Genomic DNA, 72,089 nt, shown 5'->3' with positions numbered 1-72,089 from the left:
AGCTCATGGGGTCACAAAGAGTCAGACACGACTGAGCGACTGAAATGAACTGAACTGAACTGAACTGATACATTCTACATGTCAGGGAGTTAGAGATACTGTCACAAACCCCACTTGGCACCAAAACACTTGGGAGAGAAGAAAATGGAGGATGTTCTAGCAAGTGTTTTCCTCTCTAAAGCAAGTACTGCATTTTATTTATTTATTTTTTTTGGTTTCACCCCATGGCATGTGGGATCTTAGTTCTCTGACCAGGGATCAAACCTGAGACCCTTGCATTGGAAGTGCAGAATCTTAACCACTAGACTGCCAGGGAAGTCCTGGTATTGCATTCATAAAGAAAGTGAAGTCGTTCAGTCATGTCCCCATAGACTGTAGCCTACCAGGCCCCTCTGTTCATGGGATTTTCCAGGCAAGTGTACTGGAGTGGGTTGCCATTTCCTTCTCCAGGGGATCTTCCCAACCCAGGAATCGAACCCGGGTCTCCTGCATTGAGGGCAGGCGCTTTACCCTCTAAGCCACCAGGGAAGTCATTTACAAATGAAAGTTCACTGGCCTGTGTGTCAACCATATTATTTTACATAAAACTTAATCACTGAGATTTCACCATGCAGCCCCTAATATCCTATCTTTATATTTTTGTTCACTAAACCTCAATATTTGATGAAGCCAGGGAAAGCAAGCACAAAGAGATCCTTACCAAAAATAGATAAATAAATTGCCCCCCCCCCAACTTAAGGAAACTAAAATTAACCTTTGTATTCCTTTTTGCTAGAAAGGTGTGTTTTCAAAAAGTCAATAATAAGTGTAATGATGTTGCTCTCTCTCCCCCTCCTTTTCTCTGGAGCTACGCTAAGCAGCCACACCCTGGGGGTCCCAAGAGTGGACTGGGTAGAATAGCAAGGAGCTGGGGCTGGGCCCCTAAAGGTCCTGGCCATTTCCTCCCCCTTATCACCCTGTTAAGCTGCTAGGGCTCTGACAGCCTAACAAGGTGCTAATGGGCCATGCGTTCTAGCCTGGTTCACAGCAGGTTGCTTCAAATGGGTTGAGGAGGTTGATTTGCATTCAAAATCTTCTCTCTCACTTGCTTTTTTGTTTGGCCCCTTGATTTCTACTCCCCAGACACTCTTCCAGGCTGACTTAGAATGGAACAAAATCGCATCCGCTCAGTATTTGAATTGCCTGAGTTTGGATTTTAAATGTGCCCCATTATTTCATCAAACTGTAGTGAGGGAGAAGGAGCAAAGGGGAAGAAAAGAGAGCAAAGAGATTTTAAAATGAAAAGGGAGAGTTGATGACAGATGGATGCAAATGTTCCTTTTAAGTGGCGAGGAGCAGCTGATGTCGGGGCATGAAATTAAATTAGTACATCTGTGGCTGGATGCCTGTCATTCAGCTTCATATTTTCTACTCCAGAGGCATCGGTTACCTCATGATTAGCCGGCTTACTTTCACCGGACTATGAATAGTTCCTGCACACAAGATGGAGGTCATTGTCATAAAAGGGGGCTGCAGGAGGAAAAACATTCTCGCAGAGTGATGATCTCCAGCCCTGGAAGGAAGAGGTGGTTTGCTTGCAACTCCAACTCCAGTTCCTGAAGTCAAAAGGAGATGGAGGTGAGGTGGAATGAAATAGAAGTCAGCACATTTTCCAAGGAGACAGTATTTACGAGCAGCCAGAGGTGTGCTCAGCAAGTGGACGGTCTGCTTTTGAAAAGCCTGCCTGCTGCATCCTGGAAATACTCAGGATTTGTAAATGTTTACAACCATTTCTACAGAGTGACAGCCCAGGCTGTTTCTCCAAGACCAGGCCCCAGGGGTGCTCTCTATAAATAATGGTGCTCAAGCCTCTGTGTCCCTGTTGAAAGCCGAGCAGTCTTGGAGCATCAAGGCCACTGCCAGGAAGGTTTATGGCTCAGCTCTGCTCCTCGCTGTCTAGATTTCTGTCCTTCCTCTTGCATCTCAATTTCCATTCTCTTTCACCCAAGAGCTAAAGGTCTCTTCCAGTTATCTCCCAACCATTAAGGCCTAAGTCGCTGGCTTTATTGACACAGGGCTGCTATGTAAAAGCCAAATGAACAGGGGAGCCCTATGACTCAAAACCAGTTCCCTGAAACTTAAAAAAAAAAAAAGATTTTTTTTTTTAAACATAAGTGAATTCCTTGATATTTACAGACCCTGAATCACCCTTGCTCGCTTGTTATGGCAATACTCCAACAGTGGTTCCCAAAATGTCTCACGAATTTATGGATGGGAATCACAGAGTTGTTTGTTTGTTTGCTTTCAAGGACATTATCCAGAGTCAGTTTGAATCTATTTTTAAAAGTAAGATAGGTGGTGAGCTTAAAAGGGCCATCATGATAATGATCCAGGTACAAGAGCGATTGAAGTCTCTTTTCACCCACCAAACTATCTCATGGACTTAAAAATAAGGTTTGAAACCCTCACTATTTTACTGTTCTTCTCTCTGCAATGACAAGTTCCAGAACACGTTACCCCAAAATACAACACTTTGGCATGTTGAATATTTTAAGCTAAAGGCACTTAAGAAACCATAGGTGCTGGAAGGACTTCTGAATTTCTCCAGACACAGTTCATAAGACCCTCAGGTGAGAGGTGCTTGCCCTACTCCCAGAGGAGAGGAGCATCCTAGTTCCAAGTCAGAGGAACTCCAAGAGGAGTCAGAATGAATGGGCCTTGATAAGTTTCCCCCAGTTTATTACTTTCAGCTTGTTCTCCTTTGTCCTGTCACATTTCCCCACTGCTGTCCACTCTTCATCAAACTCTATAAAAATTTTCAGCTTTAACTATTTCATTAGGTCTTCATTTCCTTATGAAAGTTCCCATAGCATATAAAATTTATAAACATTTTTTAAAGAGACTTTTGTTTTGTTGGCCACACCACATGGCATGTGGGATCTTTCCTCAACTAAGGCTCGAATTGGAATCACAGAATCTAAACCCCTGGATGGCCAGGGAAGTCCCTAAAATTGATATGAAATACATATGAGAGTATATGCTACTCTGCTGTTAGTCTGTCTTCTGTTACAGATCCCCTGATGAAAGCCTAGAAGGATATAAAGAATTTTATTTTCCTCCCCTTCAGCAAACAAGATAGAAATAAAAAAAAAAAGAAGATGACTGCCTCAGCATTTTATGAAGAAGACTTGCTCCAAATGGTGTCCACCTATCAAGGTGTATAAACTCGGGAGGAGATCTAGGTGTTGCTATTCACATCATCTGCTTAGGTGAGCATGCACCATGTGGTCTTTCTTCAGGCAATTTTCAAGTTGTCTTTTCACATTTCTTTACACTGGAAATGCACACACAACAGAGATGAGGAATGCATCAGGTCAGGGGAAGAAAAAGAAGCAGAGAGAGCACCCTGTAAATGCATTGGTGCAGGGTATTCTTCCCGGGTACTCCTTCCCCGTACGTTTGCTGCATCTCATGCCTACAGCCCAGGCAAATTCCCCGTAGCATTTTGCCCACAAGATCACCACCATACTGCTTGGTTCCCCGAGGTGATGAGCCAGCTGGTCCATATTTAGCTCTTGTTGTTATTCCTTTCCCAGCCAACTCCGTGATTCCCTGAAGCACTTCTAATGTGGTTCTTGGAACTGTCTTCAGTATGCTAGGACTGATCTGCCTCGAGCAAAATGCTCTGCCCATCTGTGCCAGGAAGATGTTTGTATTGTTTCCCATCAATCTTTCTCTCTCCAAAAGAATTGGATAAGAAAGCATGTCTCATCCCATTGTTGCCACTGTCCTGTAACAAGAATCCTAAGGGAATCACTAAGGGAAAATCAAGCCTGAGCTAGAGAACCAAGTAGCTTTGCTTCAGTAGCCAAGCCTACATGGATACAGGACTGTGATGTGTGTGAGGTATACGGTGAGTGCTTTCTCACTTTCCCCTATAGAGTGCCTTTTCTTGCTCTAGCAACTAGTTCCTGGCACTCTTCCCACCGATCCTCACAAGCAACCCCTACCTCTGATTTTTTTTTTTTTACTATTTCTGCCTTCTAGAACTTTTTTTTTCTTGCTTCTTCCCCACCAGAATTGAACTTTCAACTATTATTCAATGTCTATTTTTCTTAACTATGTTAAAGTAATTCACATTAACAGTTTATGTCACTATCCCAACTGATGTGACAATGGAATTCAATTCCAAAAGAATGACTATGACACAGTTTTGAAGTCCCTGTGGGCCACTACTATCTCAAAGAAGGTGATAAGCCTGGCATGGGGTGTGAGCCCCTAATCTCTTGGTAAAAAAGTGTCCCAAGTCCAACCCTTTCTTATGCAGCCATGTAGGGGCCAAAAGACTGCCCGCATGAGGCTGTTTTTCCTAACAGGCAGCATATATCCAAGAAAATTGAAAACATATGCTCATGGAAAAACTTGTACACAAATTTTCACAGTAGCGTTGCTCATAATAGCCAAAAACTAGAAACAACCCAAAGCTCATCATGTGATGAATGAATAAACAAAATAAAGTATATCTACAACCAAATATTATTCAGCTATAAAAGGGAAAGAAGTACTAATACAGGCTACAACAAGGATGAATGCTTATGTAGTAAAGAATTCAATTTTACCCAAAGAGAGATCTGGCCTTTCCCCTTGGCTCCTGGGAATCTGGGCCCTTGAAATGTCCTGACTATTAAACATGTTTTTGTTTGACTTGGAGCCTTGGGCCAGCCAGAGTCTAACAGTGGAATTTAGGATGGGGCTTTGGGACACATATTATTGGCTGACCTCTGAAGACTGGAGACTAAAGTCAGCCACTGGGGTAGTCAAACGGGTTTACATAATCAAGCCCCAACATAGACTTTGTACACCTCGGCTCTGTATACCAAGGTTCCACGGTTGGTACTTTGGTGGACTCTGCCTAAGTACCTCTTCCTTTAGCTGATTTTAATGCTCTTCTTTAGCTGTAATAAACTGCAACCATGAGTATAACAACTTCTAGTGAGTTTTGTGAGTCCTTCTAGCTAATTTTTAAATCTTTGGGTTCCCAAACTTACAAGCGATGTCAGAAGCGAGATTGATCTTGCAGACTGCTCCCTTTAACCTCTCAACTTTGAATATATTATGCTAAGTGAATATAGCCAGACACAAAATGCCATCTATCATATTATTCCATTTTTACAAAATGTCCAGAAGAGGCAAATCCACAGAAAGAGGCAGATTAGTGGCTCCCAGGGGCCGAAGAAATGAAGAATGGGGAATGACTGCTAATGGGTATGAGCTTCTTTTTGGAGTGATGAAAACATTACAAAATTAGATCATGGTGATGGTTGTACAACTTTGTTAATGTACAAAATTGTATATCTTAAATAGGTGAATTTTATGGTGTATGAATTTTGCCTTTTGGAAAAAAAGGTAGCTTGGCCTTGGCACCTAGTCGGTTACTCTTGACCAGGCCCAGAGATGAAAGAAAAAAGGGGGACTGACCGGAGCTGGTAATCTAGCTATCACAAATGCAATCATGAGCTTGAAGCCTTCCTGGGGAGTAATTCTTCAGCATCTCTCTTTGTGACTTCTCATGAGAGGTTCCAGTGGGAGAGACTAAGGGAGCTACTGAAACAAACAGAAGTCAACAGCCCTAGGCTCTGCTTTCCCGTCCCACCAGTACCCTTTGGATAGGCAGTCAAATTCAGTCCCAATTTCCCCATTAAAACCTCCTGCTTAAAAAAAAAAAAAAGCAACACCTTTTCGCTTTCATTTCTCATTAAAATGCCACTCTTGAGTCATTTAGAAAGGGTCAAGCTGGATGTCGGCTCTAAAACCTTTGACAGGTACTGTAATTGCCTAGAGGTCCAATAACAGTGATGTCTTTCACAAGTTTAATTTTGAAGTTTCTGCCAAGCCATTAACATGTAACCAGAGCATAGAAATCAGGGAAAATTAGAGATGAGTTGAAACACCAGTCCCATCTGTCTCTGGCCTGTCACCTATTCCCTAGGCCAGGACAAGTCCTCTTGAGTCTCCTGGTGCAGGAGGGAGGAGCCCTGGGGTCTGATCTTTAGTTCTGGCTCTAATTAGTCACACGGGCTCAGAAGTTATTAAAATTTTTTGGTATTCTTAAAAATTGGACACTGTTACGTCTCCAGTTCTACCCTCTGCCGGAGTGTCATCTTGACAAGACTCTTGCGTAAAATTCTTTGTGAATGAGAGAGGGTGAAGAGAGATGTCTTCACAGGGAGATCCCAGGAATACCCTGAAAGGGCATTTAGCTTAGTGTTTAGTGAGGATGGTTTCCTGCGCAGAGATGGAACTGGGTTAAAATAAAACCCTGGATCACATGGAGTTGGTCACTTTTAGATAATACAAAAGAATGCATCATAATTTGTTTTTTAATTTCTAATGGATTGTGTCTCAAGCATCATGGTGAAAATTTTACTTTTCCTTGGTCATTTAATCACATTTAATCCTTTCCTTAAATCCTTACAACAAATGTTCCAGAGATCATTATGCTCCCCATTCTACAGATGAGAATCCTGAGCCCACAAAATTTATATAACTTGGTTAAACTTCACTTGACTGACTTGTGGCAGAGATGGACCTTGGACCACAGTTTTCTGGGAATAACATCCATGTTCTGTCTCCTAGACCTGTGGCTCTCAGGTCATCATTTTTTTGTTTTTTTAAACTCAACTATACAATGGAAATAATGCTCCTGCAAAGGATGATTGCAAAAATTAAATTGGTTAGTGATGTGAAATTGTCAGCAAAGGGGTAGACATAGAGTGAGTATGCAATAAATTCCACCTGTATCCCACCTTCTTTAGGTAAGGAGGAAAAGAAGGGAAAAGTGCCAAAATCCAAAATATACAAGCAGTCTGTTCCCGGGAAGAATGTTAGTCAGTGGCGGCTCTCCTGCGTGACTGTCCATCTAGGACTTGAATGTTGCCTCTCCAGATCCAGCTACTTCCTGTCAATTTGTTTTTCAAATTGACTTAGAAAGTTCATGCAACTTCAAAATTAGAAATACAGATGCTAATGAAAATTCTCATTTAATCAGCATTTAATGATATGCAGGTCAGGAAGCAATAGTTAGAACTGGACATGGAATAACAGACTGGTTCCAAATAAGAAAAGGAGGACATCAAGGCTATATATTGTCACCCTGCTTATTTAACTTATATGCAGAGTACATCATGAGAAACGCCGGGCTGGATGAAGCACAAACTGGAATCAAGATTGCCAGGAGAAATATCAACCTCAGATATGCAGATGATACCACCCTTATGGCAGAAAGTGAAGAAGAACTAAAGAGCCTCTTGATTAAAGTGAAAGAGGAGAGTGAAAAAGTTGGCTTAAAGCTCAACATTCAGAAAACTAAGACTGTGGCATCCGGTCCCTTCACTTCATGGCAAATAGATGGGGAAACAGTGGCTGACTTTATGTTTTGGGGCTCCAAAATCACTGCAGATGGTGATTGCAGCCATGAACTTAAAAGACGCTTACTCCTTGGAAGAAAAGTTATGACCAACCTAGACAGCATAATAAAAAGCAGGGACATTACTTTGTCAACAAAGGTCCATCTAGTCAATGCTATGGTTTTTCCAGAAGTCATGTATGGATGTGAGAGTTGGACTACAAAGAAAGCTGAACACTGAAGAACTGGTGCTTTTGAACTGTGGTGTTGGAGAAGACTCTTGAGAGTCCCTTGGACTGAAAGGAGATCCAACCAGTCCATTGTAAAGGAAACCAGTCCTGGGTGTTCATTGGAAGGACTGATGCTGAAGCTGAAACTCCAATCTTTGGCCACCTGATATGAAGAGCTGACTCATTTGAAAAGACCCTGATGCTGGGAAAGATTGAAAGCAGGAGGAGAAGGGGATGACAGAGGATGAGATGGTTGGATGGCATCACCGACTCAATGGACATGAGTTTGGGTAAGCTCCAGGAGTTGGTGATGGACAGGGAGATCTGGTGTGCTGCAGTTCATGGGGTCACAAAGAGTCAGACACGACTGAGCAACTGAACTGAACTGAACTGAATGATCACCAACAATGTGCTAGTCAGCGGGAGATAAAGAGAGATAAGAAGGACACAGTCCTTGCCTTTGAAGAACTCAGGGTTCATTAGAGAGCATTAGATAAGATCGTAAATGATCATAAATAAGGTGCAGTAGGAGAAGCCCCACAAGAAAGAGAAGAAAAGTACCCTAAGCGTTCCAGAGAGGGAGATGCTACTTCCATTTTGATAAAGATCTCATGAAGGAGGAGAATTCTCCCAACTCTGAAAGGTGAGTAGGGCTTCAACAAGTGAGTAGAGTAGGCCAAAATGTCAGAAGAACATTCCAGGTGGAGGGGTTAGAAGCAACCAAGGCAGGAACGTGGAGAAGTGAGGTCTCAACTGGACAACATCAAGGAGTCAGCTTCCCAGCAGGAAATCGAAGATACATTTATAAGTTGTGGGGAAAAATTTGAGAGGTGGATGGTAGCCGCATCCTGGAAACTGAATTCTGGAGGCTGAGGAAGGGCAGAGTTTAACTCAGTTTAAATATAAAGAGCCAGTGAAGTATATTGGATGGGGGTGCAATCTAATTGGAGTCTTTATCAGAGCCCACTGGTCACATGGTAAGTAATAATAGGCACCTCTCCAGAGGTGATGAAGAGTCAATGAGCCCCAACACAATGAAGCATCTAACAAATTTAATAAATACAAAATCAATTTCTTCTCCCTTCAATAGCGCCCTGAAAACCCACTGCTTCTGAATCTTGAGGGTCTGCCCTACTTTTCTGGGGTCTAGAAAATCCCGAGGTGGAGGACAGAGGAGGCGTTGGTATGACCTCTGGCTATTCACTTCTGCCTGAGGAACTTAGAATTCCACAGCTTAAACCCAGCCACCCTCGCCCTCCAAGCGAAAAGCCTGCCTGTGGGAAGGCTGGCCTCGCTCATCTTTTTTAATATCTCTCTTTTGACTGACCAGCCAACATGACTTGCATTCAGGAAGCGTGCCTCCCTCACTCTCCCCACTGCTCCTCGACGATGATTTGGGGGTTGCTAGCCTTTCATTTCTCTCCCCCTCTCCCCTTCTCCTGCTGCTCCGAGGAGTCTTTTCTCCCTGATAAGAACCTTCTAGCAGCTTCATCAGAGCCATTGTTAAGAGAATGCGCAATTCGTCCACAATGGAGCCCTGATGACTTCTCCTTTCTGCAGACAAATCGGTCCTTGGAGAAAGGTCTCATTATTACTCTAGTGCCATTATTCTGAGTGTGCCGGCTCTGGGTCCCTCATTCCGTCCCAACAGGGAGGGAGAGCAGAGGGAAAGAAAATTCTGTGTCTTGCCTTTCAGCTTTTTAAAGGGTGGCTGTGAAAATACTTTCTTTCTCCACTAATGGGATTTGCACTTCTTACCCTCCCTGCCAAGTCTTTTATAGACTTCGAGGTTAACCATGCTTTTCTGGGGTTCCTCGTCTCTTGTCCGACTCAGGGTGTTTCATCTCCCCAGAGATCAAAATGCACTGACCTCTGCCCTCTCAAGCATTTCACAGGCTCTTAAAATCGAAAAACCATTCTTTCTGCCCTCCGCCCCTCCTATGTAATTTTCCTTGTCTTTTGTTCTCACACCTGCAGGCGAGCCTCCATCAGAGCATTCAAAAATCATGAATTCAGTGTCCCTCGTGGTTAAGGCACTGTGATAGGCACAGGGGGAGATGAATCGCCTCTGAGCCTTCGCTGTTTCACATTCCTACACACCAGAGAGCAAGAACAGGCACTGTCATCCTATAAAGCCAAATTCTTCACAAGGTCGGTGAGGCTTTTAACTCACCTGATTGGCTTATGATGTCCCCCAAGTCACACACTCTCATCAGAATAAGCATTCTTTAATCACAGCTAGTCATCAAGGAATATTTAAATCTAGATTTCCTAACCTAGTTATTCCCACCCCCCCCCCTTTTTTTTTAAGACTAAATACCAATTAATTAGTTTCTCATTAAATCTTTGGCTGCCTTTTTAAAAAGAAGTAAACTATTTTTAAGCCAGACTGAGAAGTGAACATACTCACCAATAAAGGGGGAAAATGCCAGAAAAAGGAAAGGTAGAGGTCCTCATTAATAGGCAAGAGAGAAAAAAGACAGAGAGAGGAGAAGAGAGATTTGAGGTTTGGTGTCATAACTGAACCATTTTTTGCAAGGAAAGCAAAAAATGTGTGTTTTGCTATTGAAACCAAGCAGGACTTTGTCGGGGTCCTGGTCACAGAAACCTTTCAAACAGTGGCTAATAAGGGAAGAAAGTGATGAAGAGATAAGGGAGGGGCAGTCAAGAAACAGTAGTGCCTTCTTAGGGGAGAGTCCTGGTTCCACCTCAAGAGTGGAACACATAACAATATCTCTGAGTTTTTCTGCAGAACTAAAGTTCCCAACAAATGGAAGATGCTAACTACTTGATGAAGCATTCTTCAGAGACAGTCAGGAGACCATCTGAGACCCTGCACACACCCTGATCCTTAAGCAGCCCTGCCCTGAACCACTGCTATAAAACCTCTCATCAAATCCTCTTGCATTGGGACACACAGTTTTTCGGGGTACAAATCTGCCATATCCCCTTTGTCTGATAGAGCAATTAAACTATTCTTTTCTACTTAACCCAGAACTCTATCTATCTCTGTGGTTTGATTCAGCACCGGAGCACAGAGGCTGAGCTTTCAACATCACTACTATTGGCTTCTGCATCAGAAGATTTTAAACAGACAGTCAAAGGCATTGAGTTTGGTAAAAGAACATGGAAAACCAACCTGGTTTTGACAACAGAGCCACAACCCCTCCCTGCCTCCTTTCATCACTGTGACCCTCAAGAAGTGGATGGAGCCAACTCCCAGCTGCCCAAGACAAGGGAGGAAAGTCCTCTCCAGCTTCTTGAGACTCCAAGGCCTCCTGTGTGGGAAGTAGTGCCTTGCCTGCCTGACCTCTCACATGAAATAAAATTCACATTTTATGGCAAGTCAAGAAAAATTTAAACAGAAAGCATTTTGTCTGCCCTCCGGTCTCTCTCCCCACAGTGTGTGACGTGTATCTATATTATGCATTGACCAGACCTCCCCAGTGGGTGGGCTTCCCCGGTGCTGCTAGTGGTAAAGAATCCACTTGCCAGTGCAGGAGATGCAAGAGATGCAGGTTCGATCCTTGGGTCAGGAAGACCCCATGGATTAGGAAATGGCAATCCACTCCAGTATCCTCGCCAGGAAAATTTCATGGGCAGAGGAGCCTGGCGGAATACAGTTCCTCGGGCCACAAAGAGTGGGGCATGACTGAGCGACTAAACGCAGCACACTCACATCACCATAGGCGGAAATACCTGCTCAGCCACAAAGGGCAACATTCTCTTAGCACCAACAAGACAACGTCTTAAAGATAACATTCATTCTTGATTGGGGGTCACATGGTACTTAGATCTTGATTGTGTAAACTGTCAATAATACTTCAGTTAATGTTTGGCTCCCATCTCAAAAAATGTATATAACTGTGCTTTGATTTCAAATGGGCAGAACCTTTCTCAGAGCTTTCTGAGATGTTCTTCTCAAGCTATAATCCTCAAATTTGGCTTTGAATAAAATTTCCTATTTCTTTCTTAGGTCAACTGGTATATTTTTCATTGACACTCCTTTCTGACTATTGAATTTAGATAGTGGCAGCTTTTTCAAACTGATTAAGTGATAAGTGTTCCTTGCTCAGTCATGTCTGACTCTTTGCGATCCCATGGACCATAGCCCGCTAGGCTCTTCCGTCCATGGGATTCTCCAGGCAAGAATACTGGAGTGGGTTACCATTCTCTTCTAGAGGGGATCTTCCCAACCCAGGGATCAAACCCAGGTCTCCTACATTGCAGGCAGATCCTTCACCATTGGAGCCACTCAAACTGAGAGTCTCTTTTATTTGCTTCCTTGTTCTTGGCTAGAATTCAGAACTGGGGTTCTTAAGTGACACTCTACTTTAGTCCTATTAAAGATTAATGTCAAAAACAAAATAAAAGCAAAAACAGATTAATTTCAGAATAGCACTGACATATACACACAGCCATGTGTAAAATAGATAGCTAGTGGGAAGTTACTGTTCAGGGATCTCACTTTGCCGCTCTGTGATGACCCAGAGGGGTGGGATGGGGAGCAAGAGGGAGGCCCAAGAGAGAAAGATGATGTGTATACGTATAGCTGATTCATTTTGTTGTAAGGCAGGAGCCAATACAACATTGTAAAGCAATTATACTCCAATAAAAAATGAAAAAAAAAATCAAGACCAAAGCAAAACAAAAGATTAATGTCCAGTGCTAAGGGAATAACTACAAGCAGAGTTTTCCTTTAACCAAATTGGTCATTTCACAGAAAGTTCACATAAATTCACATTGAAGCTCCCATAGGTTCACTAGACATAAGTAAAATACAAACAAGCCTTTGTACCATCCCCTCTACCCCTAGCCCAAGTGGAGAGAGAAGTCAACATCTCTGGCCCAGGGCTATAGTTCTCATCGGCCTGAACAGGGTGAAGACAGTGCTGGTGGGTGGACGTTGGCCGGGTAGCCTATGAGCTCTGAAAAAGCACTGAGTTCTCTTTTGGTCAGGGAGGGTCATCCGTTTTATTGCAGGTTCTAGAATGAGCAGGTATGACAGGATGCCAGAGAGGGCAGTGGCTACTAGTTAGATACTCATGTGCTGGAGATCCATGGTAAGAGTTACACCAGCTCTTTCAAATTACATCCATCAAAGTCAGCCACACCTTTCCAAATCAAATACAGCGGCTGCACCAATATTCAAACAACATCAAACCAATAAAGCTGAATCTCCTTGCAACTCAGTTTCATTTCAAATGCTGATAAGAATAGTGCCAGGAGAATGGCCAAGATGGCAGAGTAGGAAGACTCTGAACTCGTCTCCTCCCGTGGCGTACCAAACTTACAACATTTACAGAGCAACTACAGAGGAGAAAATTCATGAAAACTAGCAGAAAAGACTCCTATAACAAAGTAGGAGAAGGAGACTCCTACAGTCATAAAGAACTAATCACAGTGAGACGGGCAGGAGGGGCAGAGACGTGATATAGTCAGGAATCATACCTGCAAAGGAGGGGCAACCTACAAACGAGAGGAAAATTACAACTGCAGAGGACTTTCTCAAAGAACAAGTGGTCCGAGTCCCACGTTGGAATCTGCAGCCTGGGGATCCTACAACTGGAAGACAAACCCCCAGAATACTTGGTTTTGAAAGCCAGCGGAGCCTATTTTCAGGAGAGCCGGAGGACTCTGAGAAATAGACACTCCACTCCTAAACGGGCACTCACAACATCTTACAGGCTCTGCTACCCAAGGCACTAGTCGTCACTTGAAAGGATCCGGGGTCTGACTCACCTGCTGTTCTTGGAGAGCCTCCCAGAGAGGCAGGAGACACCTGGAGCTCATTCTGGGGATACAGACACGTGGTAGCAGCCATTTGATGGGCTCCACCTACCATGTGGACACTAGTGCTGGCAAGCATCATTCTGAAATTCTCCTTTTAGCTTGTTAGCACTGGGACCTGGAGCCACCTACCAGCCTATTGGCCCCAGTACCTGGATGCCTCAGGCCAGGCAGCCAGCAAGGTAGAGACATAGCCCCTACCAGCAAGCCCACTGCCTTAAGACACCCAAGCCCAGAGCCGCCGCTGTCCACACGGATGACTGCACCTGACTCTGTATGACGGTGCACTGGCTCTAACCCAGGACACCCAGAGCACTGCAGACAGAGACCCTGAGACCCAGCTCTGCCCACCAGCAGACAGACAACAACCCTTAGGCTCCCTGGGCCATGGTTCTATCCATCAGCGGGCCTATGCAAGCTATAAGGCACCCTTGTACCCCTCGGCCAGCTGCCCTGGGATCCAGTCCCACTCACCAGAAGGGCAATACCAGATTTGAAGGAATTAATAGTAGAATAGATGATATAGAGGAATAGATCAGTGAGTTGGAAGACAGAATAGTGGAAAACACTCAGTAGAACAGAAAAAAAGAATGAAAAGAGATGAGGACAATTTAAGAGATGTCTCGGACAGCATCAAGTGTTCTAATGTTCTCCTTATAGGGATCCCAGAAGGAACAAGAGATAGAAAAAGAGGCAGAAAACATACTTGAAGAGATGACAGCTGAAAATTTCCCTAACCTGGGAAGGAAAATAGACATCCAGTTCCAGGAAACACAGAGAGTACCAAACAGGATGAATCCAAAGAGCACAACACCAAAGTGAAAGTTAAAGTCGCTCAGTCTGCCTGACTCTTTGTGACCCCAGGGACTATAACAGTCCATGGAATTCTCCAGGCCAGAATACTGCAGTGAGTAGCCTTTCCCTTCTCCATGGGATCTTCCCAACTCAGGAATCGAACCCAGGTCTCCCTCATTGCAGGCAGCTTCTTTATCAGCTGAGCCACAAAAGAAGCCCACAACACCAAGATACATTGTAATTAAAATGGCAAAAATAATGGATACATAGAGAGTATTAAAAGGAGCATGGAAAAAGCTACAGGAAAATAACCACATTACATACAAGAGAACTCCCATAAGGCTATCAGGTGACTTATCAGCAGAAACTCTGCAGGCCAGAAAGCAGTGTAGAATTTATTTAAAGGGATGGAAGGGAAAAAATGCAACCAAGAATACTCCACCCAGCAAGCTTTTCATTCAGATTTGAAGGAGAGATTAAAAGTTTTAGAGTGGGTAGCCTATCCCTTCTCCAGGGGCTCTTCCCAACCCAGGAATTGAACCAGGGTCTACCTCCATTGCAGGTGGATTGTTTACCAGCTGAGCTTCCAGGGAATCTCTTTTATAGACAAGCGAAAGCTAAATGAGTTCAACACCACCAAACAAGTTTTACAAGAAAAGTTTAAGGGACTCCTCTAACCCTAAAAGAAAGAGCCACAACTATAAACATGAAAATTACAAAAGGAAAATTCTCACTGGTAAGGAAAAATGTATAGTACAAATCAAAAATTAGCCATATATAAAGCTGGTAGGAAGGTTAATAGACAAAAGTAGTTAAATTATCTATATATCCAATAAGTAGTTAAGGGATGCACAAAACAAAATTGTAAAATATGAGGTCAAAAGCATTCAATGTGGTAGGGGAGGGGTTAAAATTCAGGGTTGTTAAAATGAATTTTAACTTAAGAGATCAGCAACTAAAAATTACCAGATAGATAATTAGATGATAGATAGCTATGCACAGTATGGGCAATAACTTGTCAATAACTTGTAATACCTTAATATGGTGACATATTACACCTAGACTTATTGTGGTGACTATTTTGAAATGTCTGGAAATATCAAATCACTGTGCTGAATAATAGGAACTAACATAGTTTTGTAAGTCAGTGATACTTCAAAAACAAACAAACAAACTCAAAGAAAAAAAAAAGATCAGATTTGTGGTTACCAAAAGTGGGAGCTGGGGGACAGGGAATTGGAAGAAAACAGTCAAAAGGTAAACTTCCAGTTATAAGATAAATAATTACTGTGGGTGTAATGTACAACATGATAAATATAATTAATACTACTGTATATGATACATCAAAGTTATTAAAAGAGTAAATCCTAAGAGTTCTCAACACAAGAAAAAAGTTTTTCTTTTCTATTTTTGAAGTTTCTTATCTACAGAAGATGACAGGTGGTCACAAAACTTATAGTGATAACCGTTTCATCATCTATAAGTCAAATCATTATGCTACACAGCTTAAACTTATAGAGTCAGTTATACCTCAGTACAACTAGAAGAAACAATTTAAAAAGAAAAATGAAGTTTTTTTAAAAAAAACTTTTAAAATTTATAGTACGACTATTCAAAAAATACCCTGAAACAATGTAAAAGACAATATACAAAGTACTATTTAAGTTACTTCTACTTATTACTGTTTTGCTAAAATTTGGACTTTTATGAAAAATAAAGTCCATGAAAGATTAGGTCAAAAAAAAAAGAGTAATGCTTGCTTCTTATACTTCCTAAAGTTGCTGTGGTTGTTCAGTTGCTAAGTTGTGTCCAACTATTTGCAACCCCATGGACCTCAGCACACCAGGCTTCCCTGTCCTTCATCATCTCCCGGAGCTTGCTCATTCTCATGTCCATTGAGTCAATGATGCCATCCAACCATCTCATCGTCTGTCATCCCCTTCTCCTCTTCCCTTCAATTTTTCCCAGCATCAGGGTCTTTTCCAATGAATCGACTTTTCGCATCACATGGCCAACGTATTGGAGCTTCAGCTTAAGCATCTGCCCTTCCAGTGAATATTCAGGGTTGATTTCCCTTAGGATTGACCGGTTTGATCTCTTTTCAGTCCAAGGAACTCTCAAGAGTCTTCTCCAGCACCACAGTTCAGAAACATCAGTTCTTTCATACTCAGCCTTCTTTATGGTCTCACTCTCACATCCATACATGACTACTGGAAAAACCATAGCTTTGACCATACGGACCTTTCTCAGCAAACTCATGTCTCTATTATTTATTAATAATATGCTGTCTAGGTTTGTCATAGTCTTTCTTCCAAGGAGCAAGCATCTTTTAATCCTGTGACTGCAGCCACCATCCTCAGTGATTTTCTAGCCCAAGAAAATAAAATCCGTCATCTTTTTTAATTTTTCCCCTTCTATTTCTATTGAGGGGCAGGGAAATAGGTTAATGCCATGAAGATCTAACCATCTATTGTTTTCTTTACTGGACTTCTTAAATAAGAGAACACCCTCAGTGTTACTGCAAAATGGAGCCCTAGATGCCCCATACTTCAGTGTATATACCCAGGAATTCAGGGCACTTAAGAGCCTCATAACCCTCATCATTTATTTACCAGTCAAGTTCAGAGCACACATGCAATAGAAATTCTAGAAAGTATTCTATACACACAGATCTCCAGGGCAGAGAGGTAAACTAGATGCTGAGAGCAACCATAGCAGAAACTGGCTGTAACTCACCAACCCTGTTTCTTCTCCCTGAGTCTATGGCTGGGCTGGTTTTGCCTGCCAGCCTTGCAACTGAGTTTGGCCAGTGGCTGAGTCCTGGCTCGTATGATGTGTGAAGAAACGATAAAGCCCACTTTTACGCCCACAAAAACTCCTACTCTTTGTGGTCTTCCTTTCTTTTTTTTTTTTTCTCCTTATATGCTAGCTGAATGCAGACGATTTAAAATCCCTCGTGGACAGTGGAATTATACTATGGACCATCATCCAGGGAAGAACATGGACCTTGGACTGTAACATGAGTGAGAAGCAAACATTTATTGTTTTAAGCCACTGAGATTTTGGAATTATTTACAGCAGCAAATATTACTTGGCCTAACTCATACAGGGACCCTTGTTGTTCTGTTTTCAATATAGCATGCTAATAAGAGAAACAATGATGTATATATACAAAAAAAGACAATAAAGAGGAAAAACTCATACATCTTTTCTGTGAGAAAAGATTATCTTTGCTTAATGGTGTAAAAAGCTTCCAGTAAGTTGATCGTACCAGAAATGATTACTAAGAGAATCATATTTCTACAAGGATAACTATTATAGAACAAGTTATATGTTTTTCTGTAGAAAAAAATAGTTCCCATGTGATAAAATTATACTTTAGGATATAACAAATACTTTATGAATCAAATTTTGATTTGAATTAGTCAAATCAAAAGAAAACCTGGATAACATATCCCAATGATAAAATAAAATAAGTGTTAAAAAGAAACAATAGGCCTAGGGAATCCCCTGGAGGTCCAGGGGTTAAGATTCCATGCTTCCACTTCAGGGGACATTAGTTCAATCCCTGATCGGGGAACTAAAATCTCTCATGCTACACAGCACTGTCAAAAAAAAAAAAAAAAATGTCCCCAAATGGAGTCACTTATGCCAAACCCCACCAAGACTAAATATCTAACCTGATTGCACTTTCAGCTTCTCCCAGGAGTGGAATTTTAAACCCACCAGTCTGGAATTTCCTGATAAACACTAGTGAGGTAGTCTGCCTAATAAGACCCCTGGCCTTCCCCTTCAGGAAGATGATCTTGCCTGAAATAATCCATTCTTTAACTTCCTTGTCCCATCCTGATTCTGCCTATGAAAACCGTCCATTTTGGTTTGTACAGCTCCTAGGATTTATTAGATGGGATGCTTCCTGATTTGTGAATCATGGAATAAAGCCAATTAGTTTTTTAACTTTACTCAGTTCAATTTTTCTTTTTTTAACATTAAAAAATTATCCATAACATTTTGCATCATTCCAATAAAAGAATATCTGTATTATATCAACTGGTGGATGTTATTCAGCTGCCAGAGTTTCACTGTTAACAACCTCATCAAGGAGATTCTGCCTTGTGGTCCAGTGGCGGCAACAAGGAAAAGCTGGCCGACCATCTGGCAGGGATGCTCCGGTGAACTGTGCGGCCCTGGGTGAATGTGGGCGGGAGGATGCTCTGGTGGATAGTCCTGCCCTGGATGGATGTGGGCTGGAAGACCTCTGAGGCCACTTTAAACTGAGAGTTTCTGTCCTAGGAAAGAAGCCAAAAAATTTTGCACACCTCTAGATTACTGAAGTTTTACAGATGTCATTTTGGGGCTTTCTAGAATGATTCTGTGACTTATTTTGTGAAAATTCCCAATTCTAAAATCTAAATAAGTAAAGCAAAAACAAAACAAAACAAGCCAAACTTATTTGCATGTAATGAGGTCTTCCTGTTTCCCTGATGCTCTTTTGGAAAATAAAATTATACTGACTTTTATTACTGGAGCTTTTACTAATTCAGGGATAAAGCGAGTGTGGGTGGAATGGCAATTCTTTCATCCTAAAGAGCTATCAGCATTTCAAAAGCAGGAAGGTCATTCTGCAACTTCCCTGTAAAACTAGGAGGGGGAAATGAATTTGAAATAAAGTAAATGGTTAAGAACTAGTGTTAATTGAAGATCAATCAGAAGTTAACCTACTTTACATCTGAGATGACTGTGCTAATTGATGAAAAGCTAGGATTCAATTTAAAAGCAGATGGTTCACATGCAAATTTGCACAACTCAAGTAATATAAAAGATTAGATACCCCCACCCCACCCCACCATAATTGTTTACCCCTTCCACAGACAGGAATGGACTCCAAAGACACACAGGTGAGAGAAGACTTTCTCTTTCATTTTAGTTTTATTGGTCTAGTGTCAGTAGGCAACTACATTGGGGATGGAGCAGGGGAAGGACAGGGCCTGGACAGTAAGCAGATGATATACATATTACGGAACACAAATTGCCAGTAAGCTTTCTGCTTAACTGCTGTTGCACACGGAATCTCTGTTCCCAGCAAGGGGAAATTTGCAGGCTGGTCGCATTCATCACAAGGAAAAGCCCTGGATTTTATGCCACTGTTGTGTTTGGTGGCTTGTTTTAATTAGGGACCGGGAAATTGATCAGTTTTAGCCTCCCAAGCACGGATTCGGGCTTAGGTGCTTATTCCTTTCGCCTCCATTTTCAGAATTAATTTCTACAATTCTTCAGCTGCATCAGCACTTTGACCCTGAGTTCACGTGAATCCCAAACAGCTGGCTGAGTTGGTCCCAAACAAGGAAATGCATGAAATAAAGTCAAGAAAAATCACCATCTCAGTCAAACAGTTGATCTAAATGCAGGACGAAGAGCTTGAAGTCCCCCTCTTTAATGACAAGCAAACAGCTGTAATAAAATTTACTTGGAGCCATCTTAGCTAAAGGCAAAATTTAAGATAAGACAAATGTTTTTAAAATGTCACTGTCTTAACAACCTAAAGAGCCTTTAGCACAATTTCCACGGGTGTCCTTTTAACAGTGAATGAATTCAGCATTCTGTAAACACTTGCCTATAGTTTGGCTCTACACCCCAATAAACACACACAAAACAGGACAAAGCCGCTAGTTTCAGACGCAAAGATTGCACTCTAGCCTTAACAGATACATTCATCGTTTAACGGAACTCATTATTTTGGAAGCAAATAAATCCTTTAGTTCTTAAGATGATATCAAGTACAACATTGTCTCACATTTCAAAAAACACCAGTACACACATGGTCTGGAATTGAAAATAAGAAAATAGGAGGAGAACAAGCCTTTAAAAGGAAAAGGTGATGAAAGGAATGTTCTACAAGGGTTGAAGAATAAGTAATTAAACCCATACCACATATAAAGTACAATCAGACACTGCTTCGTTCTCTGTGAGGTCTCTGACTGCCGAAATATGTGAGAACATGTGAAATTAGCATGGCCTCAGTTGCTCCCAGCACGTTAGAGAGACCAGCACGTGTGTGCATGCGTGCTAAGTCGCTTCAGTCACATCCAACTCTTTGCAACCCCATGGACTGTAGCCCGCCAGGCTCCTCAGCCCATGGGATTCTCCAGGCAAGAATACTGGAGTGGGTTGCCATGCCGTACGCCAGGGAATCTTCCCAACCTAGGGATCGAACCCGCGTCTCTTACGTCTCCTGCATTGCAGGTAGGTTCTTTACCACTGGGCCTTCTCCGGTGGCTCAGACAGTAAAGAATCTGCCTGTAGTGCAGGAGACCCAGGTTCAACCTCTGGGTCGGGAAGATCCCCTGGAGAAGGGAATGGCGGCCCGCTCCAGTATTCTTGCCTGGAGAATCCCATGGACAGAGGAGCCTGGCAAGCTACAGTCCATAGGGTTGCAAAAGAGTCAGACACGACTGAGCCACTAACACACTTTTACTTTCTTCACCACTAGCGCCTCCTGGGAAGCCCCAGTGAGACCGGTGCTGTCCCCAAAAAGTTTGTCAGAACTCTAATTCCAGAGGTGGTAGTATATAAGGTGAAAATACAGAATTAAATTCAGTGAAATGATTCTATAGTCAAACACATTAGGGAAGCACAGGCTTAAACAAAGTCACACAGGTGTCATTGGCCAGGGCCTTCCTGTCCCCGGGGCCCTCCCCATCACCCCTGGGGCACTGTGCCTTCCTTCCTGGCACGTTCTGGATGCCTGTTTGCATACTAAGCCTCACCCACTCACCTCCTCCAGGGGCACGCCAGCCCCACGAGGGCTCAGGCCCTCGTGTGATGGCCGTGAGATGCTGGCCAAGGCTGGCCCCAGGGGTGTGGCCTGTGCAGCCCTGCGGGGGCCAGTGCGCAGAGGGGCCTCGGCTTGTTTCAACACTCTGTGGTTGTTGTATTGAAATTCACAAATTTTCAACAAAGGACCCCAGATTTTCATTTGTCAGTTGGCTCCACCAGTTGACCTCGTCGTCCTAGTTTTAACTGAAAGCGCAGACTCTAGAGACAGATTTTCACGCCTGGCGACTTCCCTCGTGGCTCAGATGGTAAAGAATCTGCCACCCAGCAGGAGACTTGGGTTCGATCCCCAGGTCAGGAAGATCCCCTGGAGAAGGGAGTGGCTACCCATTTCAGTATTCTTGCCTGGAGAATTCCATGGACAGAGGAGCCCGGCGGTCTACAGTCCATGGGGCCACAGAGTGTCAGACAAGACTGAGCAACTAACACTTTGACTTTTCACTTTTTTCCGCCACTTACTACCTGTTTGGTTTTGGACAAGTCCGTTCACCCTCTGTGACCTTCAGTTTCCGCATCTGTGACGTAGGAACAGTAATAGGACACTCTGAACTGGGTCTGGTGCACTGGACGTCTCATACATGCCTTAAATATCACAGCCTATCCCAACACCAACATGAGTACTGACTAAATGGAACACTCAATATTTGTTGAATTAATGAGTATATATGACGTGACGCTCATGTAAATCTTTCCAAAAGGAAAATACAATATGTATTTGACCATTATGTCATTTGATTTCAGAATCTGGGCTCTTGCAAAATCCAAAGAGTATACAATGAAGGTTTCCTTTTTTTTCCCCTCAAACCTTTCTGCTAGCCCACATCTCTCCTCGGGGACAACCAATGCCACCAGGCTCTTAAGTATATTCAGATAGCCCATGCAGAAATGAGCAAGCTTATTTTTTTTTTTTCTATTTCTCCACAAATGGTAACATATATAGCAAAACACATGTTTTTATATATATATATATATAAACATATACCTAAAACATATCTGTTTTGTTATACATATTTGCTATATATATGTTTGTTACATATAAATGCGTGAATGTATATATACACCTTGATTTTCTTCACTTAATTTTTCAAGTCTTGAGGACGGCTGTAAGATCCTTGACAATCTACTTGTGGATACACTGAATTATGCTGTACGGATACATCACAACGGGCTTAATGAGTCCTGCCCTAAAGGATACGCAGATCATTTCCAACCTCTTGATGTGAACAGCCTTGCCTTATAGACTTATCATTGTGTGACTACAGCTACAGAATACATTCCTAGAACAGAATTGCAGAGTCAAGGATACACATGTTTATGTTTATAGTTTTGATGTTTTTTGCCAAATTCCTTATCAACACTGTCTGCTGGATACCTTTCCCCACTCTTATGGACACTGTATCTGAAACCTTTAGAACCTTTACTAACTGCTATTTGAAACAAGTGTCACTTTAGTTGCTATTTGAAACAAGTGTCAGTTTAGTTTTAACTTGAATTTTTCTTACTATGAATAAAGCTGGGCATCTTTTCCTGTTTTTGAAGGAAACCATTTGTTTTCTTATTTCCTTTCTTTCCCCCATGTGTGTGCTTGTACATGTGTGTGTATCTGTGTAAGTGAATTTTCTGGTCATATCCTCTGCATGGTTCTCTCCTGAGATGAACTATTTAAAAATAAATTGTGATTTTATTATTAAATTGTAGGTGTTTTTGATGTACTCAGGAAACAAGTGTTTTATGATCTGAATTGAAAACAATTTATGAGGTTTTTTTTTTAACTTTTTTGTAAGTTTATTATAAACACAAATTTTCATTTTCAAGTCAAATTAAGAGTCCTTCTTCATAATCACTTTATTATACTGCTTATCTGAGCTTATCCTTTCAGACGTAAAGAGATTTCATATAACTTCATCTTACTCTCAAGAAGAAGATACCTTTCTTATCCCCAATTTTCAGGAGAGGAAAATGAGGTTCAGGGTGGATATTTAACTAGTCAAATTGTAGAGCCGAAGTTTAAACCCAGGTCCTTCGATTAGAATCCATCCTTCCAGTTGCCTCGCTGTTTGCCCTCTCAGATACCTGTGAGAACCGTGAAAGTCGTGCCAGCCTTTATTTTCTATCTTTTCGTAGTACTAACCCAAGGCCAGGCACATAGATGTTCACAAAATGTGTGGCTGTTTGCCTTTACTTCTCTCTCTCTCTTTTTTCTTTTAATGTGGCTCTTCTGAGTAGCTTCAGCTAACTTCCTTTCAGCCTCTTATATTGATTTTTAGGAAATCCACAAAGTCCCCAGATAAGAGAGAAAACACAGGAAGACAAACATCAGACACAAAATAGCTAAAGGACATTTGCTTTTAGAATAGTCTAGGGTGGCTTCATTTGGCCAGATAAATGTTTTCACTTAAATAGGAAGCAAAGACTCCTAACGGCACACAGATATCCAAATCCTCAAATAATTACAAGGTCACCTCCACAAAGTCATCCACCTGCAATGCCAGAGACCCGGGTTCGATCCCTGGGTCAGGAAGATCCCTGGAGAAGGCAATGGCAACCCACTCCAGTATCCTTGCCTGGAGAATCCCCCAGACAGAGGAGCCTGGCAGGCTGCAGTCCATGGGGTCACAGAGAGTCAGACACGACTGAACGACTGACACTATCCACAAAGTCAAAGGCCAAGTGGGGAGCAAGCAACATTTCCTAGCCACGGGGAGGTGTGATCTGGGAATCACAGGGCTTCAATCACCGCACACATCCCGCAGGAGTGAGTGACCCTCACCCAGAAGCCACCCCATCCCTGGTAGCCCATTCTGGGGTAGCAAGCATGGAGGCTCCAATCTGCACTTCTCAGAGCCATCCCCAATGTGGACATTTCCCACAGATGCCTGTATTTGTCTAACACTCTCTGAGCCTTTGAGAGGCAGCAGCAATTCACCATGGAGAAGGAAATGGCAGCCCACTCCAGTGTTCTTGCCTGGAGAATCCCAGAGACAGAGGAGCCTGGTGGGCTGCCATCTATGGGGTCTCACAGAGTCAGACACGTCTAAAGCAACTTAGCAGCAGCAGCAGCAGCAAGTCACTGTGCCCGAAGATCAGCCTGGAAGTAAAGGGCTCCGTGGTTGCAGCTTCCCCCTGCCATCAATTAAAAATGGAAGCACAGAAATCCGATCAGTTAAGGTTTGACATAACTTTGGCCTGAACAACAAGCCTCTTTGCTTAGGCAGCATGTGGGAGAGAAGCGAGACACTGGCTCCTCAAGAATTTCTGTTTGATTTCTTGGTTAAAAAAAAAAAATGCTAATGTTCTGTATTTAAAAACAAATAAATAAATGGACTTGACTGTTTCTGGAAGTCAACATCTTGTATAGCCTTGTCATCGCTAAGCTTTCCTCCTGCAAGCCTCCAGGTAATTCAAGTCAACTCCTGGTTCTCCTGCCCCAAACTCATTGTTACTCCTCCCTGCTCCAGAGCAGATCACAACTTTCCAGCCTGGTTGGGCTGCTGAAACCCTTGGGAAGCTTTTAATAGAAATCTGCAGACCTCAGTGCAAAGCCATGGAATGAGAAGAGCTAGAAAAGTGAAAGTGAAAGTCACTCAGCCGTGTCTGACTCTTTGCAACCGGCGGACTATGCAGTCCATGGAATTCTCCAGGCCATAGTACTGGAGTGCGGAGCCTTTCCCTTCTCCAGGGGAGCTTCCCAACCCAGGGATCGAACCCAGGTCTGCCTCATGGCAGGCAGATTCTTTACCAGCTGAGCCACAAGGGAAGCCCAAGAATACTGGAGTGGGGAGGTGATTTCAGTACCTTGCTGATTTGCTTTGGTTTGCCTTGCCTTTTTAGTGATTTTAATACAGCAGGTCAAAAACGGCAAGAGCCTGGAAATCGCTGCTACAGATGAAACTTCTGTTTTGAGGTGAGTGATTGAATTAGGTGAATTTTAAAGTGGTTCTCTACAGTCAGGATCTGACTGGTGATGGGGGGCATGATTATCAAAGTCCATTACGGGGCAGTGTGAGGAGTGGGCAAATAGGGTCTGGGTCTTGGTTCCATGACTTACCATCTGACCTTCACCAAACTACTTCACTTCTCTAATCCTCATCTGGATTAAACATTCATCTAATCTAATCTGTAAAACGGGAGACATGACTGTACTGACCTTATACCAACACGGTACAATTTACCTGGCATTGTGTACAGAGAAGGCCTTGTGCAATAATAGTAAACCGATCAACTCCACACACGTTAGTTCTTATCAGTGACTTCAAATTTAATTGAACAATCACTTAAATTCTTAATTTGATTTTTTTTTTTTAATTTAAGCAAGGGCTATATCATTGACTTCCATTGGTATCCAGACTCTTCTTTGGGAGCTCAAATCTGCTTGCTATGTCCGCCACAAAGGAAAAGAAGGCCATGCCTGGCCAGAGGTGGCCGACAGCCCAGGGAACTCTGAAGTCGACCGTTTGCCTGGGTTAACTGAGAGGTTGCTGAAAGGTGTTTTCCCCTGTCTTCAACAGCTCTGGAGGCTCCAGAGGCAGAGCTGTAATTCCACAGTCTCTCTTGGAGCAAGGAGTTAACAGGAGGAGGATTTTATATTCTGTCTGCAGCCTCCTGGGCAGCCTCCACCCCCCGCCCCCCACCGCCCCTTCAGTCCTTCGTTATGTTTACTAATCAGAGCCCAGAAAGGAGCAGTGGAAGCAATCTGGTTGTATGATTATAATTGTTTATGCTTCTTAATATTAACATCATCATCCGGATCATTTCTGTTGTTATTCTTACTTAATGTCTAAAGGGCCCACAGGGCTCTCAAGGTTTACACAATGGAGATGCCAGTTAAAGCTTCGGCAGCGCCCGAGGTCAGACCCCAGGGCTTGCGGAGGCAGAGGTGACAGTCCCTCTCACCCACTGCGCCCCCGGCTTCCACCCACAGCTCCTCCTTCATCTGCCAGCCCCTTTCAGAGACAATCTGTAAGGCATTTCCCTGGGACTTCAGGGAATTGCAAATTTATTCTCCTGCCACTAGGTGGCAGGCAACACGATGTGCCTTTTCCAAGTAAGATATTAACCACAGTCTTAAAGGATCCCCCTCTGTCTCCAAGCATTTATTCCTTATAACACAATCAGTAAATCTCAAGCTCATTTCTGATTTCAAGCTCAACTTGCTCCATGTCTGAAAGCACCCTGGGTCTGCCTGCTGTAATGTTCTGCCCTTCAGGGATTCCTAATCACCCCTCTGATGAGAGCAAGCCTGTGTGTCTGTAGCATTGTACCGTTTACCAAGCCCTGTAGGGTTGGCAAGGCTCTTCTGCATGCAGGATCTTATTTGAAATATTATGGGGCCCGGCCATAAAGCAACTTCATTATATTGATCAACAATGCCCATGCAGTGTCCTGCAGATCTATTTGCATCCACTTTATATGAAAACAGTTGCTATATCAGCTCTGGGGATGAATGGCTGGATTTGAAGGTATTTGACAAGTGATAGGCATCATATTGGCTCATTTTCTCTGGGACTTGAAGGGCTCTGCCCTGGGGGTGCTGGGGGCGCAGCTGCAAGGCCACGTTTTCAGGGCTGGGCACCCTGGGTCAGTGCTTCCCAGCTTGGCTGGGTAAAGTCATATTATGGGGGATGGTCAGTTCTCTCCACACAAAAAGGAACCAGCCACAGATTGTCATTTACATACGACCAGCCTGAGTTAAGTCACTCCTGTACTTCCGGAATAAATTAGTTCATTCAGGAGAAAACCAATTCTAGCCTGCACACATATGTGTGTGTGTGTGTGTATCTGTGTGTGTGTGTGTATTGAGGGGAGTTATTTGGGGGGGATTGAGGGTGGGTAAAACAACTGAAATCCACTTGTCTGAAATTATATAACTGCAAAGATCTGATTCCTTTTATTAACACTTGACGGTTCTTCCCCCCAGTCTGAAGTTCAGAGTCACACTGACTCCGCACAGGTAGATAATGATATACTGGAGGCCTCATTGTTTTCTGCTGTGAACTACAAATGACACACATTTGTTTCATAAAATCAGCATAAAAGCCAAAAACATATTGGCTTAGGGAGTGAGTTGGTCCATCAGTGTAATATTCCTATTAGTGTAGCTATTCAGCTGTGGGGGGAAAAAAATCATTGCATTCCAATAATTAAATAGAGCAGGTGAGTATTATGGTTTTTGCTTTAGAAATTCTGCTATTTACATATTGCATATATTTTCTTATAGGTCTGGAGGGAAATGAATTTTGCATAATTAAAAAAATTTCTAGTTGCAGGTAGAGGATATAGAAAACCAGGGCTGCTGCCCAAGACTGATGTATAATCAAGGCTCTTCCTCCCAAAGCAGCCAACGAGCTGACCCTGCTCAATCTCCCCAGGTCACCCAGTGTCCTGGGTCTCCCAGCACTGGCCTCCAGCATCTTTTGCAATGTGGATTTTCTGCTTCTGAATGCAAGCTGCATAGCAGGTGCAGATTCTGTGATGGAATTGGCAGAATGGACAGCACAAAATCTCACCAGTTTCATTTCATCTCTGCCCCAAGCAGACTCTATAAAGCAATAAAGACTGAATGTCTAAGGACTTAAAAGAAATGTGCTGTGTTATCATCATCAATTTATGAAACTCCCACAAGGAAACAGACATGATACAAAACATACAAATTGTACGGCTACTGCCTCCGGAAGTTTCGATGGCAAAGAATAAAATGTTGAAACTGGATATGACTCTCTCTCACCTCCTCTCTCCTTCTTCTCCCTTTTTTTCTTTTCCTTTTCTCTTTCTCTTTTGAGTTGGAGGATTCCCTCTGGCAATTCAGGTTTCGAGAAGGCGCTGAATGGAATAGCTTGGAAGATTCTGAGATGTGAGCCATTTGTAAACACTGGGTGGGGGACTTCCCTGGCAATCCAGTGATGGCGACTCCACGCTTCCAATGCAGTGGAAGTAGGTTCAATCCCTGGTTGGGGTATTAAGATCCCACATGCTGCACTGAGGCAAAAAAAAGTAAAAGACAAAGAAAAACAAAAAAAACACTGTGTGGGGGCCAGGGCAAAAAAAAGAAAGTCACAAGTGGGGTGTGTGTGTGTGTGTGTGTGTGTGTGTGTGTGGTGTGGAAGAATGGAGTGAGAACTAAATGGGATTGAGAAAAAAGGGAAAGAGACAGAGATAGTCACTGTGCTCCTGTGTTCACCTGATCCGCGTTATGTACCGGCCTCTCTCAATCCCATCCTTAGGAAGTGACTGGCTAGAAGGGCCTTTCCAGGCCCCACCTTGCTGCCTGCGGACAAGCCTGCCAGCCCCACGCTGCAGTCACTGCGTGAGCACGCCCCTGTGTTTACGTGGGAGGCACTGTGGAAACGGACACGACAGGGCCTGGCCCTGCTCTTCCCCTTTAGGAGGTCACAGTCCTGTGTGTGCGTGTGTGTGTGCTCAGTCATCTGTCCTGTCCCGCTCTTTGTAACCCTGTGGACTGTAGCCCGCCAGGCGCCTCTGCCCTGGGGATCCTGCAGGCAAGAATACTGGAGGGGGCTCCCATTCCCTGCTCCGGGGATCCCCCCGACCCAGGGATCGAGCCCGCGTCTCTTGTGACTCCCGCACTGCGTTCTTTACCACGAGCGCCACCTGGAACAGAAGACAGTTCTGGGATCCTGGGACCGGAGAGCGTGAGCTAGGGAAGTTCAGCCAAGTGCTGTGGGAACAAACAGCCAGCCCTGGCTGCCCGGCAGCGCTTCAGAGGAGACGGGCCTCTTCTAAGAGGCTGAAGGAGACACTGGAGAGCCGCAGGGTTCTGGGCAGGGAGAAGGATGAAGAACGGAAGGCTGCACAGTCTGTTTCCAGTGGCGACTGCTTCTGATGGAGAGCATTGGAAGTTGAAGTGAAGTTGGTTGGGGTCTTACTTTATATATGACGCAATCAGCCAAGCCCTTCTGATTGCTAGTGACCATAATCTGACTGGAACTGGGGCATGGGGTGGGGGAGGGGCTTTTTGTGTTGTTTTAAGGGAAATAATTATTTTAGAAGTACTGAGGTGTCTCAGGGAACTCGAGCACTAGGATTGGCGAGGCCTCAGAAGCAACTGGAAGCAGAGACTTGCATATTGTCAATAATGGCTTAGTTCCCCATCTGACATTTCTGCCCCTCTCTCCCTGTGTTTCTGCTATGCCTGTCTCTCCTTCTCTTTCTCTCTGTGATGTGTGCACATGTTGTGTACAGGTCTCCCTCATCTCTGTGTGATGTGTTCACACGTTGTGTACAGGTCTCCCTCTCTCTCTGTGTGATGTATTCACATGTTGTGTACAGGTCTCCTTCTCTCTCTGTGTGATGTGTGCACACGTTGTGTACAGGTCTCCCTGTCTTTCTCTGTGTGATGTGTGCACACGTTGTGTACAGGTCTCCCTCTCTCTGTGTGATGTGTGCACATGTTGTGTACAGGTCTCCCTCTCTCTGTGTGATGTGTGCACATGTTGTGTACAGGTCTCCCTCTCTCTCTGTGTGATGTATTCACATGTTGTGTACAGGTCTCCCTCTTTCTCTCTCTGTGTGATGTGTGCACATGTTGTGTACAGGTCTCCCTGTCTTTCTCTGTGTGATGTGTGCACATGTTGTGTACAGGTCTCCCTCTCTCTGTGTGATGTGTGCACATGTTGTGTACAGGTCTCCCTCTCTCTGTGTGATGTGTGCACATGTTGTGTACAGGTCTCCCTCTCTCTGTGTGATGTGTGCACACGTTGTGTACAGGTCTCCCTCTCTCTCTGTGTGATGTGTGCACACGTTGTGTACAGGTCCCCCTTTCTTTCTCTGTGTGATGTGTGCACATGTTGTGTACAGGTCTCCCTCTCTCTGTGTGATGTGTGCGCACGTTGTGTTCAGGTCTCCCTCTCTCTCTCTGTGTGATGTGTGCACACGTTGTATACAGGTCTCCCTCTCTCTCTGTGTGTGATGTGTGCACACGTTATGTACAGTTCTCCCTCTTTCTTTCTCTGTGTGATGTGTGCACATGTTGTGTACAGGTCTCCCTCTCGCTGTGTGATGTGTGCACATGTTGTGTACAGGTCTCCCTCTTCCTCTGTGTGATGTGTGCACATGTTGTATACAGGTCTCCCTCTCTCTCTGTGTGTGATGTGTGCACACGTTATGTACAGTTCTCCCTCTTTCTTTCTCTGTGTGATGTGTGCACATGTTGTGTACAGGTCTCCCTCTCTCTGTGTGATGTGTGCACATGTTGTGTACAGGTCTCCCTCTTCCTCTGTGTGATGTGTGCACACGTTGTGTACCGGTCTCCCTCTCTCTCTGTGTGATGTGTGCACATGTTGTGTACAGGTCCCCCTTTCTTTCTCTGTGTGATGTGTGCACATGTTGTGTACAGGTCTCCCTCTCTCTGTGTATGATGTGTGCACACGTTGTGTACAGGTCTCCCTCTCTCTCTGTGTGTGATGTGTGCACACGTTGTGTACAGTCCTCCCCCTTTCTTTCTCTGTGTGATGTGTGTACATGTTGTGTACAGGTCTCCCTCTCTCTGTGTATGATGTGTGCACACGTTGTGTACAGGTCTCCCTCTCTCTCTGTGTGTGATGTGTGCACACGTTGTGTACAGTCCTCCCTCTTTCTTTCTCTGTGTGATGTGTGCACATCTTGTGTACAGGTCTCCCTCTCTCTGTGTGATGTGTGCACATGTTGTGTACAGGTCTCCCTCTGTCTGTGTGATGTGTGCACATGTTGTGTACAGGTCTCCCTCTTCCTTTGTGTGATGTGTGCACACATTGTGTACAGGTCTCCCTCTCTCTCTGTGTGATGTGTGCACATGTTGTGTACAGGTCTTCTCCTCTGCTTTTCCTACCCATCAGAAAATATGGTGCCAAGAGCACCCTGATTTTCCATCTTACTATCTGGGAACCCAATGTGAGTCTGACTTCTTTTTTTCAATTTCAGTGTCAGAATTCCCACAGAAGGATTGGAACTGGCCTAGGTTATACCAGTTGTCCAGGCTTCCCGGGTGGTCCAGTGGTAAAGAATCTGCCCGCCAATGCAGGAGATGCAGGAGACACGAGACACGGGTTCAATCTCTGGGTCAGGAGGATCCCCTAGAGGAGGAAATGGCACCCCATTTCAGTATTCCTGCCTGGAGAATCCCATGGGCAGAGAAGTCTGGAGGGCTACGGTCAGGCCATGCGGTCACAAAGAATGGGACGTGACTGAGCCACTGAGCCCGCACGCTGAGCCCTCAGTCCACGGAGAGCACTCTGCTGAGGATGGGGCAGTGCGTGTTTGCACCAGCTTGGGTGGGACTCCGGTGCGTAAGGCAAGGTAACGTAACCACACTGGGGCATACGGGAAGAGGTTAACAGCGCTGCCTCTCCTGAGCCTGTGGATGAAGGAAGGGGTACATCCTGGGGGCAAAGGGGTCCTAAGAGTCAGTTCTGTAGGCCCCACTTCACCACGGGCTCAGCTCTCGAATGACAGGGACATGTGACCAGCCACAAGGAGGGATGTCATGGTCTGACCTCATCTGCTCCCGAGACACAGGGAACAGCTCAGTTTGGAATTAATTGCAACTTTATTACTAGGCAGTCCCTCTTTACATTTCACCTGCTGTTGACCGAATTTTCTTTTGAGAACATGAAATATTCACCTCCTGACCATAGACTCAAAGACAGCTCCTAAGTCAGCCTATAATTTGTCCTCCATAATCAGGTGACTGTTGGTAGCAAGCATCCTGCTTAGTGATAGGGTTTTAGTAGAGAAGGAGACCCAGCCTGAGCCGACAAGGAGCGTGAAGTCTGGTCTCCAGGACAACAATAAAGAAAAATCAGTGCCGTCCCCCAGTTCCCCAGGCCAGTTAGCATGAGGGCATCTGGGTATGTCTCTCTGTCCCCTTCTGGAGACCCCACTTTGTGGGAAGAACTCATACACACCCCACTCCCATTTCCACCCCACCATCCAGCAGCTGATATGCAGGTCCAGGGATTGAACCACATGTGGTCAGCCTGGACAAAGACCCTCTCTGCTTGCTGCCACTCAGGTCGATGCCCAGGGGAGCCCTCTTTAGCTCCAAGCTTCCCGGTCCTGGAAGGGGGAGTAGATGACAGAGAGTCTAGCAGGCTCCATATAAGTCCCTCTGCCCAGCAAGAGACTGAGTCTGCATTGCCCTTGACTGACCCTCAGCACTTCCTGAAAGGGTGTGCAGCCTGAAAACCAGGACACCGTGGGCCCCAGTCACGGGAACGGAAAGAGGCAGACAGACACTCCTTGTGATCAGAGGACCAGGCTTAGAAGGTCCCAAGCCAAACCCTGGGACCATCAGAAGTTTGGCTCCATCAGAAGCCAAACTAGCAGAGCTCTGCAGCAGCTGCAACTGTTGAAAACCAGGACCAAGAAAGAAAAGTCCTGAGCATCTGGGGGGGCCAGGGCACATGCGGGTGCCCCAGGCTTGAGGATCCGATGCTCTACTGTGACCCAGGGACTCTGCCAGCGCTGGCAGTGACACAGGTCCAGAGACTCAGTTCCTACCACCTAACCTAAACCATAACCCTAAACTCTCAGCTGGGTTGAAAACAAAATCTTTATTTCTGGAGGGATGAGGAATGGAGGTGGGAGTTGGTATTATTTTTTTCACTCTCCTTGGAGTCTGAAACACTCCCCCCCGGTGGCTCAGATGGTAAAGAATCTGCCTGCCATGCAGGAGACCAGGGTTCGATCCCTGGATTGGAAAGATCCCTTGAAGAAGGGAATGGCAACTCAATCCAGTATTCTTGCCTGGAGAATTCCATGGATACAGGTGCCTGGAGTGCTACAGTCCCTGGGGTCACAAAGAGTCAGACAACTAGGTTTTCAGTTCAGTTCATTTGCTCAGTCTTGTCCGACTCTTTGCAAACCCATGGACTGCAGCACACCAGGCCTCCCTGTCTATCACCAACTCCCAGAATTTACTCAAACTCATGTCCACGGAATCAGCGATGGCATCCAACCATCTCATCCTCTGTGGTCCCCTTCTCCTCCTGCCTTCAATCTTTTCCAGCATCCGGGTCTTTTACAATGAGTCAGTTGTTTGCATCAGGTGGGCAAAGTATTGGAGTTTCAGCTTCAGCATCAGTCCTTCCAATGAATATTCAGGACGGATTTCCTTTAGCATGGACCGGTTGGATCTCCTTGCAGTCAAGAGACTCTCAAGAGTCTTCTCCAACACCACAGTTCAAAAGCATCAATTCTTCAGCACTTTCTTTATAGTTCAACTCTCACATCTATACCCAACTACTGGAAAAACCACAGCTTTGACTAGAGGGACCTTTGTTGGCAAAGTAATGTCTCTGCTTTTTAATATGCTGTCTAGGTTGGTCCTAACTTTCCTTCCAAGGAGCAAGCGACTTATAATTTCATGGCTGCAGTCACCATCTGCAGTGATTTTGGAGCCCCAAAAATAAAGTCTGCCACTGTTTTTACTGTTTCCCCATTTATTTGCCAAGAAGTGATGGGACCGGATGCCACGATCTTAGTTTTCTGAGTGTTGAGTTTTAAGCCAGCTTTTTCACTGCCCTGTTTCACTTTCATCAAGAGGCTCTTTAGTTCTTCTTCGCTTTCTGCCATAGGGTGGTGTCGTCTGCGTACCTGAGGCTATGTTAGCGGGGACCGATAACCAGGACTGCGGCCTGGCTGGGTTGGGGGCCGCGCCTGGGCCTCGCTCACAGTGAGCTCGGCGCGCCCTCTGGCGGCCGCTGCGCTCACCGCAGCCGCGGGAAGCCGCTGGCCACTACATACAAATGGACTTCGCGTAGTTAAGCTGTCAGGTCTAATGTATTTATTTGACTCTGCTGTTAAAATGATTTCTCTACAGCACCGCGGTTATTTACGACTATTGTCAGTACAAGGCGATGAGAAGGCAGCCGCAGAACAAAACAGCAACAGCTGAAGGAAAGGTTCCGTCTGGGAGGGCGAGGGGGCTTGGTCGCAGCCTTCCTGCGGCTGCAGAGGCTGTGTGTGTTTCCTTAATCTGCAGTGGGGGGCCCGGGGGGCTCACTCACTCACCATGCAGGACACACTGCCCGCGGCCCGCAGCAGCCCCACCGAGCGCTGGCGGAGGACCCTGGCCCAGCGAGGGCTGCCCTCCTGTCCGCCACAGGAGACGCGGTCGTAGAGAGCGGCTGAATGGGGGCCAGGCCGTCCCAGATTTTCTAAGCTCCTTGTTCAAACAAGGGTGAGTTTTTCGAGGGCTGCTGCGGGGGCCTGGATACCATGGGGTTTAGCATTTCCCACTGTCCGGGACCGTGCTTCTCCAAATGCGGTCCCCGAATCAGCTGCGTCCATGTCACCTGGAAACTTGTGAGCGATGCCAGTTCTCAGGTCCCACCCTTGACCTGTAGAATGGAAATTGTGGAGGAGGAGGCCGCCCTCTGTGCGGCCACAGACCCTCTGGGTGGCTCTGATGGTGTTCAAGGCTGACCGCCATAGCCTCGGACACCTAGCCCCGAGATAACCCTTGCAGTGCCGTCCACAGAAGCACCAGGCCAGGGCACCCCACCCCAGGGCCTCCTCCTCACCCCGCTTTTAAAGGTCTCTAGCAGCCAGTCGGGTACTTCCCTGGTGGCTCAGATGATAAAGTGTCTGCCTGCAACGCTGGAGACCTGGGTTCAGTCCCTGAGTCGGGAAGATCTCCTGGAGAAGGAAATGGCAACCCACTCCAGTATTCTTGCCTGGAAAATCCCATGGACAGAGGAGCCTGGTGGGCTACAGTCCATGGGGTCACAAAGAGTCGGACATGACAGAGTGACTTCACTCACTCACAGCCAGTTGGGCCCCCTCCTATCCTGGAGCTGATTTGGAAAAAAAGTCTGCTCCGACCTGCACTAACCAGCCCTACAACGCGTGTGGTCGTAGAACGGCAGGGGAGGGTGTGTGAGTCAGTCTGCACTCAGATTCAGCTTTGTGATCTTAAAGAAATGAGTTATGTATGATAAAATGAGCATCATAATAATAGTCTTATAGGATTACTATAAGGTTTGAATGAGTTAAGACAGTAATATTCTTAGAAGAGTAGCTGGCCCATAGAAAGTGTTCATAAATGCTAACTATTAATAAATATTTTTAATATCATCCTTCAGTTCCATCCATCTAAGCCTCAGACATCATTCAGGGCGCGCTGCGGTTCACAGATAGATCACTTGTTGTCAGAAGCCCTGTGTTTATATATGGCCTTTGCAGCGTATAAGCTGCAGCTCTTGGAGCAATGCACTTAGGTTCTCTGTGCCTCAAATTTCTCATCTAAAAATCAATACCTACCTCAAGTTTTCATATAAATTATCCTATTTACTTCTCGCACAAGCCTTTGCTCTAGAAAGAGCAAATCTGTTACCATGCCAATTGTACAAATGAAACTGACCAGGACTCAGAGAGGTCAAGCCACGTGCCCAAGGTCACACAGAAAGTAGAAGATGGAATCAAGACAGGAATCCGTTTCCTCTGACTCTGAATTTTTATGAGGTAATGCACGTGAGAGTACTATACGCATGAAAGTTATTATTATTGTTTTTTGGAAGCGCAATCAGAAGAAAAGCATCCCATTTTCTGAATATGAATTCAGGAAATTAAAATAACAAACCATAAAGTCCTTCTGGGAAAAAAAAATCAATAATACCAAAAAGAAATAAAACTGAAAAAAAAAAAAAAAACAGAGCACAACATTCTGATATCAAGATTGAGCGTAAGCAGCAGACATAAATGGAGAAGAGACACCAGCATATTTCCCTTCTTGGGGAGATATGTCTGTGTTCATGAAAGGAGAGGGATTGACAGCGGGAGCTGAAGGTCTATTTATCCTGGGGACAGGCGGCCGTCTGCTTAGCATTTATATGGCACGTGTCTCTCAGCAGCATCTGGAACGTGGGAGAATGGGTCATTGCTGGGTAGCAGAGGAGCAGCAAGGATGCTGACGGCGGAGCAGGAGGGGTCCTGGGGACGCCAGGAGGGTCTCAGCCCCACCCCTCCTCGGGAGTCCTCAGACTCCCCGGCCACTGTGCTCTTAGCGGGGATGCCCACAGCTGCAGCCCTGGAGGAGGCAGCCCTCTAAACTCTCCTGCCGGGAGGAAAGAGCCCTCCCTGGGTGGTGATGGAAAGAGACCTGGGCAGCCCACGCTCAGGCGGACCACCTGACACACTCCTTCTCTCCAACCCTCCTTCCTCTCCTGCCCCGGACCTCCCACCAATTCCGTCTTCTCCCCCATCCTTTCTCAGTTTCCAGCCCTGCTCCTCCCCTCCAGTCTTATTTCCCTGGGTTATCAACCGCAGTCTCCACCTGGGGTATGCTGGGAGCAGGTAGTGAGCCCAGGAGATGTTCAGCCCTGGCCTTGGATGCTACCTCTGTTCCAGCTCTGAACTTGCAGAGTGTCCAACTCTTTGCAACCCCATGAACTGTAGCCTGCCAGGCCCCTCTGTCCATGGGATTCTCCAGGCAAGAGTACTGGAGCGGGTTGCCATTTCCTCCTCCAGGGGATCTTCTCAACACAGGGATCGAACCTGGGTCTCCTGTTTTGGCAGGTGGATTCTTTACCGTATGAGCCTCCAGGAAGCAAGTCTCTTAACTTTCCCACACCTGGGTTCCATCTCCGGCAGAACAGTGCAGGGCTCCTTGGAAGACAGAAATTTGTGAAATAACACTTCTGATAGATACATCTCCATGTTTTTAACTTTTCCAGAAATTTAAGGAATCTGTCTGTCTGGGGCAAAGACCAGGATTTTTTTTTTCAATAGAAAGAATGCAAAGAAAGAAAGAGTGAAGAATCTGCTATTGTTATCAGAAGCAAGAGTTTCCCTCCCAACCAGTAAAGTGATTGTCCTGACAAATGAGTTTCAGAGATTTCTTGATGTCACGTTATAGCTAGAGTTCAGCCCAGGAGTCCAAGCCCTTAGAATTCTCCCCTAGCATGGAGGAAGCAACCCACTGACCTAAGGCAGCTAAGCCACGAGACTCCCTGCTCTCTGGAAGAAGGAGGTTATTTCCTAGAGGATCCGGGAAGGGATAAGAGAAAGAAGGTGGAGGGAGGACAGATGCGGGGAGGGAGGCAGGCTTGGGGTGCATCTGCCATCATGGTCTTGCGCCCTTATCTGTGGAGGGTTCTGGCCCTGGGAGATGAATCACAGGCTGACCCCTTGGCTGGTGTTCAGTCGCTAAGTCATGTCTGACTCTTTTGCGACCCCGTGGGCTGTAGCTCGCCAGGCTCCTCTGTCCACACAGCCATATAAACGCAGACTTAGTAATGCAAAGGGGTGGGGGGCCACGAGCACCCCCTGCAGCTTAGCTTTTCCAGGACTCATTGAGTTGCAGTGATTATAGGAGGGATGCAGAAGCTCCCATAACGCCCCATCCTCAGTCTCGCCAATGAGGCAGAGAAGACGGCTGAGCCGACAACCAGTGGGCGCCATAAGGCTCACTGTGATGAGCGGGGAGGGGAGCCCGGGCAGAGACTGGCTGATGGGGAGATGTAGCTGAGAGAGAGACCAAGCTCTACGGTGCTAACCAGAGCTGGGGGCGGGGGCGGGGGGGGGGTCAGCTAGGAAGGGCTACTGGCCGTGATCAAACCCAGGCAATGACCTCAGCACCAGAGCCCGGCTCTGAGGTCGCCAGGACCACATAAGTGCTTCTGTGCTCTGCCCCCCAATTGCCAAGCAAGTCCCTCCTCCTCACCCTCCAGGCGGCGTCTCAGAGAAGAGCAGCTGAGAATAAGGGATGAGGAATTGCAGCCCCTCCACACACCCCCAGTTCTGAGCATTCCCTTCAGGAAGTATTTGAATTAACAAAACAAAGTGCGTTTAACCATGGTAGCTGAAACAGCAATCTCTTTGTCACCGCTCAGGGGACAGGGGCTTGTAAGGATACAGACCACATTTTCTGGGTAGATGGGTCACATCTGGGAGATCAGGATTCATCAGGCCACTCTACCTTTCCCCCATTGAGGCTGACTTCTCTGCTTTCGTGGTTTTACGGCGCCGGAGAACCTTCATCTCGTACCTCTAAGTCCCACCCAGCCTCAGTGTCCCAATCACAGCTCTCCTTCTCCAGGAGGACTCTCTGAGTCCTCCATCCCTCCTAGGGTGCCCCTTTAGTTTTTCCTTCTTTTACCTGCATCTCCATTTGCAGAGCCCAGACCAAATTCTCCTACACATCGGGCACTCAAGGATACCTATATGGCTAAGGCACACGGTGTTTGCTTCAAGGAGAAGTACGCCCAAAGTCTCATGGCACTTAGATAATGAGAGTTCAGGTTAACACAGTTGCTGAAGCTGTGTGCAAGATCGATCTTTAATAAAATACCGGTTGAATGAAAGAAGGACAGACAGCCTGATCGTGGATTCCTGTCCATCTCCTTTCCCTGTTTCTTCTCCCTGGCACGCACGCTCAGGGTTTCAGAAGCTCACGCTCCCAGTGCAAGGGGGATGCCAAGCCTCTAAACTGCTTCTCAGGTTGCAGTGGGCATCCCGAGTGCACACCTGCAAGGCCACCTTTCAGCCGCCCAGGGTCACGTTGGTCGGGGAGGCTGCTGGCCGGGGCGTGACCACAGCATATAATAACAGGTGCTATGTTTCACAACCTCTGCCTTTCAGCTAAAGATTTTTTTTTTTTTTTTTTGATTGCTACTAAGCTCAAGATAACGATAAAGACTCATTTCACACGACTCCTCCCTGGTCTTTTAAAAATAAGTCCATCAGACCACCAGTAAGACCTGTTGGTTCTTTGGGAGAAAAAAAATCTCCTGGTTTCTTTTCTTCCCCTTTATCCTATAGTCATCACACAGGTCCATCTGTCCACCCTCAGAAGCATCCGTCAGGGTCCCCCAGCCTCCTGTTTAGATAAGACTCCCCCAACCCCAACATACGATCCTCCCTTTCAGTTCACTGGATATTTTTGATCACTTTTATCCCAATGGGCAGAATGGTGCCTCACCCCGAGTAAGCACGTAACAAATAGTTATTGAATAATAGCCTGAGTATTCATTGGAAAGACATACTGAAACTGAAACTCCAGTACTTTGGCCACCTGATGCCAAGAACTGACTCATTAGAAAAGACCCTGTTGCTGGGAAAGATTGAAGGTGGGAGGAGAAGGGGACGACAGAGGATGAGATAGTTGGATGGCATCACTGACTCAATGGACATGAGTTTGAGCCAACTCCAGGAGTTGGTGATGGACAGGGAGGCCTGGCGTGCTGTAGTTCATGGGGTCACAAAGAGTCAGACATGACTGAGCAACTGAACCGAACTTAATTTGGCACATTTTACCTAACATGTCAAGTGTAAATTACTCCACTGGAATTCAAGCCCTCTGAACCCATGTCCATCACCCCCATCCCATCCCCAACCTCCAATCTTCCTGCTCTGGAGCCAAACCCTAACCCAGGGCTCTGGATCTCTCATTGCTGAGAGAGGCAGGGGTTATTCTGAACTTAGGTGGGGGACCCCTTCATCCTGGCATCCGCTATGTTTGCGCCCAGGCTCCCTTTCTTCAACCCTCTTGATTTCGCATGCATGCATGCTAAGTTGCTTTAGTTCTTTCCGACTCTTTGCAACCCCGTGGACTGTAGCCCGCCAGGCTCCTCTGTCTATAGGATTCTCCAGGCAAGAATACTGGACTGGGTTGCCATTCCCTTCTCCAGGGGATCTTCCCAACCCAGGGATCAAACCCAGGTCTCCTGCATTGCAGACAGATTCTTTATCATCTGAGCCACCGGGGAACCAGAAGAGACACCCAAGGCAGAAGCCCTCTGACTGCCCGTCCCGGGCTGGCTCCTGCCTGCCTACAGAGCTCTCCACTCCACAGGTTTGCTGTGTTCTCTTGCCATTTCTTGTGCTACTCAATCGTGTTATCCTGATGACTGTGAAGGTTTCCTGAAGCCAGGGACTAGTTTGGGCTTTTTACAAATCCTTTTTTAAAATCCCTAATGCCTGTTTCACCCTCATCACAAGTCACAAGACAGCCATGCTTGCACCCACCCCCACAGCTGGTACACTCCATGCACACAGCAAGCACTCAATAATTACTGAGGCCTGGGTGGCCTCTCTCTTGCTGTCTCCTGCGGTCAGTCCCCAGTGAATTTTCCAAAGTTCTTGCTAACTCCTTTCTGTGCCAGACTCAGGGTATTTAGTGAATATGGACAGGCAGAGGGCTAAGTTCAATGACCTTTTAGAAAGAACCTTCTCCATCCATGCTAAGCAAATTGCCTTTAAATTTCTAGCAAGAAGACCCGAGGAAGGACGAGGAAAGGAGAGGAGAGCATTCTGGGGAACTCTGGCCTTCCGGCTGAAGCCCAAGGACAAATGCCCTTTGCCACTTGCGATGCTCATTTTCTGCCATTGTCATACCAACGTGCTTGGGAGGCAGTGATGTTTGTCAGGAAATCTGTCCCTCTGAGAAACACTGGGCCAGCCTGTGGTGTGGAGGGGCCCAGATAGGAAAGAAACTGACTCCATCTGGGTCCTCATTATTAAGCTGGGGAAGCAAAATTTCCCCAGGTGAAAATGACCCAAGAACCTTCCTAACATAAAGCTTAAACTCTATTTAAAGTGTTGGTATCCGGATTTTTTTTTTTCACAATTCCAGAGAGTTAAAGTTAGTGTAAAAGTTGTATTGTGAAGTGAATATTGTGAAGGGGAGTGAATGTGAGCCTGGGTTTTTAAAATTCAGTGGAGTCTGTCTCTGGGATGGACCCCAGCTCTCTGCTTCACTCATCTCTCTCCCCACTTGGCAGCATCTTTGCAGGAATCTTTCTAGTCTCTGAGCTTCAGACTCCTCCTTGTAAAAAGAAAACATAGGATGAGCTTCAAGAAAGTGCCTCCCAGGTCTGACCATGAATCTACGACTCCTTGACCTCCGAACAACCACAGTTTTATTCTCTGGGCAGCCTTTCCAGTCACACGCGGGACAAATGCTTCATCACACATCTCTCCGCTGGGGGATGGTTTTCGTTCACAGAGAACGTGTTTCACACCTCCAGGAAAGGAACCCGTAAAGGTGGGAAGGCAGGCAGCAGCCAGGCAGACTGAAGAGCAATCTTTGGAGGCAGGGAGTCCTCCGAAAGGTCCTGAAACCTCTGGTCACCTTCCACCCTGCCCAGTGGGAGGACTGTCCCCGGACTCGGGGAACAGGACAACTCCTAGAGCTCAGCTCTGAACCTCATTGGATGCTCTTAGTCCTCACATGTGTAAGTTCATGGTTACCACCTGCAAAGCTGGGCGGGTCATACAGGGTCCGCATCGGGGGGTAGGTCTTGCTATGAAAAAGCACAGCTGTAACACAGACATAGGAGTGATGGTCATAATAGCTGTGGTGGAATCCTTCCTGGTGCCCAACGGGAAAGACTCCACGCTTCCAACGCCAGGGGCCCAAGTTAAATCCCTTGGGCCCAGGTTAAATCAGGAAACGAGATCCCACAAGCTGCAAGGCAGATCAAAGATCCTGTGTATTGCACAGCCAAATAAATAAAATAAATTTTTTAAAAGTACCTATTGCGTCTGCAGACAGAGCAACCAGGTTCTCATGTATCAGACTTCAAGCAAATGTTGCTAACTTAATTGCTATACATCCAGTAGAGAGAGGGATCCTTAGTCTCCATTTAGAGATGAGGAAAGGGAGGCCCAGGAAGGGTAAGGAATTTTCCAAGGTCATTTGGGGGGGGGGGGGGCACCAGGATGGTTATTTGTCTATTGCCTGCAAATCCTGGGCTCCCCCGGAGCTCTCTGGCCAGGGGAGACCCTTGCAGAGGGAGGAGCGGGAGAAGGCTAGAAGTCCGAGGCGGCGGCCAGCGTGTGCAACCTGCGTATGCAACCTGCATGTGCAACCTGCAGCTTCTCTGTTCCCGCCGAATGGTCCTCTTCTCCGAGCAGGAAGGCTCGGGGCCCCCGGACAGGCTCTTCCCAGAGAGGGAGTGCAGGCTAAGATGATTTTTTTTGTTAACGCGCGTGTATATTTTTGGAAATGTTCTGGCGTGTAAGTGTATAAAAGGCTGGGTCAGACAGCGCCCGGGGCTGCGGGGTCGGGAGGAGACCCGGCTCGTCAAAGAAAGCGGAGCAGCAGCTTCAGAGAGTGGTTTGATATGTCTCCCCCCTGATTTTGATCTTAAGAATGTCTGGAGCGCAGACAGCCACCAGCAGCTTGGGCCGACGGGGGTTCTAACCCGCAGGACCTCACTGCAAAGGCTTCTAGTTAACAGAAGGCTTTTGTGTGACGGGAAGCGAGGGAGCGCGTGAAAGACGGAGAAACACTGGGGTTGCGGGAGACAGCGGGTCGCAGTGGCCAGGCTTCGGAGTCGTCAGCGGAGAGACCCAGAGGGGCAGCGAGGTCTGTGTGACGCCGCCGGGAAGCTCGCTCCTCCGGTCGGCCCCGCACCGAGAGGGGCCCGGCGGCGCCCGGCCGGGTTTCTCCCTCCTGGACTGAGAAAGCAGAGGATGGAGCCACGCACCTCCCGATCTCTCAGCCCTTCCATCTTTGACCAGTGACCGGAGGGCCCTGGCGGGCTCCCAAAGGAGCCTGCTTCCCCAGGGCGGTCCTCAACCCCCGTTTCCCGCTTGCCCTGTCTGAGCAGTCTTTCATGAGTGCAGACAACAGAAATAGACATCAGGGGTCTCCAGACATCGTTTGCTCAGGCCGTGCACATCGGAGTGAGGTCGGAGGACACAGGTTAAGCTGAGTGACGCTGTTGGCACCCCCCCGCCCAAAAGAGCGCTCAGTCCCAGCCTCTTGGGGGGGGGGGGGTAGTGCGGAGTGGCAGGTGGGGGTGGGGGGCCCTGGGGGGTGGGGGGTGGGGGTTAGAGCCGCAGCAGCCCCACCTGCGTGGGACTTCCAGGGTGCTGAGTTCTGAGGTCTCTCTCCTCCCAAATCTTACCTTGCCTCTGCCTCTCCCACCCCTGCACACACACACACACACACACACACACCAAAATCACATACACAAATATAAATGCACAGGGCCAAACACTCATTCAACAGCCCTGAAATTCAGCTCCAAACTCTCCTAGTCAAACATCTTCATAAAAGAAGAACATTTAAAAAAAAAGATACATTAAGAAAGGGACTTGAAGGAAACTATCACTAAAATATTAAGAATGGTTGTCTCTGGATGAAAGAAAAAAATGATTTTTCTTCTATTAATTTTGTTGTCATAAAATATTCATCACGAGAATATGTTTCTTTTCCAATCAATGGAGAATACTTAGAATTTTTTTAAAATGCAGCACATCTAACAAGGGTAATATGTGAAGAGCTTATCAAGTGTCCTGTATTTGAGAACTGTTTGAGAGAAAGGTCATATAAAATGATAAAGGTCTTATGCTCATAGGGCAGTAGAAATGTTCAGAAAGCTTAGAAGGTGCTGGAAAAGGTTCTAGAAGGACCACAAGGATAAATCTGTCTTTAAAATAAATATCCTGGAGCCAATCCCTGTGCTTTAATTTCTTGATCTGTAAAATGAAAGCATTGCATTGCAAGATGGTGAAGATCCTCTCCAGTTTGTGATGTGCCATAACTGTATTTCTTTTTTGTTTTTTTGCCATAACTGTATTTCATCAGCCTTTCACGTCCCTGGAGTTCCCGCCTTCCCTTACCCCCTCTCTTCTCGCCTCCCTTCTACTTGGAGCTTGGAGGGCAGGGCTAAGTTCTTTAGATCCAAATCACAGCTCTCCTAGAACCATGGGCATCACAAGGAGAGAAGGGTGTATTTTTAATGATGCTGTGGATCTAGATGAAGTATCCAAAACTCATCCAGGCTACCTGCCTGCCCCTCTCTGATAAGGAGCCAAGACAATGGCAACACCTGTATTTCCTTCCCTTCTGTCATTCAGATACCTACACTAGCAGGTCTCTTACCAAAGGTTCATAATCTTTTTCTGATCTTAGAACCTAAAGAACCAAAACTATATTGATGAAATTCTAGATTTTAATATGGTTCGAAACAGGTTTCCAGCATGTTGCTTTTTCTGAGTTGTGTGATTCAAACCATGTTATTCAATCTCCTTGACCCTCCATTTGCTCTTATTGACAAATATAGATACTGATGACCTCAATGAAAATGTTGAACATACACTAAGAAGGCTAAAACGGGTACTTTCTTTTTTTTTGCACATGAAAGTTGTGAGGTAGTCCCTCTTCCTAGTGACTTAATTCCCTCTTGGTTCCATAAAACTCCATTTCCTCTTGTCCTCACTTAGGCAGATACTGAAACAGTGCACAGTCTCCCAGGCAAAAATCCTTTTATTTTTCCCAGGTTCAAGTCCCACGCATCAACATTAACACTCAGAACTGAGATTCCTGCAACCCCAAGAAACATCGCCCTAGAGATCTTTATCCTACCACTTAGTTACTTGTCTCTGTAAACTATCACACACACACACACACACACACACACACACACACACACACACACACACAGCCCTCAATCAAATCTACTCCTCTGGTGCAAGGTTGACTAAATATCTAAAGATGCGCCCTGACCTTTCACCACCAGCTAAGTGTCTTCCGATGTTGCCACTTTGATTATGATCCCTGCCTTCTCTTCCCATTATCTCAGATGCCAGCCCCATGAGACACATTAAATACATAATGCATTCTGACTTGCATCTGGGCTTCGCTGTCTGGTGTGGGGAGGTTACAGCAGAAGCATATGCCTCCTTCTTAAAATTCAATTATTCAAATTCAATTTCTTCCTCTGCTCCCAGTCCTCACCAGCACATAGTCTGGGACTTTTCATCAGATCACTCAAACTGCCAGCACCAAAGCCAGGAGTTTTTGGCTTCCATTCAATTTGATTGCACGGCCATGAATTATTGTTTTTTTACAATGCACCATTCTGGGCACTGCAGGTCCAAAGATGTAGAAAATGTAGTCAAAGAAGTAGATAAAGGGACTTACATGCATGTAACCCCATCAGTGCTTGACAAGGGCAATTATAGCATAAAAGATAAAGCAATGTAAGGGTGCAGAGGAGAAAGCAATTAATTATTTCTGTTTCTACAATGGGAGGAAGGGATCAGTCAGATAAGATCTGTTATCTACAATACGGGTGATGAAACACTATATTCTCATAAGAAAAAGAGATTAGAGTCAACCAAAACAGAATTAGGGTGCCAAGCGTTGTTCTAAGCTCAGGGATGGGGTGGGGCGTGGGGGTGCCCCTAGTGAAAATAGAAAGAGAAACTGCTGCCTGCAAATAGCTGAGTCCTTTCTCAGTTTACGTTGCTTTCCTTGCCCCATGGCCATTGGTCTCACCCGTTTTACCGTCTGAAACCCCATTCAGCCTTCAAAGCTCCAATCCCACCTCTTTTGTGGATTCTCACTCCTAACAATTACTCCTCCAGTGTTATTTTGTTTTTGAATCTGCTATTTGCTCACATTATTTGGGATCCAGCTCTAATCAGTGACTTCCTGACACTGTAGCATGTCTGTCTTGAGAGCTGAAAGTCTATCTTAGTCATATTTGTATCCTTGTAATAACTCACAAATGCTTAGTGTCGTAGATGCTATATAAATGTTCTTGGTGGTGAAAAGTCAAGTGGCAAATATAAACCCAGTGGAAAATATATAACAAAACATTAAGTATGCGTGTTTTTGGCTGGATTAAAATGGGAAGAATTTACTGTGATAAATACATGACCTGGTCAGGGAACTGAGGTCCCAGGAACTGCAGAGTGTACGCTTCATTCTTTTCCTTCATAGAACTCATCATAGTTTGTAAACACGTATATAGCAGTGTGTGGCTGCTGAGTGTCTGGCTCATCTCTTTGGCTTTAAGTAGCAGGAAGGCAAGTCCCATCTCTCTCATCACTGGCCCAGTACCTTCCTAATACAGATTGAGGTTGCAGTATTAAGGTGAAAATTGTAAATCACCACTTTCTGAAGAGCAGTGTGTCTCTATAGTGACTCGTAAACATGCACATTGCTTGACTTAGCAACTCTTTCTTGTAATTTACTTAAGGAAAAGACCATTAAGTTTTATGTACAGAGATTTTCACCACACCATGATAATCAACTAATTGTAAACACATTGTATGCCTCTAAAGACCCTCAGAATAATAAGAGAGAAGTTAAATAAATTCATCAATTGTAACTATTTACTATGCAGCTGTTAGTAATAATCTTTTAAATCATATTTAATGGTTTGAAAAAAATCATAATATATGGTTTAGTCAGGGCTGGATACATAATTTGCACAGCCTAGAATAATGAAAACATGCGACCAATAAGCAGGATAAAACTATCTTTTCTTTCTACCATGGTCTCTTGCTTGACTTGACATAGCATTTTTTTTTTTTTTTTTTTTTGCTATTTAATGGTGTTCTAAAAGAAAAATTAAAAATCTAAATTATTAGCATAAATCTCACCATTCATCTTTCCATTACACAGTGCAAGTTTAAAATGATAATAAAAAAACTGTTTAACTCACTTGCAGAATTACCAAAACCATACAATCTATATTCCGAAGTTTATACACACGTGTGTTTCTTTCTTGCCAGAACTGTGGCAGTGCTGCACAAAATGAGCTCACTTGTGTTTATTTCACTTCTTGGTACACGCACAGCCTACCCACATTCTCTGCTTTCGGCTCACTGGTGAGTCAGGAAGGACTGAAAGGAAGAAGAACAATGGGCTGCCCTGTTCTTGGTTTTCATTCATTCTTGGCATCAGTGATTGGCCAGTGGACGGAAGCTGCACGACTAAGAAAGAATGTAATAGGGTTTCTAGGTCATTCACCTTTCCTAGAAAGTCATTGTCTTCCAAGGTAGAGGCGAGTTCCAGTTCAAACGGAAAGCACGACCTTTCTCAACTGTCAATATTCCTACTGACTCAGAGATGCCTTGAGCCTAACGGGGTCCACGTGTCCATCTCACGGAAGTTCCGTGAGGTGTGGACCCACTGCACTCCTGTGCTCACGGAGCACAGTGAACACTCTCTGCAAAGAGGGCAGCAAGAACAAGAGTCACCCATGCCAGCCGGGTGCTCTCTGCTCACACGCGCCCCCCAGGACTCCACTCACAAACACAGCTTCAGAGACTAAATGATGGAGAAAGTCACGAGGGCAACAGCAGAGCATTAAGCCAAGCACAGGCTGTGTGCTCACGAAGCCCGCCCCGTGTTAAGTGTAAACAACCACAGTTTGTCCTCAGCTTTGCTCTGAACACACACACTCACATGAGTACAGAAAGTTTTAAAAGATTGGAAAGATCTGCACTGAAATATCAGTGTTAGCTATCTCCAGGGTTCATGAATGGCTTTTATGCTTATGTGTTTATGTTTTTGCTTTGGGTCCTGCTGTGTTTAATGCAGTAAGCCTGCCCTGTATCTGCAGTGTGTTTATAAGACTGCTGCCTAGAAAGGCACTCCTCTGCGCACCCGCAGTGGGCGGGATGTCAGGTGGGGGGACAGGCCCTGCTCGGGGTGCCCTCTCAGGGAGGCAGCCGGTCACCTTTCACCCCTTGGAAGCCCTCTGTCTCCCATTCCCAGCAGGATGGACAGCAAGCGTGCCAGACGGCAGGATGGCTTTGCAATCCGGTGGAGACAGCTTCATCCATTGTTAGTTCGGTTTAAGTACCCAAAGTGGTGTCACCGCCTCCTCTCTGCCAATAATGTCATCATTTGATATGGAAACGATGCATACTATTAGAACAGTAATTTGATTTTTAAATGGGCTTGGCAGCCAGCTTTCTCTGACAGAAGTCTTTATCTTGCTTTTCCAAACCCTTTCTTCTTGAGCCACAGTGAGAGAGTGGCAAGGATTAAGTTCAAGTGTGTGTTACATCTTCTCTATCCCTTTTTTATTTTTAATTTTTTTGATGGATGGAATGGGTTTGGCAAATATCCTAGCCTAGAAGAAGTCAGGAAGTGACCTCTGCTCAGATTTCACTCCCTGGAAAACTGGTTTATTCATCATTTGTATTCAAGTCACCTCACACAGCCTGAAATATAATAGGTGCTCAGTAAATACCTGTTAAATGAAAGAATCGATTATGTGGACACATAAATGAAGGGAGCAGTTATTCAGGTAGACTTTCTAACTAAAATTCTATGGGACTCTCCAGGTAAGAATACTGGAGTGGATAGCCATTCCCTTCTCCAGGGGATCTTCCTAGCCCAGGGATCAAACTCGGGTCTCCTGCATTGCAGGCGATTCTTTACCATCTGAACCACCGGGGAAGCCTGCCCCTATTGTTCAAACACTGCGCTACTACTAGTGTGTTGTTCAAATGCACTAATCTTCTATTTTATCCCCAAAGGAAGTCATTTCCAGCTGGCAGAATGATAAGCTGGGTAAGATAGAAAACGATATACTTACTAGTGTTTGAACCATAGGGATAGACATTAGCTCAAAAATTTTCTACCAAGGTGCCTAGAAAGCCACCAAAAAGATTCATTCCTTTAGGAAATCATTTCTGTCTTTTTTAAGCAAACAAGTAGCACTCTTTCCCAACTTCTTCTATATAATTGACATGTAACAGTATGTAATTCAAAGGTGCACAATGTGTTGATTTGATACACTTACATATTGCAAAAAAATGAACACCATGGCATTAGCTAACACTTCCATCACATCATATAATTACCACGTCTTTTTGTGTTGAAAACATTTAAGGTCTACTCCTCCAGCAGCTTTCAAGCACATAATGCAGTGTTACCATCTGCAGTCACCATGCTGTGCTTTAGATCCCCAGAACCTCTTTGTCCTACAACTGGAAGTTTGCAACCTTAACGTCTCCCCATTTAGCCCGCCCTCCAGCCCTGGCAAACGCCACTCTACTTTCTGTTTCTATGAGTTCATCTCTTTAGATTTCACAGAAAAATTAGATCATATCATATTTTTCTTTCCCTGTCTGACTTGTTTCACTTAGCACAACACCTTCAAGTTTCATCCATGATTTTGCAAAAGTCAGAATCTTCTTCTTTTCTGTGGCAGAGTTTTATATATATATATATATATATACACACACACACACCCCACATTTTTATCCATTCATCTGTTGACAGCACCTAGGTTGCTTTCTCTGTACCGTGGCTTTTGAGAATAATCTGCCATGAACACAGGGGTGCATCTATCTCTTCAAGATTCCATTTTCATTGCCTTTGGATAAACGCAGAAGTGAGATTGCTGAGTCATACGGTAGTTTTAATTTTTGAAGGTATCTTCACACTGTTGGCTGCATCCATTTACATTGCCGCCGAGGGAACACAAGTGTTCCCTTTTTCCCACATCCCCACCGTTTGGGTAAGTCATTTCTGAAGTCACCTTTTAGAATTCAAAAATTCACAAAAGAGGATAAAACATAATAACCTTCCATTCTTCAGTACGGTTTTGATTGATTATCAGTTAACTAGTGTTTATCAAACGAAATAGAGAGTTGGGATCTGTGGCTCTATTTGGACGGGAAGGAGCAGTGAGGCATCCCTTGCAGTGCAATAGAGGGTTGTTATCCAGGATAACAGGACAGTAACAGGAGTGCCCTGGGGCTAGAAAAGAGAAAGGGAACATTCATAAGGAGATGAATGAGGGAAGAAAATATCGAGAGAAAGGGAAACTACATACATTTCAGCTGGTCAAATTTTCCATTGGACTGACTCCCCTTCTCATTGATTGCTTTTCAAAGATGCTCTGGCACTATCTGGTCGTTCATCTAGATCCTGGTCTCTTTTTTAAAGAAGAATTTATTGACGTATAGTTGCTTTGCAATGTTGCATTGGTTTCTGCTGTACAGAAAAGTGCGTCGGGGATGGAGGCCCGTACACGTATTCTGCCTGTTTGCAATTTCCTTTTCATTTAGGTCGCCACAGCGCCCTGAGTACAGTTCCTGGTGCTGTCCAGGAGGTTCTCGTTAGTTACCTGTTTTAACTAATGAGATTGTCAGTCCCAATCTCCCAATTCTCCCCACTCCCTCCCCCCCACCCATTGGTGTCTCTGTGTTTGCTCTCTACTTCTGTGTCTCTATTTCTACTTTACAAATAGGTTCATCTGTTCCATTTTTCTAGATTTCACATATATATGTTAATATGCAATGCTTGTTTTTCTCTTTCTGACTTACTTCCAGATCCTGGCCTCTTAACTGAACTTAGCCCCCTTGACTCTAGATTCAGTGTCTGGCAGGACTGGGAGAGGGGATTGATAGTGGACTGGTTCAAGGATTCAATTCTTGCAGGGATTTATCCCACAGCATTGAAATGAAGTCTTGCTAATTGATCCAGGCATTCAAAAAGAGGAATGAAGCTTGAGATATGACCCCAGAGATTTCTAGAATGAAACAAGGAGAATGAAACCGTATGGAACAGAACCAAATGAAATGGATTGGAATTGAAAGGGGAGTTGTTGAATTTTTACCCAGAGAATGGATAATGTCAGCCATGTAAGAATTAAGTATCTGAGAATAAATCTTAGAAAAGAATCAAACATTTAAAGAAAAAAGATGAATAAGCTGTCTATAAGATTTAGGTTTAGAGAAATCTAGGTTATTAATGGATATTGGCCATGTGGAGATTAGATTAGGTTCTTCTCATTCGGTTTGTGTTTGTTTAATGCAGAGATTGGCTGGGCATTATTACTAAGGCTTCATGATAAACAGAAGCTTTAATCCGAAGAAACAAGGCACCCATCTCCTTGAGTCCAAGTCCCTGCCAAGCCTAGTTCAGCACCTAAAGTTGTGAGAGATGGGGGAAAAAATGAGAAGAATATAAACACCACAATGTAATTTTATTTCTTGTTTAATCATGGAAAGGTTGCTTTACTATCCTTCCTTTCACATTGTGAGCCTTCAGGGAAGAGTAAGAAATTTTCAACCTGCTTACCCAAGTCATTATCAGAGTAGATTAGAGCTGGGTGCCTTGCATGCAAATGGGCCAACTTGACAAAAAAAAATAAATTGGAATTTAGATAGCAACAAATAAACTGGATTGAAGGCTCATTTCAGTGCCTTGCCCTTGCACCAACAGAGCTGAAACTAGGACAGAGTTATTGAATTGCTTAGCTGTCCTCCCTGTCCTGCAGGCCTTATTATACAGGACTCTTCTCTCTTCACCTCTCCTATACCACACACATGCACTTGCGTGCACACACACACACACATACATGCACACACACACATACATGCACACACACACATACATGCACACACACACACACACACGCACGCACCAGCACACACACTCTGTCTACTTCAAGCTAATGGTTATCATCACCCCACAGATGTCATATTATCAAAGGACTCTGCCTATGTCTTCAGGACACAGCCAGTCATCACAGGTTACTTGCGGCAACAAGTCATCTCTTAGTCACTTCTCACCTGTGTGTCTTTCAGAAAATACCCCCCAGCTTTTATTTTTGGGATACATTAGTCCAGCCACTCTACTTAGCTCATTCCCTCATCTCCCACCTCTCCCCAACTCGATGTTTATATCTCAGAAGAGAGCTAGCAACAAAATATTAAAGTCAGTGCAATTCATCTTTGAGTTATCAGGTCAGTCTCACCCTTTACCCTTCCTTGGTGTCCTCCTAAGTCATTCAGCAGCCTCATGCCTCCCCCTCCAGACTCCCATCAAAACCTACTTCTAGAAAAGACTCACATTTGTCACTTACTCTTTGGTATGATTGTATTCTTACTGAAGACATTTGGGCTTCAAGCCCAACGAGAAGTCTTCCCTTGGTGCCCCAACGAGGATCCTTCTAGTGTTAACGAGGAAACGGGGAAGAGAGGTTCCCTGCAGCTCTGAAACAACATCTCTCGAAGCACTGCTTCTCAAAGTGTGATCTGAGGACTCTGGGCATCAGACTCACCTAAGGCAATGATGAGACATGCGGTCTGCTTCAGTGCTTCCTCCCCAGAGACCACCACACATGACCTGCTGGAGTGAGCCCAGAAACCTATGTCTTTAATAAAGCGGCCCCATGATTCTGAAGCCTCACCAAGTTTATGAATTTTTGACGCTGAGACAATCAACGTAAAACACGATGCCTGCCCAGCAACTTAGCTTCCTTGGTGATCGCCCAGGGCCACCGCTACTCTCCAGGTGAGAAATCAGCCCAGAGCCACTGTATGACTCACCATAGATCATTCCACTATTCGCAGAAACAAAAATGTTTTAAAACAAGCTTCCCTGGCTCCAAAACCAAGACATGTCCCCTGCACTTCAGAATAGGTTTAGGAAAGAGTGATAAAAACCAAGGCCCTGCTCATATAAAGTGACTGTGGAAATTGCCTAAACAGACAACATCTTTCAGACATTCTTCAAAGTATAGCTCATCACATGTCCAAGTATTCAGTAAAATACTTCTTCGAACTGACATGGAGACTCTTGGCAGAAATTCTAATTTTTCACTCAGTTTTGAGACACTCGGCAAAAACCCTCCAGCTCCTGGTCCTTTTCCTATGGTGACCACATCACATTAGACCTCAATCTTTGAGTCTCTTGATTTTAGAAATTCATCGCCTTCAACTGCAGAGGCATATTTGGTCAGGCCATTGGAAGGTAGCTGCCAGAATATAATCAGTTCTGAAAAAAAAAAACTGCATTAACTTCCTAGGTACAGAAACAAAGATTACAGGCTTTGAAGGAGGTTCTTTCAAGCCAGAAGAGGCCCAAATGAGCTCAACAAGTAGAGGAAGATTTCGGAAGCAAAGATCACGGCAGTGATGCTACCAAGGTCATGTCACAACAACAACTAGTGATGGGAGTGAGCTATTTTTTAATACCAAGATACTGGTCTCTCATAATAAGAAAGGACATCTTAAAAACACTTGGTTCAATCCTCCTTCTGAGGCTTGACTCTCCTGACTCAGCTCTTCCAAGAGACCACATAGGAACTCCCACGGACTACGTCTCAAAACGATGGATCTTATGCTTGGATCTTCTAACTTTTAGGTAGTTTATCCTTTTATGGAACTGAAACCAGACCTGATCCACCTGTGGACAACAGAAAACAAGAACAGAAGAGCAGATACCAAACTGATGTAATACTCACAGGGGAAGAATTAAGAAAAGGAAAAGACCTTTCCTTTACTAATGGGATAACGAATGATGGAGCAGATTTGGGAGATTTTGTTTTCTGTAATATGCAGAGAGAGTTTTCCACCCCTAAAGGTTTTACTCCTTGCTAATTCTAACCATTCCCCAGAGGGCAATTTCCTTTAGCTAAATAAGGTTCCTCAGGTGTAATGAACTGTAAAAGAGATAAATAGGCTCTTGTTTCCTTGTGAAACTATCACAGAGGAAGAGCAGTTGAAGCATCTTGCTTTCTTTAGCCCGGGGAAAGTGGAGCGGAGGCTCTCCAACCAGGGGCAGGCTTTGAAGTCCAACTCCGGGGTACCAGCCTTCACGGCAACAGGAAGGATGCAGGGAGACAGAGGATGAACTCCTCACCGACGTTCCTCCTATGCTCAAGAGATTCTAATACAGTCCAGGAACTCTTGAAAGAGACCGCTTGATCATTAAAGCACCTCTCATTTCAAGGATAAGTGTTCTGTGAGATAATATTAACTCACCAGATCTGTCATTTCAGAGAAACGTGGCCCATTTATAAATGAGTGACGAACTCCATGCAGGATTCAGTGACCTCTGGGAGTTGTCTACCGAAGTGTGGGCTCCACTGATATTTCTTCAAAGATGGGAAAACCTAATTTCTCTTAAAAAAATCTAGCTGATCTCCCATAGCTGGCCTGAGAAGCCTGGACTGAGGCCCTGGGCTTTTCATCTGGGCGAAGCTGGCAGGCGCAGTAGGAACAGTTATCCTTCGTAGGAAGATTATGAGAATAAATTCTCTCTCATGGCCCTAACAAATCTATATGGGGAATAGGTACACAAACACCTGCTTTAGAAAGGATTAAGGTATTTATAGCAGGTCTTCCTGAGCCTGGGAAATAGAACAGTACCTGTGAACAAGTGGAAACCAAAAAACATTATTAAGCTAAAAACATATTCAGATTTGCTTCCCTATGTTTAAATCATTCAATAAAATGAAAACAGCTCCCACCCCTCATACCACCACCTTATTTTGATTCTAATACAGAATGAGCTGTGTTTCCACAACACCAAGCCTTTGAAAGAAGGGTGAATAATTCAGTTTAACATCTGGATGCCAGTCAACAAGGTTGCCAAAAATCTGAATATTCTGAATGATCTGGATCACTAGCCATTTTCCCCTCTTTATTTCTCCAGACTCCCTAAAATGATACCTAGTGAAATTACATTTAAAATCTAACTCTAAAGCATCCTACACATATAAAGTGCAGCCATTATTGAGGGCTCATTTGTCTAAAAAATTGGTATGAATCCTTTTAGAAACATTTTGAGTAAAGAAACACCTTCTTGACCATAAATCAATACTAAAACTGTGTATTTCCTCACCATCACCTCTCCCACATTGAATGTTATAGGAGAAACTTAGGAAAACAGGAGAGAAAAAACAATAAACGATATTATCATGTTGCTTTGAAACGAGAACTGGTAGCATGGGGCAAGGGGGGGAACAGATGGGAAAGAAATGTTCCCGGAGAGGATGATTTTTGTTTAAATAAGTTCATAATACGTGAAATGAACGATGGAAACTGACAGGGGAAGTGGAGGATCATTGTTTGAATAGCATCAATATAAACACAGATGCAAAAGCAATTGGCCTGGGAGACGGAAGAGCCTAGTCTGAATAATGTTGTATACCAATAAAAGCCATAAAAAGGGGAAAAATATATAGAGTAGGCAATTATTTCTGTGATGCTTGAAGATGTACATTTCTACAGATATCAAGGGGAAAAGTAAATATGCCTCAGCGATTCCTTAGTTGGCTATTTTTGCCACAGTTTGTAATTCTTCCAGGTTTCACCAAATCACACCTTGCCTGTCTGCCTGACTGTATGCTAAGCAGTCCTCTATCTTAGGATGAAAGCAAGCATATAGGGATCAGTCCTGGGAAATATAAAATACAGAGATGTGAAAGGTGCAAAGGTTCCGCCACCTGCCAGCCCTGGCTGACATCCGGTCCGGTTAGTGAGGAGCACAAGATGTTCAGAGCGGGCAGAGAACTGGGCAGTGGCCCTTCCTCCACTCACCGGCCCGCCCACCCTTCTCGTGCTCTGGGGAGCCTCTCACTGCCCTGTGCCTTCTAGAACAAAATGTGTTGGTTATGTAGTCATATTTATCAAATATATCAGTAGGAAGGAGCGACAACTCCCCATTGGCCCTTCTTCGTATTCCAGTAGTCCGTGCAAAAATCTTTGATTGTATCCGTACCAGTTTGTACTGAGCACGATATGCCTGGCAGGCACTGTGGAAAGTACATTATCTGTATCATCTCATTTGATCTTCTCAACAACTTATGATGCAGGCTGATTATCACCCCCCCCCGCAACCCATTTTACAGATGGGAAAAACAAGGCAAAGAGACATTTAATAAGTTGGCCAAAATAAGGGAGCTATTAAGGAGAGTCAGATGCTGGTTTCCTGAAGTTTATAGCCGGCTGCCTTGACTCAATAGTCATAATTGATCTTATAAGCATGATGTTATTGGGAGGGATGTGGGCAAAGTTCACACTAACCTCAATCTTCCTTTCAGAGGTGCCTGAAATGTCATCATTAATAATTCAACATCTTGTATTATACATTTCTTTCTTCTTGCAGGGCTCATTTTGCAAGGGACTGAAGTCTTTAAAAAGTGCATTCATCTGCTTTCTTCCATGACAATTAAGACTCCAAAAAACCTGGGAGATGTAAACCCCAGAGGGCGCATTACAAGGAAGAAGAAGAAAAGAGAAGGCACCAACTTCATTGTGATCCATGGGTAAGTCTTGTGAGGAGGAAAGAAAGTAAACAATATAGGAAAGATTTTGATTACACTTTGTCTGGGGACTTCCCTGGTGGTCCAGTGGTGGAGATTCCAGGCTTCCAATGTAAGGGACATGGGTTTGATACCTGGTTGGAGAACTAAGATCCCACAGCCAAAACAAAACCAAAAAAGGAAAAAAAAGAGAGTTTATGTCTAATTCCCAAATAAGAGACACTGGCATGGTTGTAACCAAGCAGGACCCTGTGGGGCCTTTCTAGAACAGACTCGTCCCCCATGTTCTCTGCTGTAGCTCCTCTCTGAAGTACCTACGTGATAGTGTGTGAGTCCTCACTCACTTCAGTTGTGTCCGACTCTTTGCCACCCCATGGACTGTAACCTGCCAGGCTCCTCCGTCCATAGGATTCTCCAGGCAAGAATACTGGAGTGGGTTGCCATGCCCTCCTCCAGGGGATCTTCCCAACTCAGGGGTCGAACCCACGTCTCCAGCATTTCCTGCATTGCAGGCAGATTCTTTACCCACTGAGCTACCTGGGAAGCCCAGCTACATGAGAGTATCTGATACTTATCTCCTGAGCTGTTTTTCAGACAATAAAGCCATCACCAAATGGAAGAAAGTAACTACTTGGTGATTATGGGCAGGTAGCCCCCAGATGTTCTGGTCCCTCAGGGTTAATAATGCCAGTTGCCCTGTGATCTCAGCATCGCTCAATCAGAGGTCTGTGCGTGAGCGGATCACATGGCCTGGGCTGCCACTCTCTCCTTGCCTCTAACATTGCGCTGCTGAAACCCTTCAGGGAGCTCAGAGTTTGGGGCGGTGGGTGCATGAGCCACCTCTTCTCCTGGCATGGCCCTGCAATAAACCCTTCTCTGCTCCAGACTCTGATGCTTTGGTTGGTTTGGCTTCACTGTGCATTGCGCACAAACTGCATTTGGTAACATGGTCAGTAGCAAGAAGCTAGGGAATGCCTTTCCTCAGAGGCGTTTAAGGTGAAAGACCTCTCTTGGATGAGTTGAAGAGCATCTTGCCGGAAGACAGAAGATGGGCAAAACAGATGGTCTTCAGAAGGGGCTCCTCGTGCCGGTATCCTGCGCGCTATCCTACCCTGATTGGCTGTCCACCTGGAGCTTTATGAGTCAGACCCAGCCCACCTCATCTTATTTCTATTGTGTGGACAGAAGCAGCTTTTCTCTGTGAGGAGGGTCACTGGGGAAAAGCAATTCTCTTGCGAGAAAGAATAAACGGAAAGGAAGGGGTAAAGTGCTTTGTTGTTTACTGAAAGGGGCAGAGGCATCATAAAGATGACAAGCAACAGTCTCTTCACTAGGGTGAGAACACTTCTGGTTGATCCGATGTGTGTCTGTCCTGGCAGCCTTGTCTGAAGAGAGCACACTGCGTTCACCGGCTCGTAAGGTACTCCGGTAAAGTAATTGCCTTCTTCCAAATTGAAGTATTATTTTCTTTCACTGATCGCAATTTGTAGTTCAATGAACAACGATTGGATTTTATTTGAAATCCTTGTTTGTTTGTTTGTTTGTTTTTGTTCTTTGAAACCTCTTGGATGGTGCAGCTCTCAGCCCCAACCTCCCGAGCATATAGACTTATTTGCCAAGTGAAGCCAGAGATTTGCGATACAACACAAATCAGAGAAGCTTTTTCTTCCCCTGCCTTACAGGAAATGTGCCTGAGACTGCAAGTCCCTTAGGCAAGATGAATTAACTGCATGGCTGTCTGAATCCCACCGCATGGAGTGCTCCGCCGCTTCTCAGCGCTTCTCTGCCTTTGTGCCATGGGTTCAGGCTGGTCTCTTTGCTTGAACACTAGTGACTCCATATATTCCACGGTTCCCAGCCTGACATGATAAAGTGTGTTTGAGTAACGATTTGAGATGTTACCTCGCATATTCTTTTCTTTTTTGTTATATTTATTATCTTTTATTGAAGCATAGTTGATTTACAATGGGTTGATTTCAGATGTATAGAAAAGTGATTTTATATATGTATATATATGTTCTTTTTCAGATTCTTTTCCATTATAGGTTATAACAAGATGTGGAATATAGTTTAATGAGCTACAGATTAAGTCCTTGCTTTTTCTTCTGTTTGATATACCGTAGCATGCATATGTTAATCCCAAACTCTTAATTTATGCCCCCTTTCCTTTTTTGTAACCATAAGCTTATTTTCTATCTCTGTGAGTTTGTTTCTGTTTTGTAAGTAAGTTGATTTGTATCATTTTTCATATTCTACATATAAGTGATATTATATGGTATTTGTCTTTGTCTAATTTATTTCATGTGATAGTCTCTAGGTTCATTCCTGTTGCTGCCAATGACATTATTTCACTCTTTTTTATGGCTGAGTAATATATGCTTATACGTAGGGCTCGCCTGGTGGCTCGGTGATGAAGAACATGGCAGCCAGTGCAGCAGATACAGGCCTCTGGGTCGGGAAGATCCCCGGGAGAAGGAAATGGCAATCCACTCCAGTATTCTTGCCTGAGAAATCCCATGGACAGAGGAGCCTGGTGGGCTATAGTCCATGGGGCCGCAAAGAATCCGATGTGATTGACTAAACAACATCAACAAATACACACACACACACATGCATATGACACGTCTTCTTGTCTTCTTTATCCATTCATCTGTTGATGGACACTTAGGTTGCTTCCATATCTTGCCTATTGTAAATAGAGCTGCTATGAACCCTAGGATGCATGTATCTTTCCAAATTCAATTTTTCATCTTTTCCCAATACATGGCATATTATTTTCTTTATTCCTTTGTAAACACTCCTGTTCCTGCTGTTGACAAGGGGTCACATTTAACTCCAGAGCCAGAGAACACGGATGCCACCTTGTCAGCTTCGAAGATGAAGTGCAGAGATTCTGCTGTAAGACAGAAAACCTAAGAAAAGGATGCTCCTGAGTACCACCGTCTCTACCGCAGCGCCCGCCCCCCAAGATGGGGAGGGGGAGAAAAGAGGCGGAGAAGATCTGGGAAGAAAGATGTGGGTCTATCTTTGTGTTATCCCCTAAATACCACCGGACATTTGGGAAGAGAGGACTGGAGCAAGAGACACAGCCTTCTGCTTCCTTTCCAGAAACCCCTGTGGCTTTGGACAAGTGAACAATAAATCAGAGAGGCTGTGCAGGGGTGTGTCAGAAGACAGCAAAGACCGACCCCTCACAGCCCCTTGGCCTTTTTGCCATCAAAGAGTGATTCAGATGTTAAGTGATCCCAAGCTAGGAAGGGCGGATGGAGAACAGGAGCCTGGAGTTCTGAAGGAAAATAAAGAATAGCCCTTAGGAACCCCCATGGTGGAGGCTATAGCAAAACCAAAAATATTTCAGTGAATGAGAATGAATGATTAATGTTTACAGTGGGGTGTGAAGAAGGCTCCCGAAAGGACCCGCCGTTCACATTATACACGAAAGGATAATAGTTTAGAAGAAAGCAGGCTGAATCTGGGAAATGAGTAGCCCCAGCCCAGACTACACCACAGTGGAGACCATTGCAAAACCACCCTCCCTCCCAGTTAAAAATCAGCACCAAGGAAGAGGGAGAGGAGAAAGCTGAAAGGGAGAACGTTTTCGAACCTAGATCGTAGCCCTGTTTGCCAGAGAAGTTGCTCCACAGGACCAAGTGTACTTAAGATGATGTATTAAGTTTTCACATCAAGTGGACGGAGGGCTCAGGTTCAGAACATTAAATTGGCTTTAAGGAAAATGAGGAAATTTATTTTTGTTCACCTGAGCCTGTGTCTCTGAAAACTCATATCCAACGAACAGTTCATGCTCCATGGAGAGGCTTATATTACATATTGTCAGGAAAGGGTGTGACTAAGGATGTATCAGTAAAATCACATGCGCTCCCCGTCATTAGCACTTAAACCCAGCACCGCCGTGAGCCCTGAAGGAATCTGAGTTGCTCAAATAGACTCTTCCACTCTGAGCAATGATTGCTATGAGAGATAAAAGTTTTAGCCTCAGCTCGGCTAACTGCAAGGCATCATCTCATTAGGATTCTTCCCCCCAATTAATTATGCAGATGGGCTATTGATTATTAATTAGAACATTTAGTGATGCTATTAAGAACTTAGAAGATAAATCTTTTTGACTTGTATTTAACTGGTAGATTATATAAGCAATAAAGAATACATGAGCAATAGCTGCATAATTACATTTTATGAATAGCAGAAACCTGTAAGGGATGTGGAGAGACTTAATTGACATTTAACAAGATAACTACAGCAAATTAATTAGGAATTATCTGCTAAAATATGAATTAACTTCTGATAATATTTTAACCAGCTACTCTGTGATGCTAGCATCTTCTTATTGTTGCTAAATACCTAAATAAAATATCCTGCTGGTTAAGATGAGAGACCTAATTTGTCTTCCAAATAATCAATCATGTTTTATTGAGATTTATTGTGTAATCAGGACATATTAGAGAACAAAGGAAGTATAGCTATAGTTCCCACCATCATGAGACGCACAGCAAGTTGAAGGGAAAGAAGTCATCACAGTGAAATGGTAGGAACAAGAATTTGAGTGGGATCTCTCATCCTGACCCACTTTACCCCTTTAAGCCTCCGTTTTCTCATCAATAAAGTGGGAATGATAACACCTAACTTGAAATTTGTTGTGTAAATGCCTGTTTCAGTGCCTGGTTCTTAGGAATCTTTCAACAAATATTAGCTTCATTCTAATCTGTGTGTGATACTGAGAAGAGAACGCAACCAGGAAAAGCCATTCTTATGGGCAAAAGGACATGGGCCCCAGTTATTCAGTGAAGCTGTGTTTGTAAACCCCTAAACACTGAAACAATCTAATAACGCTCATCAAGCACGTAATAGTCAAACAGTGACAGGCTCTTACCACAGAGAAGTACCCACCAGACAGCTCGTCCAGGTGGGCTAACGTGGAGAGATGCCTAGTGATTTTACAGAACACTTGTGAGTGAAGTGTACACTTGTATGATGCCATTTATATTAAAATGGCCACATGCAATATAAACATTACAAACCTCTGTGGGTACATATATATGGATATAAAAACACCAGAAATATCTGGAAGTATACACCCCAAATATTAAACCACTTCTCATCTATATAAGAGGGAAAGAACCATGACTGGAGTAAGTGATCAAGGGGACCTTAGCCATCTCTAAGAAATTTCATTTTTAAAGAGTTCATAGGATTAGGAGTGTAGATTACCATTACTATTAAAATAGGTAAACAGCAAGGACCCGCTATGCAACACAGGGAGCTCTACTCAATATCTTGCAATAATCTAGAATAGAAGAGAATCTGAAAAATAATGCATACATATGTACGTAAAACTGAATCTTTGCTGTATACTTGAAACTAACACAACACTGTAAATTAACAATATCGCAATAAAAAGAAAGATAGAATCTGTACATCATATCACTTGTGTAATTAAAATTTAAATTACGTTTTAAATGAGATGAGAACCCACATGAGTTTTAGAGGGCTTTGCGGGCTACAAAGGATGGGGAGATGCAGCAGGAAGGAGGAAGGTGGCGAACATTCACTGTGTTCCCGCCGGGGCTTCTGACATGATGCTCATTATACACACTGGGCAACACAGCATAGGTGGGGGCAGAGAGAGATCAGGCAGACTGAAGCAGGAAATAAAGGGAAATGACTGAGCAGATCACAAGGGACATAATACGGAAACCGGGCAGGCGGCTTGGTACCTGGGAAAAGACTGTGAAGTATCTGTGGGGTCTGGAGCAGAGTTGGGGGGCAAGACCCAAGGGGCATTTTAACACACTTATTTGATGAAAGATAATGAGAAACATAAAGTCCCCGCAGATCACTGAAGGCATCTAGGTAGGCAGTGTTAACACCTGAACAGAAATGGTGAGAATAGGGCAAATTTGAGAGACATTTAGAAGCAAATCATGATAGAAGTTGATGAATTGGAGGGATAAGTTAGAGAGAGTTTCCAGCTGTCCAGCCTAGCAGCCTGGGGGTCGGGGGGATGTTACCTCAGACAGGAATGTGGTTTGGGGGCAGAGGCAACTTTCATGATGAAAATAAAAGGGTTCAATTTTCAATGCAGAAATCTAGATGGTAGTGGGGCATCCCAGAGGAAAAGCCCTCTCGGTGCGTTGCATGCTCACTGAGTGTGATATTCTAGTTTCTTTCTGAGAACATCAGCCAAGGCCATGAGTCTGGACAAACTCCCCAGGGATGTGAGTGAAACAACGTGAGGAGGAAAAAAACAGAGAGTCAAGAACTTGGGGGAGGAGGTAATCACACGAGAAGAGGAAGAGGGACGCTCACTCATTCAGAAGTTCAGGGTCCCTCCTGGGTCTCCCCCACAGATCATATTTACCAGGCGCGTGCACGCCTGCTGAGTCACTTCAGTCATGCCCGACTCTTTGCGACCCCGTGGACTGTAATCCAGCAGGCTCCTCTGTCCATGGGATTCTCCAGGCAAGAATACTGGAGTGGGTTGCCATGCCCTCCTCCAGGGGATCTTCCCGACCCAGGGATTGAACACAGGTCTCATGTCTCCTGCAATAGCAGGCAGGTCCTTTATCAATTGGCTGACCTACCAAGCGCAGGCATCTCTAAGCGAACATCACATCCACACCAAGAGACCACTCTCTTAGGACCAGCCCCAACCACTCGTGTTCTAGTCTCTTTTTATAACCTTGGACCCTCTGTTGTTCAAAATACAATTAAAAATGGCAGAAACTTCTTTGTTGGGAAAAAAATCAGAAGTTATTTTTTAAGCTAAGGAAGGACAGAAATTATTTTTTAAACTAATGAAGGACAGAAGTGGCCTGTCAGTCAAGAAAGGAATGTGGTCTAAGAGTCCATCCTAAGAAGGTCTCTCCCTGGCAATCAGCATTCCACTCTGCTTTCAGGTTTGAATAACCTGAGCTTCCCTGGAGAAGTAACTGCTGTCCTCACTGGCCGAGCCTCTCCAGGGAGGGCCCCGTTGTCTCCTGCAGAAACGCTGACCGAAGGGCTGAATCTCTGCGCTAGTCTGCTGCTCTGTCGCTCCCACTGACGGGGCCTCATTGACGAGCTCAGAAACAGCGCACTGCCCATGCACAGATGAACATCTCTACATCAAGACCTGCTCTCGCATTCATTCTGACCTCACAACACCTCTTCCCAGAAGGAAAAATGAGGAGAATTACTTGTTTTTCCCTCTCAAGGTGTTTTTTTTTTCCCTTTGAAAAAGGAACAGGCTATTTTACCAAAATTCCTTGGTAATTTACTGAAGAGAAGCAATTAAGGTCTAGCATAATGCACACTCATAGACTCAGTGCTAAGAACTGAATCTGCATCATCTCATTTATAACTATACCCATTATAAAGATGAGGACACTGAGGCTTCCTAGGACAAAGAGGCACAATGCTCAGCATTGGCTGACACCCCTCGGAAGGGAACTAGAAAACCCTACTCACTAAGGCTAGCACGGCAGCCCAGCTCATCTGACACCAGGCCTCTCCTGGTTTAACCAGCGCCCTGCGTGGGCCGGACCTGGGTCATGCTGTTCTTTAATTTAGAGGCTTCCATTTAGTTGATCTGCTGGGTTAGTCAGGGTTCTCCAGAGAAACAGAACCAATAGACGTGCAGATGTAAATGTAGACAGACATTAAAAGAAACACTTTCAAATTTAAAATGTAGAATTTTATGAGATAATGCCATTTGTAGCAACGTGGATGGACCTAGAGATGATCATGCTGATTGAAGTGAGTGACAAACACCATAAGATATCACTTACATGTGGGATCCAAAATATGATACAAATGAACTTATTCAGAGAACAGACACAGATTCAGAGACACAGAAAACAAACTTACAGCTCCCACAGGGGAGAGTGGCCAGGGGAGGGATAAATAAAGAATTTGGGATTAGCAGATACAAACTACAATGTATAAAACACATAAACAACAAGGACCTACTATATAGCACAGAGGATTATATTCAATATCCTATAATAGTATAACAGAAAAGAATATGAAAAAGAATATATATGTGTGTGTAACTGAATCATTTTACTGTACATCAGAAACTAAAACAAGATTGGATTAATAAATCAACTATACTTCTGTAAAATAAATTTTAAAGTAAAGTGTCGAGTTTTAGGTAATGGTTGGGCACCTAAGTGGAAACACCCATATATGCATGGATATGTACATGTATACATGTTATAAATCTATCTTCCTATTTACATCTATACATTGCACGGAATTGACTCACAGGAGGATGCAACAAGGAGGCTAAGAAGTCCTAAAATCTACCGTTGAGAAGCTGAAGATCCAGGAGAGCTGACAGTCTGTTTCCAGTCTAAAGCCAGCAGGCTTGAGACCTCAGAGGAGACTGTTTGAAATTGAGTCCCAAAGCAATAAGACCCCGATGTCCCAGCTCAAAGGTAGGCAGGCAGGAGAAGTCCCCCCTTGCTCACAGAAAGATCAGCCTTTTTGTTCCAACCAGGTCTTCAAAGAATGGATGAGCCTCACCTGTACTGTTATTTAGGAAGGGCAATCTGGTTTGCTCAGTTCAAGTGTTAATCTCATTCCAGAAATACCCTGGCAGACACACCCAGAGTACTGTTTGACCAGATGTCTGGGCACCCTGTGGCCCAGCCAAGCTGATACACGTAATAAACCATCACACTTGTGTTGCTTCTTAGAATTTCTTTGATGGATAGAGGTGCAAAGTTTTTTCCTGATCCCCTCTCTCTGAATGTTTCCTCCTGGAGAGAAAGGTGATGATGGGAAGACAGAGAAAGTGACTTGCCCCCTTCCTGGGCACCCTGCTCCCAGAAGTGGTCCAGCGGAGTGTATATGGTCCTCCTTCATGGGCAGTCCTGTCCTGGATGGGGGGCTGGGCTACATGGTCAACAATCTTCCAGCTGTCGGATTCTGTGCACCTGATTAGTTTGCTCTTTCTGGGCCCCTTTTTTCCCTCATCTTATGGAAATGAAGAAAGCTTCAGAGCTCAGTGAGGGTGAGACATTAGTTGTAGCCATTCAATTTCCTCCCCAAATCAGTAGGGTCTTTCCCTAAGTCTACAGAAGGGTTCAGTGTCAGAGACCACAGCCTAGGCAATCAGTCAGAAGAAAGTGAAAGTGTTAGTCACTCAGTTGTGTCCAACTCTTTGCAACCCCATGGGCTGTAGCCCGCCAGGCTCCTCTGTCCATGGGATTCTCCAGGCAAGAATACTGAAGAGGGTTGCCATTCCCTCCTCCAGGGGATCTCCCCGACCCAGGAATCGAGCCCAGGTCTCCTGCACTGTAGGTGGATTTTTTTTACCATCTGAGCTACCAGGGAAGCTCTATCAGAGTTGGGGTCAAATTAAAGGTCTGCAACTACTAGCAGGTGACCTTGGGCAAATTAGTAAGATTCACCCTCTGTAAGATTCATAGGAGTGTTGCAAAGATGAACATGTTAAGGTACAAACAGCATTTCTGATGATGCCTGTTCTGTGGTCAGCATCCAAGAGGTTGTTTTTGAGAAGGTGAGAAAACAGGCCGTTTTCACTGGTATCCCTGCCTACATCCAACAATCAAGCCAGGAGGTCTTTGTCGCCACCAAGTGGCCACCAATCACACTACACCACCCAGGCCAACCTACTCAAAAGAGACCAGGGAAAGGGGTTCCTAAAAAAAGGAGGCAAAGGACGTGGGCAAAGATAATGTACGCTGCAGCTACCACCTCCATCCCCTGAAGTTTGGTTTCCAGGGTCCTGCTGCTCGGATCCTGCTGCTCCGAACTGTCCCCTCGGGAAGACATGGACGCCTGTGCACCAGATGATTTTTTTTTTTTTTTTTGGTCCTAAATTGGAAAGTTCATTTTATTAGTTTTCAATAATCTGTTTACAAGATGAGTAAAATGGCCAGAAAGGTGGGTAGAGAGATAAGCATGTGTTCAGACTGGATGCAAGCGCTGTGAGTGACTCTGATTGCCTGGAGCCCCACACCAGGGTTTTCAACGAAATCCAGGCCAAAGTGCCTTTGGCATAGAATGTTGAAGGTTTTAGCAAACCCAAGCAGAGAGCGATCTTCAAATCCACCTCGCCTCCTCTCCTCCCTGTCTCCCAAACTCCACAGAGACATCCTTTAGGAAAAATAGTTAGGCGGGCTCCTTCCATTTCTCCAAATGTCAAAGTGAAGTCCAACAGGAAGCAATTAACAGATGTCTGCCCAGCAGAGAGTGTGGGAGTTCCAGGCTGAAATGAGTGCCGGCAGATCTTAGCATATCACAGGGTGGCCCCATTTACTCCCCATTACCTGGCTAAAAATAGCCTCTCCCTTTCTCAGCTTTCTGTCTTTATTAGCATCAGCCCCAACCGTTAGCTCTTTCCCCTTGAAAGCTTCCTTAAACAAGTGGCAAGTGAGAAAACTAAATTCAGACCCTGCTCAGGTAAAAATTTCTCTGGGGAATTTCTAGCCTCTCCCTAGAATGGGTGGTGCCAGGGCACCACCACCCAATATTCCCGACCATTCATCCCGGGCCCCCACCAAGCCTGCTCCAGGAGCTGGGAAAACAACCAAACTGTCCCTTAGGGGATGAGATTATATGTGGTTTTACAGCAAGAGCTTATTTGTGGCATTAAATGAGCAAATCATAAAGCATCGAAAATGATTAATTTCTCACTGGGCTGTCAGCGAGCTGTCACCAAGTGACAGGTCTGTCATAAGTGTCATTTATAATGTCACGAGTCTATTCCCCCATCAACATCATTAAACAATTACACTTGGTTTGGAAAGAAGGAAGGGGGAGGGCAGGGGGCCGCGCAGAGAGCCCTGTGTAAGGCTTAAGCAATTATATTCTTTGCTGTTCCTGGGTGGCAATCCCTGCCAACAATTAAATCTTACTTGATTTGTTCATTTAGGCAAATTATCAATTATTTGGAGGCGTCAGCCTGGGTAATTTTTTCCTCTCCACTGGCAGCAGCCACCGTGCCCTGGCAGGATTGATATCAACAGGATGGAGACAGAGCTTTAATAATGAGCCCTTTCAGCCCGGGATCCGGCAGCTCGACTGTTTTCTGTGCTCACATTGGTGTGTTTCCTTTGTTAGAGCTTGGCATACAGGTGAGACCGCTGATTCTGCGCGCTGTTTAAATAAAGATCGCTCTTCCAGTAACGACGGCTCTTCTCGCCTTTCTTTGTAGAAGTTTGGTGAATGTAACCTGTGATGCAGCCTCCCATCCTTCCTCTTTTCCACCTTTTTTTTTTTACGGTTTGTTGGGCCACACTCTTAGACTCCCAGTCTGTCCCCGGCCGTCTCCCACGTGTCTGTGAGAGTATCGTCTGTGCCGATGGCTACGTTCCCCAGGATGGCTGTAAAAACGACCCTTTCTGATTACTGTGTAACATCAGTAGAGAAAGATGCTGTCGGGAAGTGGGGAGAAGGCTGGAGTGGGCGAGTCTGTAACACCAGAGCTTGTGAGGATTAAAAAAAAAAGGACAGAGGGTACTCTGGAACTCTATAAAGGAATTCCCTTCTGGAATGGGGTGTCTGAGCTCCACCTGGAAAGGGCAAGTTTCTTTAAGGAGCAACAAGAAGCAGGCCAGGGAGGCCCTGAGCCAGTGATCAGAGAAGAGAGGCTCATACCAAACGTGGTCTGGGCAACTGTCACATCAGCCTTGAGGCCTCATGTGCCTCCTGCCTGCAAAGTTGATGCAGTCATCTCCGACTCTTTGAGACCCTATGGACTGCAGCCCACCAGGCTCCTCTGTCCATGGGATTCTCCAAGCAAGAGTACTGGAGTGGGTTGCCATGCTCTCCTCCAGGGGGTCTTCCTGACCCAGGGATGGAAACTTCGTCTTCTCACTCTCTCTTGCATTGGCAGGTGGGTTCTTTACCTCCAAGCCACTGGGGAAGCCCGAGGCCTCATGTAAATCTGACCTATTCCTGGTGGATTCCAGAACATGGTACATGACTGCCCTTGATTCAGTGTTTTATGAATTTGGCTTCTTTTTGGCACCTCGGGTGGACATCTGCTATTTTTGCCTGCCAGTATTTTTCCGTTATGTAAAGAAGACCCCTATTTTTTCAAGCAGGCCCATTCCTTGCCCACTCTCAGACCAAGTGCTTTAGGTGGGGTTAACCCCCTCCTGACCCTGGAGGTGAGCCCCTGGTGAAGGCACTCCAGGGAGAGCATCCTGTCTCCCTGGCCACAGGCATTAGTCTGGAGCAGAAAGATGAGTCCAACCAATCCAGTGGGAGCCCATGGGGAATGTGTTTCCTGGTACTAAAGAGATGGAGTATGAGTCTGGAAATGCTGGGGTACTCCTGCCACCGCAAGAGAAGAACATGCCTGAGAATGAGGCCAGACCAGAGAAGGGCAGAAGCGGGAAGGGGCGCACCAGGTGTCATTGGAGAATCTCGTCCTGTGGGCCTGAAGTCAATGTGCCCTCAGACAGCTTAACTGGATTGACCAATAAACTTTTTCACCGAAGCTTCCTCACGGTGGGCTTCTCATACCTGCCACCAAGAGAACTCTGACCAATCCAAACTTTTCTGTCCTCAGTCCTCCGATTTCCTCTTTTATGTGTACATCCATTCTATCTGTGAGGGATTTCCCCTGATAGCTCAGTTGGTAAAGAAGCCGCCTGCAATGCAGGAGACCCCAGTTCGATTCCTGGGTAGGAAGATCCCCTGGAGAAGGGAAATACTCCAGTATTCTAGCCTGGAGAATTTCATGGGACTGTATAGTCTATGGGGTCGCAAAGAGTCGGACACGACTGAGCAACTTTCACTTTCATTCTATCTGTAAGCTTCTGTTTCTGTCTCCCAATTACTGATATAAGGGTTTCCGTTTGTTTCTATATTGTAGCTTCACTTTGATTTGGTAAAGGGTCCAAACTCACCATCCCTGCCTGTTGACCCTGTGGTGGAGGAAGCTTTGGGGTGGGAAGTGACGTCCAGCTAGCTGTTTGAAACCCCATCCCAGCATTCAGAAGCTTTCTCACTTGCTGGCTGGACTGAAGCCAACTCTTTGAATTCAACTGAGCATGACTAAGATGCTGTAAGTAGTATTCAAGTGTCCCTTTCAATCTTAGCAATAGTGAAAGAAAGGAAGAAAGAAGTGAAGGAAGTAAAGGAAAGAGAGAGAAAAAGAGTCAGGAAGGATGGAAAGAAGAAAGAGAAAAGGAAGGGAGAGAGAAAGAAAAAGGAAGAAAGGAGAGGGATGGTGGAGCAGGGCATGAACCTTTCTCTTGTCCCCACATCCCACATAAGCACGTCATGATGACATGCTGCCCCCTCCTGGGACATAAGCGCTTAAGACCCTTCAAATCAGTCTGCTGAAAACAGTGCGCGAGTCTGACCAAGCTATCCTCTTAAGCATTGCTCAGCTTGAATCCACTGTGTTTACAGGTTCTCTTCTGAGATTTTCTTCCCCATCGCTGTTGTTGTTCAGCCGCTAAGTCATGTCCGACTTTTTGTGACCCCATGGACTGTAACACACCAGGCTTCTTTGTCCTTCACCATCTCCTGGAGTTTGCTCAAACTCATGTGCATTGAGTCAGTGATGCCTTCCAACCATCTCATCCTCTGTTGCCCCCTTCTCCTCCTGCCTTCAATCTTTCCCAGTATCAGGGTCTTTTTCAGTGTCAGTTCTTTGCATCAGGTGGCCAAAGTATTGGAGTTTCAACTTCAGCATCAGTCCTTCCAGTGAATTTTCAGAGTTGATCTCCTTTAGGATGGACTGGTTGGATCTTGCAGTCCAAGGGACTCTCAAGTCTTTTCCAGGACCACAGTTGGAAAGCGTCAATTCTTTAGGCTTAGCTTTCTTCCCCTGTTTATCCCTATTCACTGAATATCAATTTCCCTTCACCCACACTTCTTTAATTCTCCTGCTCTGTCAGCATCACACCATCTCCAGCATCACACCATTGCCACCCCACCCTGCCACAGGCTCCAGGGAGTCTCCAGACCTTGGAAGATGGCATTTATAAAACCACCTGGTGATATTTCACAGAGAGGGTGCTGTGCCTACACTGCAGGGGTGAGTGTAAAGATACCCACCTGGGGTGGAGAGGGTTATTCGTCACATCTTCCATGGTCTTTGGATGGGGTCTATTGGCTGCCAAAGAGAAGCCTGACAAAAAGTGAAAAATGGAGTCCATCAGGTGCCTGCTGTGTCCACAGCACTCCTCGTGCCAATGATGTGCTGCTGAATTGACAGGCTCTCTGGATGAATCGATTGGGCCTTTTGTCATCTCGTTGACTCAGAAACAGTTCTCCCTTGAGCTCTTTAGTTTGCAAAAGATAAATACACACTGTCCTGAAAGAATAATATGTAGAATAAACATGTGAGACGTCTAGTTGCATTTTGCAAGCAAAATCAGAGCAAAAAAAGGAGAGAGACGGAGAAAGATAGGTGTAGCAAGAGGGAAGGAGAGAGAGAGAGAGAAGGGGCACCTGGCGGCAATTCTGCCTGGACCACTCAGCTGCATTGTGTTGGAAGGTGGGTTTGCCCTGCCCCAGCAGCTACAGTTGGGGCCCAGGTATTTCCAGAACATTGAAGGGATTCTGTGGTTGATATCAGAACTAATGTCAGGAGAAAAAAAAATCTAAATTACATTTAAAAGGAATCTACCTTTTTATCTTTTAACCTTAGGCCTTCCCCAGCCATGCAGAAAAATCAATCTTGCCTAATCCACTGACCGAGAGAAAGAGAAAAGAACAGACGAGAACCTTGCATTAAACAGTTGCTTGATGCTTAAAGAGGTATCAGAGGGAAGGAGATCCAAGGGCTCACCAGCAGGAGCACCGGTTCAAAGGGCTGAATTTGGAACAGCTTATCCATAGCCCATGGCTGGTCATTAGCCAGAGACAAAGGATACATTGCATTTTAGCTTATTGATTTTTAAACCAACTGCAAAGCATGGCTTTGCTGAGGGCATGCTTTCTCAATTATCTCTTTGCTGAGAGCTGGAAAAACTGATTTCTCTTCTGTCCTAGATAGAATATAGCCAACTCTATGACCATTATGGAAGCCTTAACTGGAGGAATCAGAATTGAGTTATTGCTACGTGTGATATAATAAAGAATATATCTGTTCTTTGTCCCCAGTTTCCTGGCAGAGAACTTCAAACTTCCAGAGTGGTGGGAGTGTTTCTGTGTTTCATAAGGAGTCTCTTTGACCCGAATTTATGCTAAAGCGGTAAATTCTTGATGAGCACTTCAATAGTTTCAAGAGACAGGCTGGCCACTCCAGGAAGACCAAGTACATGATTAGAGAATTGGAACTTACTGGCTCACACCCCCAACTCCAGGGAGAGAGGAGAGACTGGAGATTAAGTTCAATCATGTGATTAATTATTCCATCAATCATGTCTACTGAATGAAACCTCAAATAAAAACTCTGGACACTGAAGCTCAGGGGAGTTTCCTGTTTGGTGAATGTATTCAGGTTGGTGAAGAGGAGGGATGTTCACCCGTCTCCATAGGAGCAGATGCTCTTAGGTCTAGTTCTATGCATCATCTAGCTGTTCAGTTACATCCTTTATAATAACATGGTAATCATACTCATAGTTCTTTTCTGAGTTCTGTGATACCCTAGAGAAATATTGAAACTCAGGGGGTGTTTTAGGGGGTTTCAGCCTTAGGGAGGCTTTAAATTTGTGGTAAATTTGTAGTCCGACTTAAATTGGCCTCTGAAGTAAGGAAAGTCTTGTCAAGGACCCTACCCTTTAATTCATGAGATCTGACACTAACTCCATGTGTTTTAGCATCATAACTGATTTGAATTTTAGGACACTCAGTGTTAGAAAACTGGTGTCAGAAAGCATCATCTGTTGAGTATTCCCAATTTAAAGAATCACAAAAGGGACCATGAGGTATGAAAACACATGGTCTCTGAAGTCTAGAGAGATGGTGATCACCTTATATTTCACGGCAATGGGGAAACTGGTGGCTTATTGCACTTAGCACAATATCCTCAAGGTTCTTTCATGTCGTAACATGTCAGAATTGCCTTCTTTTTCAAGGCTGAATAGGATTCCATTGTATGTATATATTACATTTTATTTTCCCATTCATCCACTCATGGATACATAGGTTGCCTCCACTGCTTATTGTGAATAATGCTGTTATGAACATGGGCATACAGACGTTTGTTCAAGTATCTGCTTTCAGGTCTTTCGCTGTATCGTATGGTCACTCTGTTTAGTGCTTTGAGGAACCACGGGGTTGTTTTCTACTGTGGCCCCATAATTTTTCTTCTAAAATTATGTTTTTTTATTTGTATTTAGAACTGGTAATATAGTCGTATGCCAC

The sequence above is a fragment of the Dama dama genome, chromosome 14 (genome assembly GCF_033118175.1).
Source record: "Dama dama isolate Ldn47 chromosome 14, ASM3311817v1, whole genome shotgun sequence".
Lineage (NCBI taxonomy): Eukaryota > Metazoa > Chordata > Mammalia > Artiodactyla > Cervidae > Dama > Dama dama.
The sequence above is the reverse complement of the archived record's forward strand: the minus strand, read 5'-3'. Positions refer to the sequence as shown.